Source organism: Gallinula chloropus (genome assembly GCF_964237585.1).
Source record: "Gallinula chloropus genome assembly, chromosome: 11".
In the NCBI taxonomy this organism is placed as follows: Eukaryota; Metazoa; Chordata; class Aves; order Gruiformes; family Rallidae; genus Gallinula; species Gallinula chloropus.
The window spans coordinates 6,036,452-6,107,289 of NC_140096.1; the positions used below are offsets into that span (position 1 = coordinate 6,036,452).

The 70,838-nt window shown below is 47.4% G+C and overlaps 2 protein-coding genes across 2 annotated transcripts; both read left to right on the forward strand.

Moving 5' to 3' along the window:
* Nucleotides 1–17,550: 17,550 nt before the first annotated feature.
* Nucleotides 17,551–26,388, forward strand: NEXMIF (neurite extension and migration factor; the record flags this gene model as incomplete). Its single annotated transcript, XM_084269123.1, has 2 exons — nucleotides 17,551–17,641; nucleotides 22,076–26,388. The coding sequence occupies exons 1-2, from the start codon at nucleotides 17,566–17,568 to the stop codon at nucleotides 26,386–26,388; spliced, it is 4,389 nt and encodes a 1,462-aa protein (XP_084125249.1). The 5' UTR covers nucleotides 17,551–17,565.
* A 39,607-nt stretch (nucleotides 26,389–65,995) lies between these two features.
* On the forward strand, nucleotides 65,996–70,446 carry RLIM (ring finger protein, LIM domain interacting). Its single transcript, XM_084269039.1, has 3 exons — nucleotides 65,996–66,203; nucleotides 67,039–67,122; nucleotides 67,967–70,446. The coding sequence occupies exons 1-3, from the start codon at nucleotides 66,035–66,037 to the stop codon at nucleotides 69,499–69,501; spliced, it is 1,788 nt and encodes a 595-aa protein (XP_084125165.1). The 5' UTR covers nucleotides 65,996–66,034; the 3' UTR covers nucleotides 69,502–70,446.
* Nucleotides 70,447–70,838: the final 392 nt, after the last annotated feature.

Sequence of the window (70,838 nt, forward strand, 5' to 3'; positions counted from 1 at the left end):
TCTGGCTTTGCGTAAGACTTTGGCTTCATGGAGCTATGTCCCTTGCTGCCCGTTCCTCCTGTGACATAAAAGTGTGTTTAGAATTGAAGCTGCACCACAAAGCTTATTAATATTAGGTGAGTCCTAAAGGGATAAGGGCAGCCTAAGTGAGTGATTTGGTCTGGATGCTCCTTAAGCCAGAAGATACGCTTCGGTGCATGTGTGCATAGAACTCCACCTTGTCCCCAGACACCATCCCTACCCATTAATTTGATTTTAATGAGGTTAAATAAAGCCTGCACAATGCATTTGACTGGACTTCCATCAGATTGCTCAACAATAGCAGCACTCACGGTGCATACAAATATGTCTTTCCACTCTCCAAGTGAAAGTAATTTATCAACAAGTGGTCCTTGTCCCTGTACCATGGAAAGTCTTTGTGAAATACACTTTCTGCAGCAGGCTATGATTTGTACAGCACGTTTCTCCCATTGCAGATATGCCGTATTTCTTTTTAAAGCGTTAAGATGCAGAAGAATGAAAAGGAAGCGTGGAGTTTTGAATAATTTTTGAAGGGGAAAGCTATCCATTGTACAGACCCTCCTTGAAATGAATAGATCTGCATTAAGCGTGTTCTTGAACTTGACGATGGACTTTGATTTAATCCATTGTAGAGGATATTTCACCTGTGTAAGTGAAATGCGTGGAAGGGGAGAATTGGGCGATTTATCCTTACGTATCGACCTTTGTGTTCATCAGCCAGCAGCGAGGGTATTGTTCCCCTTCCCTTTTTTATTGTGGCTCAGGACAGTCAGTACCTGGGACACCCATCAGCACAGGGGAGCTGGATTCCTCTGCTCGAAGATCTTTCATCCGTGTCCGGTGAGGAGCTGTGTCCCTCCCACATGCTGTTGCCTGTCCCCTGAAGATGGTCTGGACATGGCACGTCCCTGTGGCTGGCAGGGCCCTCCCCACTGCCCGAGCTTGGAGAGCATCACGCGCTGAACTCGAGTGACTGTGGTTTGCTTAACCCACGGCGGTGACCAGGACCAGCGTACAGGTGCGTGTCCCTGCTTGCAGTCTGGAGGATGACGTTTGGTTTATCCAGATTAAACTTTTTATTTCTTATTTTTTAATCTGAACTGATGAGCTGGAAAAATAACACACACACACCCCACCCCCCACCTGAGTGCACTTTTCAAAGCATGCTTCACAGTGTCATTGTGTCTCCAGACAGAAAAACTCTTACCTCGGGGTGGGAGTTGGTGTCCCAAGTTGTCCAGACCCTGGTGGGAGATGCTGGGATCTCACCCTGCCCATACATAAGGCAGGGATCCATCCAGCCTCACTGCAGGGGGTGCAAACCCGTCCGCTCTTGCAGGCTGTTACTGAAACAGAGATGATGCTCCCTAAAGCGCTCTTGGTTTAGAGCTGGGTACCTGGGGGAAGGCAGAGCTGTGCAGGGCTTGAGGGCAGATGCAGGCAGCAGAAGGACGCGCTTGGAGCAGATTGCCAGCTTGTTGATAAGCTCCGTCTCTCCCTATCTCCACTAAAAGGATTTAAAGGCAACTTGGCATAAGAGGAATTTTAAATCTCCTCCTTACTCTGCGTCTGTCGGTGTTTCCTTGGAGGGACACGTTATTTTTCAGCTGTATGAGTGGCCTTTTCCAGGTACAGTTGCCGCTCACGAGTTAAAAATACAGGGCTGCAGCTCTGCACCGGTGAGTGTGTGGCATCCGGCAGGTGCCCCCCGCAGCCTGGGGAAGTCATCACCCAGCACTTGAGGGTGGCTGCCGTGGAAACACTCAGGTTTGGTGGGGTTTTTGTAAAAGCACCCCGACGCTCAGGAAACATAAAGCGTTGCTGAAATACTGAGTGTTGTTATTGTGGAATCAGTGCGAGCAGCCATCTGGAATCTGGAACCAGATTGCTGTGGAGGGGGAGAAAAATAAGGAGGCTGCTATATCCCGATCCAAGCGGGCAAGATGAAGGATCCAGAGCAGGAAACCTCAACTCAGCATTTCCTGGCTGTTCTCAGCTCTCTATGTCAGCACGGCTGTTATTTTAATACAGTTACATGGCTGGAGCCGCTGTGATTAGCAGAGCACTTTGCAGGGGGCTCTTCAAAGTTGCCAATCAACTTGTGCCCAAAATAGATGACGGCCCCTGTGTGATCGATGGCTTGCGATGCAATGAATAGTTCAGAAGGTCCAAAATGGGATTCGAGGTGTCTGTACAGGGCCTGTATGACTGACATAGGCTCCGTTTTCCTTTGTGCTTCCCCTTTGGTTGCGGTTTGCAGAGACCTGTAACGTTGCTCTCTTAAATTAATGGAGAATTTGGTTTGGGTAGCACTGGGTATCTGTCGCTTGCATCCTACTCTTGAAAACTGAGATGTGCTGCCCCTTGGCCAGCCTTGAGCCAGATGCTCCCACCACTGCCGTCCTCTAGATCTCCGCGTGTGTTTGAGGGATGGGCAGGTGATGGAAGGGTGGGTGCCATGCCCCAGAGGAAAGCCTCGAGGCATCACTTTTTCACAATACTGGCTTTGTCCCAGCCAGTTGTATCTCCATAGCGATAGCAGATACCCTCCTGCACGCTTAGGAGCTGGATTCTTCCCTCCAAGCCTGTTTTATTCAAGGCAAAGTTGTCGGTGGTCCCAGCACCTGCGTTGTTGGGGGGCTGTGATGTTCGGTCACTGTGCAGGCTTTGCCTTACCAGATCGCATGTCATGACTGCTTGTCTTGGAAGAGCAAACCCTGTTTCCAGCCATGTGGGGATCTTCAGGAAAGCCCAACTGATTGTTTTGTGTTGCAGACGATGGGTTACCCGTGATCTGGTCTTGCCTTTTCTGTGGGAATCGGTCTGAAACCAGAAAGTCTTCCTTGGGGTTGTATTTGATAGGCTGCGTTCGGTTTGGGTTTGACTTTGTCACAGTCTCGTTCTTTACAGTGTGAGGCTCAGAAGTTTATCCAGAAATAAGATGTTGACTGGTTCAAAATGGTTTGGGTTTTTTTTTTAGATTTACCAAAGATAAGGTTTTGGGGTTTTTTTAATTACTTTTAGCAGCTCCAGCGCTTTCTGTTATTGCCACCACAGATTCAGCCGGGATACTTTGGAAACAACAATACCAGGTGTCCTTGAGAGGCTGGGAACACATCACTGCCAACTTCCGAGAAAGTTTTTTTTTTAAAAAAAAAAGACAAATTGTTTAGGTTCAAAGAAAAATGACCAAAAATCATGTTTCACAGAAAACAGAGTACTTAGCAGGGCTTTGCATTGGGCAAAGACAAATCAGCAGACTTAAAATGTCTTGGGCTTCCCTCCCATCACCTTGTTCCGTGTCTCGCTCACGTTGTGAGCACGGATTTGGATCCAAATTTTTTATTTTTGCTGAAGAATTGATTTCACGGCTGCCCTAAGTGAATAAAGCTGTGATGTATTAACTAACGTCAGGCAGGGGATGTTTACCTATTTATCTTCACTGCAGCATTGCCCGTAGTATTTTTTTCCCTCTGTTCTCCAAGACTCGTTAACATTGCAAACATAACTGAGGTCCTCCTAATGAAACAATTGCAGCCGCACAGCTCAATATGCAGAGTAACACCTCCAGCAAAAGCTGATAAATGCCTTTGTTTGTGAATCTTTTTTTTTCTTCTGTTGTTTTTTGCCTTCCCTCTATGTTTGCATGGACAAAAAAACAGGGGACCATACTGACTTCCTCCTTAGGTTAAAAAAAAAGTTGAACAAAAAGGAAAATAATGGATGCTGGGAAGGAAGATGGATGGGGGACCCACTGAGCATCGCTGGGACCAGCAGTCCATCCGTGGCCACTGCAGTCATCAGGGGACTGTGGTGCCGGCTGGCTAAGGATCCCCAGGCCCCAGCAGGAGCAGGTGTATTCAGGTGGTCCCTCCCCAGCTCAGCACACGGGCTCGCTCTTCATGGGCCAGTGGCCACTGGGGTCTGTAGGTCTTCGTGCCGCTGTAAACCGTCGCCAAGAGTGTTGAGGTCCTCCAGCGTGGCGGTGAGCCTCATGGTTATTAATGCGGGGCGGAGGGGGGAACGTTTCAGGAGTCCTGAGCTGGCTGATTGGTGTAGCAGGGTTTGAATTCTGCAATGAATATGACTAATAATCCATGACCTGGCTGTGATTATAGATGAAAGCAAGCTGATGAAGAGACCCCGCAGTGGCACAGAAAGGAATTAGACATTGTCTAAAGCCAGGGCAGTACCAGAGCGTTTGGATTTCACATGTGAGATTCACGGGTGAATAATTCAACACTTGAAAAAAATGCTTCAGCCTCAGTGTGACATCTCCACATCTTCTTTCAGTGATATCCAAGACTTTAACTAAACATCGCTTCCCAGGGAGCTGGGGCAGCTGTCCAGATATTTTTCCTCTTAAATATCAGCATTCCAGATTGTTACCTGGATACAGATGGAGATTTGGACTGATATCTTAGGAGCCGCAATCTCTCTTAATGTGGGATTTTGCCTTCAGAAATCGCCTTCAGCGTTTGGCTGAACCCACAGTCTTTCTAAGTGAAAATTAAGAGATATAGCTTTATATTTAATTGATGCTTTCATCTAATCAGGTGAACTGCTAAGGCATGCGGAGTCGTGGATGGGGATGTTTGGGAATTTTAAATAAATGAACCAGTTCTCAAAGGCAAATGTTGGCAGATTTATTAAACAGGGAAGGAAGAAGCGGAGGAGGAGTGTAAAGTGGCCTTGTAAAACGGCTTGCTGTTTTATAAATGCAGGAGGCCTATGAACCAAAGTAGCTGCTGTATTTTAAAACTAAACACAGGGCTATTAAATCTCAGCATTTTGGTGGTAAAGTATAACTGTCCGGAAATGTAAGGGTTAAAGTGTTCATATGACCCTAACTCTGCTTCCTCCAGCATATACATGCTAAGTCTTTAAATAAATTAGCACATATTGTTCCTCAAACAAGTCATCCTTTTTCTGAATTGTTAGCTAAAAATGGATGGCATCTTGCAATTGTCATCAATTCAGACTCCTTATCGGGCCTGATAAATTCTTTTCTTGGTACGGTAAGTGGTTTTGATCATTTGCTTTTCCTGCCTCCCCTTATCCCCCTTCTCACCAGAAGTGTTCGCTCGGGATGAGACCGTGAAGATATTTCACCCGTAAAATTCAGTGGTCCAGCTGTGTCAGCTATAGGAAACCACTCAGCCTGTTAGGAAAATATCCGAAAGGCGGGATGTACTGTATAGTTTATGTAAGTGTAAGTCACTTTTGGATTGGCCTTGCCTGGCAGACCCAGCACGCCCACGGGGTCTTTGGGAAAAGAAAATAATTGCCGTGATGATGTATTTCAGAGCCGCTGCCCGGTTGTGTAATTATCAGTTTGGAAGGCAGCAGCCAATGAAAGAAGCAAGCCCAGCTTTGCAGTCCGGAGCTAAAAGCCCAGGGGAATCCACGGGAGCTGCGTGAAGATGAAAGTTTAAAGAGGAAACTTTACAGAAAGGCCCGTTGGCTGTCAAAGCGGTACTTTATATGTATATTAAAAGGAAAAAGCCATATGAAATTTTGAGTTGTTCATCTGGCTAGACACTTGGATGTAATGGCTGTGGGATTTTTGTCTTCCTTGAGGGACATCACCTGTGTTTTCCAGGGTCTCCCACCTTTGCATCCTTTCTAGCACCCCACTTTCCTCAGTTCCTGAAAGCCATCGATTTTACCATCAATGCATCGAAAGTAACTTCTCATTGCTCCAGCTTAATTGCTTCCTGTGCCTAAGCCAAGCACTTATTTGGTCTTTCTATCTGTGCTTTGATGAAAATTATGTATACTTTAGAAATTAACACTTCTTTATCCTGAGTCCATGCCGGCTAATTGCTAATAAGAGACAAACGAGCTTTAGCTAAGATTTTCTCTTTCCTATAAAATTTCTAATTTGAAGATAATAGAGAAGAGAAGTGTTTACCCCACCAGGGTTACTGCAAATATCCTGATGAGCTTTCATATCCTCCTCCAGCACCAGCCAGCTTAATTGCCCTCCTTAGTCCAAACTTTAATGTATCACAAATTTGTACAGGAAAAGAAATAATTTAAAAATCCTCTTTTCTTCCTCCTTTTTTTTAAAACCTGGTTGTTAGCGGGGGCGAGAGGAGAGTACTTCTGATAGGGAACCTTAAGAAGTCAAACAGAAAGAGGTAACTGAAGTTTTGGGCTGAGTCTTTTCTTCAGCGTGCCTCTGGGCTGGCTCCCTGTTAAGCTGTAGCTTTAAATAAAATCTTTACACACCGTTCTTCAGCTGAGTTATTTGATAATACCCAGTGTGCAAGGGACTGTGAAACATCCCCTTTCTTGGGAAGCTGCTGTAATATTAATGTACTTGACCTCGGTCTCTCGTATTTCCTGATTAGGTTTGTAGGAAGAGTTTGCTGAGCTTTTTAAGATACTGTCCTGGAGACCCAGCCGTAAATACTGTGGCAGAGAGAGAATTCGGGTAATAAGTTCATTTAAATTAAGTAATTCTGCCCATCAAGAAATCTCCTTCCCCATAATGTCTTTTGTTATTTTAGGCTAGGCTGATAGGTAACTGGCTTTGGAGAGGTCCTCATGTTTGTATAAGGTTAATACCCCCGTATCGCACTGAATTTCCAACCTCCGCAGATTTAGGAGAGTTGGGGATGTTAATCACGCCGCCCTCATTTTCTCAGGGATGCAGGCCCTTCGCGTTTCTGTTCTATCTTAACTCTGTCTAGAGATGGATTGAGAGCTATGTGTTTGGAATACAGGTCCTTTTAAGGAGGAAAGGGGAAAAGCAGCATTACGGGCTGTCTTTGGGCATCTTCTCTTCTCTTACCCACGACAGCTGGTGGGTCGGCAGGCACAGTGTGGACCCCATTTGCTAATGCTGACCCCATCAAGACAACCCCACATGTGAGCATGGCAACGGCAGCTCTTCTTCACAAACCTCCCCAGGGAGGTGGTTGGGTCTCCTTCCCTGGGTGTGTTTAACAGATTGGTAGCTGAGATACTTAGAGATCTGGTTTAGCTTAGGACGGGAATGGTTGGACTTGATGATCTTAAAGGTCTTTTCCAACCTTGTGATTCTGTGAAATTCTCAACTTGTCTCCAAAGAAAAATCCTTCTTACTCCAGCTCAGGTTGGCCCGAGACGTTCCTATGGTATCTTGAACCTTATTTTTGTAATTAGCACCTTGTGTATTAAGTGCCCTCTTAATTTTGGCAGCAGTTTGGCTGCTTACAACGAATGCTGAGGGATCTGGAATTGCACATCCAACTCAGACACTGCGTTGCCAGCGTGCTGGCGTTGACATCTGTCGATGAAGTGACTCTGTAGGACAGAAAGTTGGTACAGTCTGTCACCTCTGTGCTCACTACAGCTCTCTAAGGTCCTGTCCAGTGGGAGGGAGTGTCTCGTCCATGCACAATCTAGTTAATCAGAACCATTCAAACATTTCAGAGCACTTAAAACTGGACTGTAGACCCATGTGGCTCTGCTTGTTTATCGGTCTTCAGAGAAGTGGCCCATTCCCTGTTCCTCAGGGATTCCCTGTATCTGATTCCCTGTTCCTCAGGGGGTTGTTTAGGAACTTTCTCTCCTGGTTCTGGCTGAGGCAGAGTTTTACCTCTCACACACCTGGGATCCTTAGTATCCCTTATAACCAGGACTGACTACCCCTTATAACCAGGACTGACATCCCTTTTTAGCTTGTTTGCCTCCCTAAATACTTGTTGCAGAGAATTAAGTTTATTTGCTTTACTGATTTGCATAACACTTGATTTACCTCTGATTTCCTGTGTTGGGTGATGCTCTGGGACCACGCTGCCAGTTTTTGCACCCCAGGGTTGGAAGAATCTCAATCCTGGGTTTCTCTTGTTCTGCTTTCTGGGTTATTGCTGTTGGTGGTGGTTTGTGTTCTTTGGGTTTGTTAGTAAGCCTTGTTAATGAGCTATTTGCCCTCTTCATGGCCTTACTGGCCGCCCGTAACTTAGATACTCCCTCCTCTTAGATACTCCTTAGATACTCCTGCAAACCTTTGTATGCATGTTGTGCTGAGAGGCATTGGTTATATTTTGAGGTCCAGTCTATGCAAGTCAGGTCTGCCAGAAAATCACAAGACCAGCTGATGTATGGCCCTCATGGAGCTGTATGGACCATATTGAGTCTTCAGATACGTGCCTGTGCCGCAGAGGAGTGCAATCGGGGTTCTTCCTCTTTCAGATACATTCAGGTCTTGCTCTTCCAACAAGTATCCCCTTTTCCTCTGTTCTTTGTGGTCTTGGTGTATCAAGAGACAAGTTTAGGAAATCCCCATAATCCTCCATTGCCTTCCCCTCATCCCATCCCAGACAAAGATAGCTTCTCTAAACACATTAGGAATCCTAATAAGCTGCAAAAAGAAGGAGCGAACCCTGGATGGATAGCTGCTGCTGTTAATTTTCTTCAGAGGTGACCTTTGGTCAGGGTGGACCAGGCGGCCTCATCCAGCAGCCTGTCTGCTAAGGCAGAAAGGATGAATTTAGCTCATAAAATCACAAGCCTGTCCTAGGGAGCAAGGCGGCAGCTGTACCTGTGACAGTTGTCATCACTGATTTTTTTTAATAGGCTTGTACCCATGGCTTAATACCAGGTCTGTCTGTCGTCGATTGTAAAGCTGTCTGTGGATAAGGCTATTCATCTTTTTTAATGACCGTAGAAGTGTTTTTACTCTGGGCCATCATGGCTAAAACAAAGTTTCTATTCTTTTTCATTTTCAGGAGATTAAAATCTCCCCCTCAGCTTGCCAGTGCTTTTTAGAACTATGTGCTCAGTGCCACCAATTCTTGGTTGATTTCTTTCCCCTTCCATTAAATTGGAGAGAATGAGCAAAAAGAAACCCAGCGCCTCTTCTTAATAGTCCTCCCCTGCTCTTGGTGTCTAGGAGTCCTCTTTATGCTTCTTGACTGTAAAACGGGGTGTACTCGCTGAAACCCTTCTGAGTCTGCCTGGGCTCCTGCATTGGAATAGGCTGCCCGGGGAGGTTGCGTAGTCTCCTTCTCTGGAGATATTCAAGACCCATCTGGATGCCTATCTGTGCAATATGAGCTGGGGAGCTGCTTTGGCGGGGGCATTAGACACGATGATCTCTCGAGGTTCCTTCCAACCCCTGTGATTCTGTGATTCCCTCGCCCTCAATATTCCCAGAGGAATGGTTTTCCAGCCCCACGGTGTAAATTTATCCCGCGTCTTGTGAAGAGGCATATTTGTGTCTTCCTTCCCTGCAGTCATCAGCTTTCTAACAGGTTCTTGACCGCTGCCTTGGGACATAGCATTGAGCTCTGCTCATCCAAAGCTTTTGCTTTTGGACTCAGCCCGTCCTCCCTCCTCCCGTTTCCTCGGTTGCTCTGTTCTCCGCGTTACTGCTCCGCGGTTGTTTTCTCCCCCAATTGCTGCCCTGCCTCGTACCCATCACGCAATGAGTCTTCACTCTTGGCATTTCGATCCTCTCGTCTTTTGGGTTCCACAGCTACCCTTTCCCTACAGCAGTGGGTGTTGTGCAGGAATACACCACAGCTCAGACATTCCCTCGTGCGCTTCAGCTTCTCCCGGATGATAATTGCCGCCTTCTCCCCTTTCCGATGCGCTGCTGTTCTTGATGTCTGAGGATACATTTGTGGAGAAAGCTCCTTCTGCGTTTTATGTGCGCTTTGTCAGGAAGGCTGTAATTTTTGTTCACTTCCTTCCTTTTTCCTTCATGTTGCTTGTGACAGATCTTTGAAACACTTGTGCTTCATGTCCTCCCGGAGCCAGGTCAGAAAACTGTCATTTATTCAGAGTCGGCTCTGAGACAGTCAGCTCTTAATGCCGTATCTCTGGGTCTGCTGGAGTTGGGGCTCAGGCACTGTGGTAATTGTTGCATCTGCTTTAAGCTGAGGAAGAAGTGGAGGCTTGCTGTGAATATTAACAAGCCATCCATCCTTTGCACCTTCTGGGAACACACCAGTTCTTAAATAGTTTCTTCTTTTCATGGCTTTTGTGTTCATTTTCTCTGCAAGTTCTTTTTTCTATCAACTTCATTATTTTCCCCAAGATTTATTCCTAACTGGAGGCTTTTAGCTGTGTTTACACCTGGGTTGCAGAACCTACTCTCGGCTAACGTTGACTCTATCAAACTGTACGTCCTTGAAGGATTAGATGTCACACTGGTGGGATTGACCCACAAAGACCTTCTCTGTTTTCTCTTCCCCCTTCAATAGTCTTTTCCTCCCACATACTCACCATCCTTGATGGGAAAAGCCCAGGGAACTTCAGGGTGGTACGTATTCCTCCTGTGTTTTCCCTGGGAAAATAACTGTGAAACCAGAAACCCTTAAGTCCAAAGTCCCTTTTGTGGACTGATGAAATGCTTTATGATGAGCAGAGTGGGAGGATGGTTTCACACTGTCCCTTTCCTTACAAACTTCACCTTTCCAACCCTGTCAGGGCTGGAAACCTAGTGCACTCTATTATTTTCTTGCCATGGTGCTGGGCAAAATTAGACTCTTGGCCTAAATAAAAATGAAAGTTCTTGGAAAAATATGTTTGCTAAGAGAGGTGCTTCTAAAGAAGCTCTTTTTTAGAGACTTAGTAGTAAAATACATCCCCATCTGCTGGCAAGCGAAAATTTTTATCACTTCACCCACCAGTTATCAAATTACAGTGAAAAACCAAGGATCAAGTGGAATCCATGGAATAAAAGAGATCTGGGTATTTCGGAATCTGGTAGGAAAATAACATTTGTTGGGTCAGCAAACAATGAGCCTGGTGTCATTGCAGAGGGTCCTGGTGTGTGGCAGGATAACTGCCACCACCTCAGTGTCTCTGAGAGAAGTTCTCCATCCGAGATCCTGCCCAGGTCTTGTCAGGGCTAAAAGGAGAAAAAAAACAAACCCCAAAGAGAAAACCCCACAGATATCTTCATCTCTGCAGAGGTCTTGCTGTGCCTGCTCAGGGGGAGGCGTGTGATGCGATGCTTTAGAGAGGAACTGTGCACTGCGGGACATGGTCCAGAGAGGAAGGGGGGGCTGGCTTTTTGGGAGAGCACTGGTTGTGTTTGCGGCTGGTTCCTGCCCCGTGGCCCTGAACTCTGTTTGGTGCTTCTGCAGGAGACTTAATGAAGTCCTACAAGGGCAGGGCACATCGTCGTTAGGAAGAGCACGGCAAACGTGCAGCGTCTGTTCATAGAGCTGAATTCTTTCCTACTATTACTCCATGGAATGTAAATATCTCAGAGACATTTACATGGTATTTCTTTATAAGTATATAATGTTTTCATTCAAAAGTATCATAATTCTTAAAAGACCTGTCAGAGGCTCTGACATGTAATTAATTTCTCTAAAGCTCTTTTTTTGAGAGATACAACAGCATATACAGAACACCTGCGCTTATTCACAACTCTGCGGGGAAAAAAGCCACATCTTCTTCTTCGCTTTCTTCCCCCACTTCTCCATAAAAAGATTTTCCTTCACTTTGGATATACTCCCTCTCCATCTATCCTCATGATCGACAACACATAAAAGCACTGCGTATGTAGAAGCTGTGGGTAAATGGGAACCAGCACGTTGGGTGTTGTCTGGGTGCTGGTGACCTTTTGTTTATTCAGCTTCAAGCCGAAACACTCTTGCAACTTTAATTATGGAACAGCTATCGCTAACCCATAATTGAGTCCATCTAATGTAATTCCCATATGTGTAGGTGGGCTTTCACTCCCTCCCGTAGGCTGTTTATTTTTACCTGGTAGGGTGGGATATTTTTCTCCTCCGCTTGGGAAGAGTGCATTAAGCTTCAACAGCAGCATGCTGGTGGCCAGGGAACATAGATGAGGAGATGTTCAAGTATCTGTGGAGATCTAAATACAGGTGTGTGTGTATATATATACTCGTGTGTATATGAGTGGCCATGTGACTTGTAAGTGCTTCCAGGGCATCACTGAGACTGGCAGTGCGGCTGCTGGGAAATGTCGTGAGCCAAATCCCTGCTGCTTCCCAAGGAAGAGTCCTCAGAGAGTCTTCCTGGGGGAAGGAGATTTCTCCAGCAGTTCCCTCGGCACAGTTTCTCCTTGGGCTGGCATCTGGGGAACCGAGACTCTTCAGCTGGAAGGCTGAAGGGCATGTCCTCTGCCCATGGCATCTCAGAGCGCAGCGAGGTGATGGAGTCCTACGCGTACACTTTGTGAATGTCCATCCAGGACAGCCCAATGCCACACTAAGGAAAACAGGCTTTTTCTGGCCAGGAAAGAAGCAAAGCAACTCCTTGCTTTCTTTGTAGAGACCGGGACTCGAGCAGATGCAATTTTCCCTCATGGCTGTAGAAAAAGACTTTGTTTGCCCTTTGTAAAATATACGTTGGTAGGTACGTGGTTATGTCTGAGCTGTACAGGAAAGTGATGGGTTTCAGTGAATGCAAGGCCAGAGATGAATGTGGGAGCATGTCCAAAGGTTTGAGCTTTGTAACTGGGGCCTTTCTTCCTCTGTTTTAGAGAAATAGCTAGCAGACTCCAGTTCCTGTAGGGAGCATTGCGTGTGCTGCTGATGCTTTGTGTACCCAGCTGAGTTTATAGGAAAAGAAAGAATCTGGTTATTCTGAACTGTTGTACTGGGAGATTGCCTCTGACTACGGCTGGGAGCAGAGGGAGCTAGTGAAGCCTCTGCTGGGACATCGCTTTGGTCCTTCGACCACATCTGCCTCTGCTCTGGCACTACCAAGGCCCATAAAACTGCCTGAGTGTCATGTGGGTGTTTAAAACCGAATGAACACGCACCAACGAGGACACGCACCGACAAGGCAACAGGAGGCTCACAGCACAGGCTCCATGCCACGTGCCATGTTTGTGTTCATCCAGAACAGGGCGTGCGATGTAGCCGCTCACAGCCTTCAGACAGCCCCTTTAGCACAAGCATGGGAAAAGTGACAGGAACCACGAGGAATAGAGAATTCTCTTGGCTGTGATGCTGAGGGGGTTTTGGAGGTACTTGTGGTCATGAGGTACATGTTGACATGAGTTGTAGGGCCAAAAGGCATTTCTCCAGGTCACCAAGTCTTGTATATCGCTCTCACGGGAGTCTGCATCCTGGTCATCTGTCCATGAATTTATCTGCCTCATGCTTAAAAATAGTTTGATTATTGTTCAGCTCCACTGCTTGCCTTCTGTGACTCCTTTCCTTTGGTCTCCTTTCCTAGCCAGTAGCTTTCTCTGTCGTGCCAGCTCTGACCTTGGCAGACCATTGCCCTAAAGTACGTGCTGCCATCAAGAAAAGGTCTTCTGAATTCCTCCTTACGACTGAACCACCAGTAACCATCCTCGATACGCAGCCTGCCAAGCTGTGCCTCTGCCCTCCTCCTCCAGAGACCTGGACTTCATCTGACTCTGCATCTTTCACTGTTGTCTTCTGCCCACCGTGCTCTTCCTCCATCCACTCCAGCTCCAGTGAAGCTCATAAACTTCAAGCTGGTGACTGATTTTCTTCCTGTCAGTTCTTCATAATAGTGTGACCCCAGTCATGTATTTCTTCAATGGCCTGACACCGTCTGAAATCCATATTGCCTCCCTTTTATTCTTCTGTCTGCAGATGGCTCTGTGTTTTGTGCACTCCTGCTACCCGGTGTATTCTCTGCCCATCGCCTTTATACCCTAGACCCCTCTCGGTTTAGTTTTTCTTCCCAGGGACCCAGCTGTTCTCCTTCTCTTTGTTATTCCCAGCCTTCGGTTTCTTCTTGTTCTGCATCGCATCAAGCCCCTTTGTCAGCTTTTCTTTCGCAGTTGCCAGTGTTTCTCCCTGTCCCTCTTGGGATCTGACCTTTCCTGGTCACACTGCTTCTGCAAGGTGCTCTTGTTCAGTAGGTCGCTGCAAACTTCAGATTGTCTGCCTCATTCACACTTCATCTCTCTGTGACCATACGCCAAGATCCCCTGTCTGAACTCTTCTCAGTTCTTTCCAACCCGTTCCTAGAGCTCAGCTCTCCAATGCAAATACTTGTCCGCAGGCACATACAGCCCCCTCATTCTGGGCACTCCATCACCTTCATTGTCTTCTCCAGTCTTTGGATCACATCCACTGGAGGCATCCCTTCTGCAAGAAGGAAAGCGAGGCAAGAGCCTCCCTCGCTCCTGTACCCTCTTGCAGACTGTGGTCAAACAACCAGCTTGGCTGGAAGGGCAGGAATACCCACAACCCTCAGGTGAGACCCTGCTCCTTCCTCCTTGTCTGGAAATCCCCCCACTTATAATAGCATGATGCCTCCTTTAAAATGCTTGGGATCTTTCTCAGCCACGTCGCTCGTGTTTTATGTCCACATTGTTATTTCACAGAGACACAGGATCGTAGGGGTTGGAAGGGACCTCCAGAGACCATCGAGTCCAACCCCCTGCCAAAGCAGGGTCCTAGGACAGGTCACACAGGTTGGCATCCAGACTGGTCTGGAATATCTCCAGAGAAGGAGACTCCACACCCCCTGGGCAGCCTGTCCCAGGGCTCTAATAACCCTCTCCGGGAAGAAGTTCTTCCCCAGATTGGTGTGGAACTCCCTGTGCTCCAACTTGCAGCCATTGCCCCTTGTCCTGTCCCCACAGACACTGAGAAGAGGTTGGCCTTTCCCCCTGTGTCCCACACTTCAGATATTGATAAACATTGATCAGATCCCTCTCAGGCTTCTTCTCTCCAGGCTGAACAGCCCCAGGTCACTCAGCTTTTCCTGGTAGGGGAGATGCTCCAGACCCTTAATCATCTCTGTAGCCTCCTCTGGACTCTCTCCAGGAGATCCCTGTCTTTTTTTGTACCAGGGAGCCCAGAACTGGACACAACACTCCAGGTGGGGCCTGACCAGGGCAGAGCAGAGGGGGAGGATCACTTCTTTGGAAGCCATTGCACGTTACTTTAATCTGGCTGTGATGATGTCACCGGTTGAAAGCATGTGCCACCTGTGGCATCTTATACCACGTCGCTGTGAACCCTGTACATCCAGGCAAAAATCAGGTCAGCAGAGCTGCGCAGAGACGGTGCTTGTGCTTCTGAGCTTACAACTGCCTGTCTCAGCTTAGTGTCCACGTGCAGAATGAAGCAGCTCTGGATCAGCTCTTACCCCTCAGCCTGGTTCCCGTGGTTGAACGTTGACCAGTAAGAAGTTGACCAGTAAGAAGTTCAGTAGCACCTTGATTGCTACTTGATTGGGTAGCTTGAAATGTTGTCATGATTCTCCTGTGAATCTGAATATTATGAAATATTTAAATGATGGTCACACTTGTGGTCCTCACTAGGGCTAAGGCTGTTTCTTTGAGCAAACATGGCCTGTCCTTTGGGGGCAGTGTATTCCAGCTGAACAAACCCCTCATGTGCATTACCATGAGGTGCTGTGGAGGGCAGCAGCATCACCAAGGCTGAAAATAATAAGGGAAATTAATAGAATCGCTGTGCATGCAGTCTCTGAATGGTGAAACCCCTCAGCTACCGATAGTTGTGAGCAATGTGCAATGGCAGGATCTCCCCCCTTTTATGTTGCATCTGTTGGTGGCTGTGCACAGATACCACCTCCATCAGAACATCACTTCTGCCCTTCAGAGATCAGAACACACAGAAACGTTGATTATAACCTGTATGTGGAAGGTGATGGTCCCATCATCCCCAGTGAGTGTGCTGAAGTGAGCAACAGGGCCAGGTGTGTAAGTGTGCACAGCCAAACGTACCATCCTTCGGCCCTCCCTGCCCATGGTTAATTGAAACAGAAGATCTCTGCACATTCCTCTCCCACCTGGCAAACCATGCAGGTCTGCACAGCATGCCTGCCAGGTCACGGTCTGTTGAAGGTCCTTGGCTTAGCTTGTCCTTCTCCCAGAGCTTCCTCGGGCAGCAAGCAGCCCCATGGTGCTTCACTGGTCTCCCAAGAAGTCTCTGGTTTTCCTGAGGCTTAAGATACTTTATTAATATTTTCATCAGTAGGTATTTTTAAAACTGAATTTATTAATATTTACATTAATCAAGATACATTTAGCAGGCAGGAGATTCTATCAAGGCAGCATGAAGCTGTAGACTTACTGGAAGATGCAGAGCAGCTTTCACACATAGAAGTTAATCTTCTCCAAGTTGCAGTGGAAATCATTCCCAATGATGCCTGGTCTGCGCTTTGGCCTTTAGAGTCGCTCCTGTTGCAGCACATCAACGATGCTTTGGCTGGAGCTTTCCTTAACCACCCTGGAAGTCTGGGGTGGTGGAGAGGGGTCTTCCTGCAGCAAACTGATGCTTAGAAACAGGGATTTGCATTGAAGGAAAACTCTCAGGGTTAGTTAAATATTCCTCTAAACACACAGAGGAGTCGAGTTACTGATACTCATTACTCTTATCTTACTCGTGATGTCACAACATCTTTAAGTTCAGTGAAGGTTTCGCTTACTGAGATGGTTGTAAAGATTCCATGTTAATTAAGAGGACTCCACTGTGAATATGAATCCGAATGAAGTTTGGCTGCTGAACCTGGGGCAGTGAACAGTCTGAGAAGATCAGACGTTGACAAATGTTCATTTTATAAAAAGCCCCACCAAAACCAAACCAGGAAGCCCACCTAAAAGCCATGCCTCAATCTAGTGCCCCTTCTGTGAGAGGGAAAATGCAGGTTTCCAGTCGCTGGAAGGGGAAAAGCAGATTCTGACTTGAATTTGCACTTGAAGAGGTGAAATTCTGTCCATCGGGAGCACTGATGGGGGTTATCTGTCTCCCTTGCACCTTCTCTCCCTCCTTAGGCAAGCGATCTTTTTAACATGGGGGATCTTCAGCCCGAGAAGGGAGAAAATCAGGGCCTGATATTCTGGTCCTGGTTTTGGGGCTGTAGGGAAGTACCATCAAGTTCAGTCAGCCTCAACTGGTGAGCATACAACTGAGACGGATGGGGACAGTGAAGGTGGTCGTAGGTGCCTGAGGTAGGAGGTTTCCAAGGAAGGAGCTATCATGATGAAGCATTTTGACTGAACAATGAGACTAGAGATTTTTTTTTTGAAAAAACCTGCTTTTGGGGGTAGTTTTTCATACCTGCCACTGTTAGGAAGGCAATAGCAGTAGCTGACAGGTAGGGTGAGCGGTTGACCCTCAGGATATCTGCATTTCTCCAGGGCAGAGTTCCTGTTGCCTTAACTGGTCTGAGTCCTCTCCTCTCCATGTCTTTGCTGTCCTGTCTGGAGATGATAATGCTTACCTGCTTTTGCAGGTATCTTTGGGGCGATGCGAAGGGTGTTGGGGAGGTGCAGAGCACCACCACCCACCCACCCACCCCCCACCAGACTTTGGGGAAGGAAATGGTAATACATCATGCTTTAACCTTGTTGAAACACAATGGGCTTGGCTTTCAGAGTGGGAAAGTGAAAACACCATAGCCCAAATAAAGAGTGTTTGTCCTGGTGAGCTGGCTGAGGGCAGGACGTGGTGAGGTTGTGTGGGGTGGAGTTTTATGGCTGTTATTTTTTATTCACGGTTCCTGGAGCCACTGCTGGGATTTGCACTGACTGTGGTTATGTTTCTGGAAACGTGCAGGTTGGCCAGATGCAGTGGGGCATGGAGTGAACAGAAAGAGGTTAAATTGATGGATGACCAACAAGAGCAGGATTGTGCCTCAGAAGACCAAGAAACCATCCTGATTAATGGGGTGAAAGAAAATGGTAAGGAACTTAATTACAGTACATGAGGGAGCAGCGACAACTTGCAAGCCAACTTATTTTCCTAATTCCTTTTGCATAGTTGATGTTAGCATTTTTCAGGTACCTCTGCAGTGTGGAGCAGGATGGTAAATGTGTGTTTTCTGCCCAGATGTCACTCCAGCTATGAATCCACACCTTTTCTAGGCCTTAACATGTACTGCTTTTGCCCATGCATGTGCCTGGTTGGAAATGTTTATGTGGCTAGTTGGAAATGTTTATGTGCATGTGTGAATTGAATTGAAGACCTGAGTTTGGTTTCTTAGGGAAAAAAGTCCTGGAAGATTTATGTAGCCCCTTGGTCTGCTGGGAATCTTCCCATCTCTTTGCAAATATTTATGAACACACCAACCAATCTCATCAAAATTTGATGGAAGGTCCCTACAAACTGGGGAAAACTCAGAGCTTGGGTAGAAGAGGCAAGTCCCAGTTAGTACCTGTGGGAAGGGAAGGTTGGCCCTGTGAGCTCGTTAGTGCCTTTTCTGCATGGGATCCCCTGGCCCATGCCACCACTTCTGCACATGCTGTAGGGCATCCTCCTGGGAGCCACTACATCATTGCAGCTTCTGTCGATGTCAGTGGGGAAGGACAAGCCCCTTCCAGCAGCCTGCCCACCATGCCCACCTTTGTCTGTACCTACTTCATCAGTTCCATGCTTGCTTTCCAAGGCAGTCACTCATGAGGAGTAGCAGCGCTCTGCTGCCCAAAGACCCAATTAAAATAATTAATCCTCTGAGCATCTTCTCAAGTCATTTGGACTTGAGTTGCTAGCCAAGTAAATGCACCGGTGGCCCAGCGCTGCAGCAGAGCCTGATGTTTTCATCCTTCTTCATGTTTTTATGTTTAATTTCACGCTATTTACATTTTCTATTGGCCTGTAAATCTTGACACATGGGTATTTATATAAACTTGGCCCTGTTAGATATCAAGGGCTTCGTCCTCTGATGTCTTGGGCGTTCAAATCCTTGTGTCTCCTCAAAACAAGGTTCACCCCAGCAAAAGCGTGTAGAGTCAAAGTGTGCTTGTTCGTAACTGAAAACTTGGAGTGACTCCAGGCACTGGGTGCCCGTGAGGACCCAGCAGCGTGTGCTGGTGGCAGGTGATGTGTATACTCACACGTGCCCCTGCAATACAGTTTTGGAGGTGTCTGTCATTGTTGGCCCATCTCCTTCACATGGTGGAGCTGCGGCTGACGGAGCTGCAAGGTGGTCCAGCCATGCTCCCCTTGTCTAAATGAACAGGCAGCACAGCTGGCGCTTGCCTGCTCAGTGGAATGGGCAACTTCTAGACTTCTTCCATGGAATTGAATTAAACAGGATGTAAAAAGCACTTTAATGAAACAATGTTGTGTAGGAGTCGCCAGGGCATCCAAAGCAGCAAGCAGGCCAGCAGCTCCGATGCCACCAGCTCCACGTTGCTGGCACTGGGGGTGATGCTTTTTGCCTCCTCTCACCCTCACTGTGACTGGGTGTTGGTTGCCCTGAATCCAGAGCAGGCCAGGGGCTGCCGTGGTGCCCACGGAGCGATGGGCCGCCCTCTGGAGCTGATGGACAGCAGGAGCATTCAGTATTTTTCCGCTCAGACTGCCCATGGGCTTTAGGGTGGCTGCTGAGCTAATCAGGGGACATGGGACATAACAACCCAGTGCAGAGATACAGGCTTGGGGCAGAGTGGCTGGAGAGCTGTCAAGTGGACAAGGACCTGGGGGTGTTGGATGACTGCCAACTGAACATGGGCCAGCAGTGTGCCCAGGTGGCCAGGAAAGCCAATGGCATCCTGGTTTATGTCAGAAATCGCGTGGCCAGTAGGTCTGGGGAGGTGATTGTGCCCCTGTACTCAGCACTGGGGAGGCCGCACCTCGAGTGCTGGTCCAGTTCTGGGCTCCTCACCATAAGAAGGACATTGACGTCCTTGAGCATGTCCAGAGAAGGGCATCAAGGCTGGGGAAGGGGCTGGAGGGCAAATCGTATGAGGAGCAGCTGAGGAAGCTGGGGGGTGTTCAGCCTGGAGAAAAGGCTGAGGGGCGACCTTATCCCCACCTCCACTGACCTGACAAGGGGAAATGGCCTCAAGCTGCACCAGGGCAGGGTCAGAGCAGATATGAGGGAAAGTTCTTCCCTGAAAGAGCGGTCAGGGCCTGGAACAAGCTGTCCAGGGAGGGGGTTGAGTCACCAACCCTGGATGTATTTGAAAGATGGTTAGATGAGGTGCTCAGGGATATGGTTTGGCATAGGACAGGAACGGTTGGACTTGATGATCTTAAAGGTCTTTTCCAACCCTGTGATTCTGTGATTTTTGCTTCTCCAGCGTTTTTTAACTAGGCTTTTGGAGTACTTTAGAGCATCAGTTGGCTGTGTGCCTGACTTCAGGAGGATACGAGCCCTAGGAAATCAGATTTCAGCATTTGTATTTCACAGGAGTTAAGTTCACTTACACAAGTTTACACCCAAAGAGAGTTTATTTTCTAGAATAGCATCTCCATGTATCCAGTGCAGCATTTGAGATTGAATTTCAGCTTTCTTGAGTCTCACAGCATTCACAGCCATTCTTTTATCCCCAAATTCTCCATGCTTCCTGTCAGCTCCAAGCTGATTTTTATTTTATTTTCCTTCTGAAGTGGAACTGCAGTGGTTAATTTGTTTTGGTGCTTAAGGGAAAAGATTCCACCTCTGCAGTTCTGATCTGAAAACTGGTGGGAGGGACTCAAACCCAGATTTTAATACTTTTTTTTGAACCCTTTCTGAGGGAAGGTAAGCAGCACAGAATTCAAGCAAGTCAGTCTGGTCTTTCCCAAGCCATGCGTGTCGAAGGTGTTTCCAGATGATGCATTGCACTTCTGCTTTGGTTTGGAGAGCGTTCAGAGAGTTCTTCAAAGTCCTCAGGGCGCTGCACAGCTCTGACTGCAGCTTCTCTGTGCTGGCTTCAGACGTGACCAATGGCTCCATCCCCAAGGCTCCCATAGCAGAAAATTCCTGGGAGTTTTTGGGATGAGACATGGGGGATTTTGACCTCCTCCGAGTTTTACACTTGGTGCAGGTGGGCAGCCCTCCACTGCATCCCACTCCTTTTTGTATTGCCCACCTGTAGATGGGGCTGCTCCACTCAGCAGCACCGGCACCGCGGCACGGCGGGTATCGCGTGGTGCCAGCAGTACGTGTGCCTGCATGAGCCTTCCCTTCCCAACCTGTGCCAGTCAGCGGAGGCGCGGGAGGAGGCTCACAAAAGCACGGAGGGTCGCGGTAACCGTGTAGGTGCTAAATCCCTTTGGATACACCATTTCTTGTGACAGTCTGCTGCTCCAGCTGCATTTTAAAGCGCTGGTCCTTCCTCAGAAAGCCTGCACTGCTTCCACTCTCACTCCCCCCTCCCCAGCCTTCACTGGAGCTGCTGGAAAGGTAAGAGGTGAGCCTGCTACAAAAGCTCTGGGCTCAGCTCGGAGTCATCAGAGGTCTCTGGCTGGTGTGAATGCACACATTGGTGTGTATATATATATATGTATTTTTAATACAGAAAGAGATACCAGAGTGTGCTCGTGGATGAAAAGACATCGTATTAAAATTTCAAAGGTCGTATCATCCATTGAGCCAGAAGTCAGACAGAAGCGTAGTCATAACTTCATCCTGCCATGGAGGAGAGAGACGAGGTGAAAATTAAAAAAATCCTTAGGTTAAAAAAAGAAAATCCTTATGTTACTCAAAAGGCATTTTTAGGGATTAGGGAAGAATGGCAAAACCCACAGTAATTCTAACAATAATTGCTTTAAACGCTGAGTTACCTTTGCCTTTCCCTTGGCGTGGACAGTGACAAAAAGACTGTTCGGCTTTTCTAACCAGCTGTAACTTCCTGACTCCAGCGTGGTAGCGCAGTCCAGGTATGTGCTTCAGCTGCAGACTCTGCAGGGTGGGGGGGCTTGCTTTGTTTCTTATTTTTCCATTATCTCTTGTCAGTGTTAATGGGAACGTTTTTATTAGACTTGTTTTGTTTTTTTGATAACCATGTCAGCCTTGGAAGGCAGTATCCAGGTAACGATGTGTAGATGAGGAGGAAAGAACAGATGGGGTTTGGTTTGGTTTGGTTTGGTTTGGTTTGGTTTGGTTTGGTTTGGTTTGGTGGGTTTTTTAAACATACCCTTGTACCTCTTCAGCTGGCTGCAGGGATGGGAGGGGTTACCTCTCCCTTCCTTGCACATCACCACATTGGTTAGGTCTGGCTGGGAAGGATCGGGCTCCCGCTGGAAGGGCATCTGCCGCTTCCCGAGGGAGTGGTTGGGAAAAGTCACCACCAAACCTCAGGGAGAAGGGGAGTGGGATGGTGAGCCCGAGCAGAGCTGCAAGGGTTGTAAACCCTCTCTCTTTTTCTTTCTTTTCTCCTGCCCTTTTCCTTTATGCCCTCCCCCAGAATCGCACACCCTGGATGGCGATGAGAGGCCTTGCACCGCCGCCGAGGCCGCGGTCACGTTCTCAGCCTTGACAACAGCTCAGAAGGAAAACCACGCGTGCCACCGGTCGCTGACGCCCCTGACTTCAAAGAAGCCCTGCTTGCTGAGCCCGCCGTCGCCTCTGAGGCTCACGGATGTACCTGAGCACACCTCGGATGACTCCTCCGCCCATGCCATCTCCCTCACATCCTGCGTGACGAAGGGCATGAGCTCCTGGTCACTGCCGGGCGACTGTGAGAAGGCTCCCTTCACCATGATGGAGCCTGGAGGCATGTCAGCGCTGACAGGCGACTGCTTGATGCAGCCGAGCCGGACCTGTCTGGGCTGCTTTATTGAATCAAAGGACGGCATTGATGCGGAGCCGGGAATAAGCTTGAAAGTGGGGGATATAAATAGGGATTATGACACCTGTTCAGTCTCTGATATAGGGATTCACTGCATGAGCACAGGAGAAACCATGAGATATGGGGATCAACTGCTTTCAGACCAGCTTTTAAGCTTCCCTATGCATAAATCGAGGGCAGCGGACAAAAGAGATGCAGAAAAATCTGACAGTGATTCAGAGGACCCCACTCAGAAAAATTATTACGAGGGATTACTATTAGACAAATGCAATGGTGAGGAACCTTTACTAACAAATCCCAACCAGGAATGGGGCTATTTTGAATCTTTCATTAGTGAAAGTAAAATTGAGCTGCTTGACCTCTGCTCCAAAAATGAGCTTTCTGTAAATCTGTTTTCCGAGGAAGACGTGGATAATTACATGTTTGATGACGACGATTCCACCTTGGGAAGTGATGTCTGCTCCCTAAAGATTAGATACGAATCTTTCCAGGACAACGTGCGGGAGAAGACCACTGCTCTACAAGAAGATGCCCAGTTCAACTTCTTCCCCAGCGTGTTCAGCAACTGCACCAAAAGGGACAGCAGGAGCACCCTGAAAAGGGGGCCCGGTGGTGCCACCGACCCTTCTCAATTCAAATCTGAGGAAGGCATCATCTGGGGGGAGGAGGAGGAGGATGGCGAGGAAGAGGACGGTGAGGAGGAGGAGAAAGCTGCCTTAAATAAATCTTGCAACAGCACGGAGATGGTGCAGTATGTGGGCTCCAAGAGGAGCCACTTCTTGGACTCGGTGAATTCCACAGAGGACTCCGGGGAGTTCAGCGATGACAGCACTTGCACAGAGTCCTCCTACGATGTGCTGCAGGATATCAAGGACTGCAGCCGGTACCTGGCCCGGGACCACTCCAGCTCCTTCATTCAGCAGAACTATGGGTTGCGGGCGAAGAGGAAAGTGCGATATAGCGACGACTACTTGTATGATGTGGACTCCATTGAGAACGAGAAGATCCTGGACAAGAAGGAGTGGCTCCCAGACGGGCCCAAGGAAGAGGACGATGACGAGTGGTGCCCCAAGAAACGGCGAAAAGTCTCTCGCAAGGAGCCCCCCGTTATCATCAAGTACATCATCATTAACAGGTTTAAAGGGGAGAAGCATATGTTGGTGAAGCTCAGCAAAGTGGATGCCAACGAGACAACTGTTACCCTAAATGAGGAGCTGCTCAGCAAATACGAGAAGCTGGCCCCACTGAAGGGCTTCTGGCAGGAGAGGCAGCAGAGCCGCCTGGATTTGCTCAGATCATCTCTCTACCACAAGCAGAATTTCTATCTTAACGGCTCAGATGCTTCGTTCCTCCCTCACCCACGGAAGCGAAAATGCAAGCTAGCGAACAGGCACCGGATTCAAAGAATTAAAGCCATTGAGCAATCAGTGAACAAGCTGGGCTCTTGCTCCTCTGATCACAAGCAGCCTTGCAGCAGTAAAGAGGATGCGGGCCTGAAAGGGCTGCCGGCATTAGCCATTGCCACCCCCAGCTGTGCCAATGGATTACACGTAAATGACATCACGGGCATTGCCGCCGTGAAATGCAAATCGCAGGAACGGGAGCACAAGGGGCCAGAGAGGAAAGTGCTCCGCAGAATCAAATTCAAAAGTGAAGCCAGGTTGAAGTGCAAGAAGATCAAAGCTGCTACGGGTACGGCGGAGGGCTCCCCGGTGCTGGAAAACCAGGACTCCGCAGCGCGTCTGAAGGACGAAAGCGTTCCTTGTGCTTCAAACAGCTCCCATCTCCCAGAATGCCACGAGGATAAGGTTGCTAAAAATTCTCCTTTCCTACCATCCACCTCCTCTCCAGACAAGCCTCTGCCATCTGCTAATATCACTACCAATGTACCCCTGATCCCTGGAGGGTATCTGCAGACGTTGTTAGATGCTTCGGATTTGTCGAGCAACACCGGTATCTCATACTTCACCCAGCATCCCTCTGAGCAACAGCAGCAGCCACAGCACCCCCTGCCCAGCATCATCCCAGCGGAAAAGCCCTTCCCGGCTCTGCAGCCAGCACAGAGCTGCGTGCTCTCCCCGCCCTCCGAGTCAGAGCTGCAACAGTCACCTGGTCACTTGGAGATGGAGCAGAGCAGCTTCGGTAGCATGTGGCCGGCCAGCAAGGCTGCCGGCAGCAGCTGCCAGGACTTCCCCGGTGACATGCGGGAGGCGGCTGGGCTGCCGAGCGACTTTGGCGGCGGCACTGCCACGGGCGCGGACGGCCTCCCTGCCTCTGGATACACTCAAGTCAATCTGAATAGCAGCAAATTGCTATACCAAAAAAATTACATGCCAGATAGCCAACAAGTGCAGTCTGATGATTCTTATCAGTCATGTCATTTCAATAATGGAGAGGGGCGCTTCCATTTCCAGCGAGGTACACTGAGTACAGATGATGGCAGGCTCATTAGTTTTGATTCAGTGGGTTCATTGTCAGTTAGTTCTAGCAATTACAGTTCTTTAAGTTTAAAGTCTTGTGAAAAGGACGGCGAGGATGATATTAATGATGATTTCTTGGCCCACTGCAGTCCCAAGCTAGTGATCCAGCAGAGCATAGATGAGATCACCCCTTTGAAGGAGTCCACGGACCTTTTAGACATTTCCAACTTCACGCCTGATAAGTTCCGCCAGTCGTCTCTTTCGGAGATGTCCCCTCCAGACACTCCCAACCTGTCCCCGCAGATAGCTGGCTCCGATGCCAAGCCGCTGGGTGCCCTGAAGGGCTTTCAGGAGAGCCCCCAGGCCGCCATCAACAGCTCTGAGAAGGTCAAGTGGAACTGCGGGGTTCTGCAGACCGAGGATCAGGCTGATAATGGGTTTGCTTTAAATAATCACCAGTTCCAGTTCCATATGTTCAACGATGAAGATTCTGTCAGCCTTCTCGAAAAGAGTCCATGCTTGTCAACATTTAATGAGCCATCTGGTCAAATTAGCACCAATAGCAAAGTGTCAAAATCAAAGAGGAAAAGTTCATCCAGCAAGAATGTGGGTACAAACCAAAGCTCTTCCCAGAAAGCCACCCGGAAAAAATCACCCAAAACCAACAAAGGAACAGAGAAGCCTCCAGGGAAGAACTCCAGGCAGGCGCCCAAATCCACCAGGAAAGGAAAAAATGCAGCGGGAGTCAACGGCGAGAAGGCTCCGGCGGTTGGCGGCAGGGCTGTCAACCAGTTGAGTGGCGCAGCCACCACCACCAAGGGCCTCACCGAGAGCGCTCAGCATTGCAGCCCGGCCGGCGTGAAACTGGGCAAGCACAACGGGCTCTCCAGAGAGTGGGCACTGGGAAAAGAGGGGGGCACGGGCTGGTCGGAACCCAGCCTGGGCAATGCCACCAGCCTCCTGGACGATGATCAGAGGGAGTTTGAGGAACCTTCCAACATCCTATCCAACATCGCGTCGGGGATGGCGGACGTCCAGAGGTTTATGATGGCCTCCATCGAGCCCTTGTGGGGACCCGTTGGCCACAACAGCGTCCCGGACATCTTCCGCTCCCCAGAGTCCAACAGCCTGAAACTAAAAACTCTTAAAATTTTGGCAGGGACGTCCCAGGAGTCGAAGAAGAAGGCGAACGGCGGCTCGCCGGGGGCAGCAAAGAACCACAAGTCGAACAACAAGGGCTCTAGCAAAAACAGCAAAGCCGTAACCTGCGACCCCGGTCGCCCCAACTGCTCAACCGGGTATGGCACGGACCTTCACGCTCCCTTTTTTGATAAAAACTATAGTAACCTGAGCACTTTAGGCAATAACGGACCTACCCATAAAAAACTCTACCGGCATAAATCCAGTTCGAAATCGCTGAGGGATGAGAACTGTAAAATCAAGCGAACGGACCGCGAACAGCCCCACAAGGACCCCCCCGTGACAGCTGCTTTTGAGAAACTGAGGTAATGCTGCACCAAACTGGCTGGAATGCCCCTTAACCTCCCTCCCACCTGCTAAGCCCGCTGTTCCTCAGTTTTTCCTTCTGAAAGCGAAAGTTGCATGAAAAAAAAAAAAAAAAGAAAAGAAAAAAAAAAAAAAAGACGTTCCCTTTTTACAGTTTTGGTTGGTTTTGGTTTTGGGGTCGGTTTTTGGGGGTTTGGTTGGGTTTTTTTGGTTGGTTGGCTTTTTTTAATTACTTTTTAAAAAAAAAATGCATGAAAATACTTACTACTTGCAAGCTACCTAAAAGAATGACCGATTTTCTGGCTTGGCTGGGGTTAAAAAAACTAACAAGGCTCCTCTTCTCTGCTGTTTGGCTTCTTCGGTTTTTAATTACTTATTTATTGAAGGGGGGGGGGATTAAGAAAAACAAAATGAAACAAAACAAAACCAAACCACCCGCCATGATTATAACACGCTCTTTTTAGTGATTTTTGACAAGGAAAGAGTTTGGGGGGTTCTTCTTTTTTTTTGGAGGGGGGGACACATTTTGTAGAAAAAAATAAATCAGAAAAAAAAAAAGGTTATGCATCCGAAAGGCCAAGATCTCGGAACCTTAAACGGCTCTTTACTTTGCAAATGAGAACTCGCTCCTAATTGAGCTTCACCTGGCAATTTTGAGTGCTTTCTGGCCCCCTCTGCTGTTTTATCTCCTAACCTGCATCATCTAAAGCCGCATCTCCTGCACCTGCCCTCGCGTTCGCTCCGTCGTGGTGGCTCCAGGCTGAGCTCACTTAAGATGGCATGAAATGTTTGATTTTTTTCCTGCAGGGAATCAGACTCCATTCTTCTTAAAGCAGAAACAACAGTTTGGGGTTTTCCTGTATTTGAAGAAGAGACTCCCTTTTCTAGAAAGACGGTCGATGCTCGTTTCTTTTTTTTCTATTATTTTTCTCCTTTTTTAACTCTCTTTTTAAATTTTTTTTTTCTTTCCTCAGTTGGGGTTTGGTTGGGGTTTCTTTGGGGTTTTGGGGTTGGTTTTTTTCCCTGTCGGTTCCTTTTGGAAATCTGCCTTGTGGTTATGTCGCAATGTCAAGTGCTGAAATGAAGAGTTTGAACTTGTGGGAATTTTATTATTTGAAAGCGAACCTAACCTGGTATTCTCTGTGAAAGACTGTTTCAAAGTCATACTGTTGTACAGTAGTTTATGCACTATTACCCACAACAACAAAAAATTGTGCCAAACTATGAACAAGTGACTGTATTGTATATATTTTTACTTCTCTATCAACATTGGGTTGTGAGTGTTTTCTGCAGCTATGCCTTTTGGTTTTACTAGAAACATTCCAGTTGTTAAGTACTAACCACCACCACCCCCCAACCCCCTTTGAAAGCACCTGTAACTCACGATGAAAACGATACCGTTCACTTATACAACTTACCAAAAGTTTTATGGACATGACTAAAAGTGTGCCAAATTTACTTACCTCATCTCATGGATTCACCCTGTGGTTTAAAGCTCATAAAGGGAAAAAAAAGCAAAAAGAAAAAAAAGGAAAAAAAAAAGGAAAAAAAAAGGGGAAAAACGACAAAAAAAAAAAGAGAAAAGGAACTTTGAAACTGATGCTGGGAAATGGTAACGTCCTCTCTGTGAAACCATGAGCCGCAAAACTTAACGATGAAATGTTGAGTTTCATTTCTAGGAGAGAGTTGAAATGGTGGAGGAGTTCAGAAAAACCACTGACGGTAAGTTTGCCAGGAACTCAAGTGTCTGCATCTAGAGACTACAGAACAGCTGCTTTTCAAGTGTCTGTTTTCTTAAAGCAAAACCTGTAGCTGAAGATCATTTCAAATGCAAAGTTACATTGCTAAGTCTTTGTATCTCAGTTTTATATATTTTATAAGAACCTGGGATAAATTCTAAAATAGTTATAAAAACAGAACTAAGACATTTCATACATTGCTCGCTATTTCCTTTTCCTTTGAGTAGTTCCTTACCCATTTTCAATGAGGAGCCTGTCCAAAGCGCTCTCCTGTCATAGCTTCGGTGTTTCCTAAATGTCTAACCTTGCGATGCCAACGTAGTTGGAACTTTGGAAAGCAAAAAGTTATTAGTTTTTAAATACAACTCTGAACCTTCTTTGATTGAGTTCATAAGATAAGGAGAAAAAAACCAAACAAACCAACAAAACGGCGCTATTTGTGATCTCACCGATCAGGGCCGGATCTTACATGCCTGGACTTTTATTAAGACAACGTTAAGTATTGAATGCTAAATGTATTCTCAAAAAGGCCTTATTTGTAACCCTACTCACCACGCCCTCACCCTCCAAGAGAGTAACAAACCCCCCAAATATCTATTTTCCTCGTGCAACTGAGAGCCTGTGCATTTTGCTGCTGATTTCTTACAAAACCTTGATATGCAAGAGCCCTGTGAACTGGGAGCTGTTGGGAGTGGAGGGGTGCAAGGCTTGGGCACGCTTATGCAATAGAAAACAGTGAGGAAGAGGAGCCTTACTAGCAGTGGGACTGATGGCGTGCTGGCCGTGGTCGCGAGCATAGAGGTGGTGTTGCGTAGAGGGCAGGGCTTGGACTCGGGTTTCCTCGCAAGGCAAGTCGGGGGTTTGGGTGGGTGTTCTTTTTTTTCCAGCCCGAGGCAAGGCAAAAACCAGCAGAACTGTTGGAAGGTGGTTTAGGAGCAAAGGGAGACTGAGCACCTGAATTTGAAGTGGAGTTGTGGGGTGTCACTGTAGAATCAAAACGTTTTCAGCATTTGCAGATCTCGAGGTGTAGCTCAGGCTCAGCGCTGCGGCCCTGGGGAGAACAGTGCGGTGGTCGCATCACGTTGTGTTTAACAGATGAAAGAAGGAACTCTGGGAAAAAAAAAAAAAAAAACACAACAGGAATTCTGAAAACATTCCTGTAAGTTCATTTATTCCGCGAACAAATTAAATGCCATTGTTGCCAGGAGTTGCTTGGGCTGAGACTGGTCCCTGGGTGCCCCACAGGCTGGAGTAGGGTAGAGCATCCCACCCCTGTTCTGGCTCCGGGAGGGAGATCCAGAAGATGCTCAGGATTTATTTTGGAGACAGAGCTGTGCCAAGGCTCCATCCCTGGGTGCGTGGCTTACCTGCAGCCACCATGCTCTCTCCCCTGCTTCCCTGGCAGCTGTCCTCTCTATTCATAGGGTCATCAGAAGCTCCAGGCTCCGTACAGTGCCGTGGCGGTGATGTATCCCCTTTTTTGTTTTTTCAGTGTTCCTCCTTCATGCTGCAGGATGGGGGGGCTGCCCGCCCCCTTCTTTCAGGTGTTCAGGCTGCTGATCCTACAGAGACAGGTCAGGTCTTGGGCTGGGATGTGGCAGAGCCTGCCTTTGTTGACCCAGAACCATCACTGGAAAGCACATTTTGACTGGCTCGTGCCATGCTTGTCGTGTGTAATATTGTGACTGGGAGACTCGTAATAAAGTCCCATGTACGGAACCGGCTCGCGATACTCGCTGCGTTCCAGGAGTGTGCAGTAGGGCGTGAATATGAGGCATAAAATGTATTGACGGTGTTGTTATACCTGGAAATCCATGAATAGCCAGCTAGGTGTTTCAGGACAGTGATAATCACAAATACCAGCTGCCTTGTTGCTCTCTCCTTCAGTCCTTCTGTCGCTCCGATTTCTCTGCTGTCCTTGGTTGGCATCCCATAGACTTCCCAAAAATCTCTGCCTGGGCAGATATTAAAGAGCCTAGATTCCTCACTGGCCCTTCTCTGCTCCTGAAAAGGTGGATCTGTTTGCCAGTTTACCCCAAAACTTGGAAACTGCCTTGAGCCAACTGTTTGTCCTCCTCCCTTCTGACCTTCCTAGAGTGGTTGGGGTCAGAAGGGACATTTAAAGGTCATCTGATCCACTTGCTCTGCAGTGAGCCTGGACATCTTCAGCTTAGTCGGGTTGTTCACAGCCCCATCCGTCCAGACCTTGAATGTTTCCAGGGATAGGGCATCTGCAACCTCATTGGGCAACCTGTGCCAGTGTCTCACCACCCTCGTTGTAAAAAAAAATCTTCCTGAAGGCCTTCTCTGTGGGGCTGCTCTCAAGCCCTTCATCTCCCAGTCCATATCAATACCAGGGGTTGCCCTGCCCCAGGCGCAGGACTTGGCCTTTGTGAGCCTTAGGAAGTTCACATGGGCTCGCTTCTCAAGCTTGTCCAGGTCCCTTTGGATGGCATCCTGTCCCTCAGGAGTGTGAACTACACCACTCAGCTTGGTGTCACCTGCGGACTTGCTGAGGTTGCACTCAGACCCACTGTCTGTGTTACTGATGAAGGCATTAAGCATCCTGGTTCCAATACAGGCCACTGAGGGACACCACTTGTCACAGATCTGCATCTGGACACTGAGCCATTGACCCCTACTCTCTGGACCGTTCAACCAATTCCTCAGCCACCAAACAGCCAATTCATCACATCCCTATCTTTCCAATTCACAGAGAAGGATGTTGTGGAGGACCATGACAGATATCCAAGAGAAGTCCAGCCACATGGCATCTGTACTCTCCCCTGGCCCACTGATGTCACTCCATCACAGAAGGCCAGTGGGTTGGTCAGGCAGGACTTGGCCTTGGTGAAGTCGTGCTGGCTGTCTCAGATCACTAGGAGGATCTCCTCCATGATCTTCCCAGGCACAGAGATGAAGCTGGCAGCTCAGTCGGGCCCAGAGTCCTCCTTCCTACCCTTCTCAAAATGGGGACCACACTTCCCTTTCCCAGTCTCTGGGGCTTCACCTGGCTGCTGTGACTTTTCAAATGCTATGGAGAGCGGCTTGGCAGCTGCATCTTGTCACATCCCATGGACCTGTATATGTTCAGGTGCCTCAGGTGGTCACAAACCTGATCTTCTGTTACAGTGAGAGGACTTTGCCTTGACGTCCATCTGCTGGAGAGGTGTGGGAAGAGAGGTTGCCTGTGAAGACCAAGGCAGAAAACTTGGTGTGTGCCTCAGCCTTCTCCTTGTCCGCCTTTGCCAGTGGTGCTCGCCAAGAAGGTAAGCTTCCTTTGCCTTCCTTTCCCAGCTGACATACCTAGAGAAGCCCATACTCTTTGCCAAGATCAGCTGCAGCCACACCTTGGCCTTCCTGACCCCATCCCTACGCAACTGGACGGTGTCTCTGTGCTTTTCCCAGGACTCCTGTCCCTGCTTCCATTGCCTGTGTGTTTCTTCCTTACCCTTCAGTTTGACCAGCAGCTCTCAACTCGGCCATACCGATCTCTCGCCTTCCTTTCCTGATTTCTTAAACCTGGGGAGTGAGAGCTCTTACGCTCTACGGAAAGCGTCCTTAGAGATCCACCAGCTCTGTTCTGCTCCCTTGTCCCCAAGGGCAGTTTCCCAGGGGCTCCTATTGACCAACTGCTCGAAGAGCTGGAAGTTTGCTTTCCTAAAGTCCACCTCCACCTGCCTATCGCTACCTCAAGGTTTTCATCACATCCCACCTTTGCCTGGCTCCTTGCCCTATGAGCTCACATTTTCCGCTTGCCCACCTTGTCAGCATTGGTGACTTTTTGTTTCTCAGGGCACTGCTCCCAGCTGTGGGAGGACCGGGACATTGGTCCCAGCCAGCCCTGCCCGCTGTCTACACACCCCAGGGCTCCCCACATTGGCTCCTATCTCGCCTCATCCTTTCACCCTGTCCCAGTGTGCTTCCAGCCTCTTCTCACATCTTCTAGTTGGGCTCCTGGCTGTTTGGGGTGACTAATCTGAGCCATGCAAAAGATGTTTATTCTGCAGCATCCCTTAAAATTTCCTTTTTCCTTCGTCTCATTTCACTCCTGCTCTGGTGTCATCCCACTGGGCACCCTGTGTGAGGACTGGTGTCAGCAATGCTGCTCTCCTGCACTGCTCTGTGCTGGCACGCCACGGTTTGGGCAACAACGTTTAGTTGGCAGTGAAATTAGAAAGCAGAAATCTTGCAGAGATAGGTCATAAAATCTGTCTGAGAGGAGACCAGCATGGGGCAATCCAGTATGAGCTTGTGGCTCTCACTCCACCCCTGTGCTGGAGGCAGGAGCTGCCCTGCAGAAGCACATTTCACCCTTGGTACGGGAAAGCATCTGTCTCACAATTTTTAGGGGCTGGAAGGGACCTCCAACATCAAGTCCAATCCCCTGCCAAAGCAGGTTCGCTAGGACAGGTCACACAGGTCAGGTCCAGAGAAGGAGACTCCACACCTCCCTGGGCAGCCTGTCCCAGGGCTCTAATAACCCTCTCCGGGAAGAAGTTCTTCCCCAGATTTGTGTGGAACTCCCTGTGCTCCAACTTCAGGCCATCGCCCCTTGTCCTGTCCCCACAGACACTGAGAAGAGGCTGCCCATTTCCCCCTGTGTCCCACACTTCAGATATTGATAAACATTGATCAGATCCCCTCTCAGGCTTCTCTTCTAAAGGCTGAACAGTCCCAACTCACTCAGCCTTTCCTCATATGGGAGATGCTCCAGGCCCTTAATCATCTCTGTAGCCTCTGGACTTTATCCCTGTCTTTTTTTATATCAGGGAGCCCAGAACTGGACACAACACTCCAGGTGGGGCCTGACCAGGACAGAGCAGAGGGGGAGGATCCCCTCCTTTGACCTGCTGGCCAAGCTCCTTTTGATGCCCCCCAGGATCCCGTTGGCCTCCTGGTCCCTGGGGCACACTGCTGGCCCTGTGGCCACTGCTCCATGCAGACGATGTCCTGCAGCAGCCGAGCAGCAGCCCACCCCAGTGGCCACAGTTTCGCTGGAGGTACTTGCATGTAGAGGTTTTGTTAATAGAAACATATCAGTGATGGGGATTCAAGTAATCATATCTTTAAAAAAAACCCAACTTCCCACGTTTACATCTTGCTTTTCTTTTTTTCAAGCATAAGGGGGAGGTTGGGCAAAATGGCTTGAGAACAATGAGTCACGGACCAGGTTACCTAGGCATTTTGGGAGGAGGGGGAGGTCAGTCAGCAGCAGCATGCAGAGCTGTCCCACACTGGTGCTGCACTGCCCTGCTGAGGCCAGGGCTGTGTGGAGAGAAGCAGCCAAGGCTGGCTTCAGCACAGCAGTGGTTGCTCTACCGAACCATTGCAGTGTGGCTTTTATAAACAGCCAGGACTGCTCTTAGTTTTGGGGGTTTTTTTTGGCATTGTGGCTCGAATGAGCCCTGAACCAAAATAAAGATGCTTTAAGCATTTTCATCCTTGGCCTGCTGGACCGTGTTCTTGCCCCATGGTCCCAATCCAGCAGAGCACTTCGGCGGGAGCTCGCTCCCCGGGGCTCCTGCTCGCCCAGTGCTTTCATGGACAGCAGAAAAACTCCCTTGAGGTCAGTGTAGGTGAGAAGAGGATCAGGCACGTGGACTTCAGTTGGTGCAGGGTCAGGCCCTCGGTCTTACTTTCTCAACTCAGTGTGTTGGACTTTGCCTGTGCAGCTCCCAGGAGGGGGGTCCAGTGGAAGTTGCATGGTTCAAGCCGCTGACATCTATTTGAGAATGTGCCTCTTTATCTCTCCAGTGTGTGAAATAATGCAAAAAATAAACAAAAAAACAAACAAAAAAACCAAAAAAAAAAGAAAATAAAAGAAAAAATAGCAAACAAACTAAGTACAATGTCTGTGGTAGAAGCAAGGCTTTTCAAATCTGTTTCTCAGGTAAACAAGTGACACTAATGACAGTGGAGTAACAGCCATCTAAGGGAATTGGGATCTAAAGCAGGAGGATGCCCTCCATCTCGCAGGATGCTTGGGTTGCCAGACACGTTTACTGAGCCTTTGAACACTTGGTGCAAAAGGAAACAAGACCCGTGATCGGTATTCACCACTACCCTCCGCTAGACAGACAGACAGACGTCCATTTCAAAAGCACAAAGGGAAAACGTCAACATAGGCCGAACCACACACAACACACACACACACACACACAGAGCAAGGTACCAGTTAAACTCCTTTTGTCTCTTACTCCCAGTGGGAAGCAGGGTAGAAATCCAAGGAGCTGCTCTGTTCCGCTGCCTGCGGCCCCGGCCGGGGCATTTCGACTGCTGCCTCCAGAGATGTGAATGTACTGCTCCTTGAGTTCCCTTCCATAGAACTAGAGGCACCTCGTTAGGAAGTTGCTCCTGTTTTATGGTGCTAAAGAAAACTTTTATCCCCCCCTTCCCCACCCCCACCCCACTTCTTGAGCATTGAAGAACTATTAAATGGCCCCTTTTTATGAATGTAACATATCCATTTCTGTTCCACATTTTACACTGCAATTTTAACATGTTTGGAAATTATTTGCCTTTTTTCTTTTAGAATAAGCTTTATAAATATTCTGTAGAGTCAATTGAAGTATAATTCTTAAGGATCACTCTAAGACGCCTACAAAATCTTGTATATTTTTAAGTGTGCCAATTTGTAAAATATTTTGTAAGTGTATATTTTTCTTAGGAAAGTGCTGTGAAGTGTTTGTATGTGTGAGGTTTCCCTTTTTTTGCACCTTTGGGTGTTAATAAAAGGATGTATACTTAAAAGTTTCTGGTTTTAAAAACCAAAATACAAAGAAAAAAATTAAACTTTTGTTGGGAATTTTGTAATAAAAAGAAATGTTGTGAAAGAGTGTAGTGATATTGTGTAAAGGAAACTGGAAAATTTGTGAGCGCTTTGCTGTTTTATAGATCCTCTTGTAAATTATTCTTGTAATATTTTGGGTTTTGTTGTTCTTCTTGTTGCAAAGGTTTTAAATATTTGTGACTGACTCTGTATGGTGGAACCGTCATATTGTTAACTTGCTGAGTTTTGTTATATTGTTTATGGAATAAATAAAAAAAATTTAAAATCTCATTTTAAGATCATGTATGAAGAAGAAATTAAAACTGCCATTTATTGAATATTAGGAATCGTTTCTTTAAACAAATCACTGCTGTCGATGAGGATCAGTCGGGCTGCCCCCTCCTCGCATGCACCGGATCCCAGCCCGACGGCTTAATTGGGCTGATGCTCATTACCGGGAAGCGCATGAGAGACCAGGGCTTGGCTGCGGATGGGAAGAAGTGGGGAAGAAGCACTCGGATCGCTTCTGCTTCAAGGACGTGCGGCTGGTTTTCATGGTGCGATGGAAACTTCTGCAGGTCAGCACTGGGAAGAGTTACTGGGTCAGCTTGGAGGGTGTAGGGCTGGGGGAGGGCAGTGCAGCCAGGCTCAGGGCGGGGATGCTTTTCCCAAGCCTGCTGTGCCCGGGCAGAGTGAGGTTCAACATCCCCATCCTGTTGGTGTGCCGGCAGCGCCTGGAAGCACATCCCCAGACCAGCCTTTTCCTGAGAAGGAGCAGGTGGGCACAATGAAATGCCCTGTGGTTCTGAGCACTCGCTGTCTTCATTTTCTTGTGGAAAACACCTTGAAAATACTCTTTAAAGAGGTTACTGTTCCTTTTGTTAGCAGTGCTCATTAGGAACAATGATGGGGTGTCAGCGGTTCAGTTTGAGGTCTTCCCAAGCCCAGCAGAAAGCAGGACATGGGCACCCATGTTCAAGAACCAAATCCCTTGCAAGGGGATGGGAAACGCTCCCCCCAGAGCAGACCTGGTACCTCTGCAAGCTGCCCGAGTTCCCAGACTGGTTTCATACAAGCTTTGTCTCCCCAGAATGATGCCAGACCAGCACAATGGGCCACAGGATTTTGGTTCCGGCGGCCTGGGGCAGCAAGCAGGACCGCTGCTCGGCTTTAAGCAGGACCGAAGCCAATCTGGCACTGGAAGAGTCTGCTGTCTAGTAAGTAAAACGGGTAGGGGGGCTATGCCAAGCCCACGGCCCCCAAAATCACACGATCCATTCCCCTGCATGGGTTCAGTCCCACAACCTGCAGACTGGAAGTACTTTGAGCTCCTTGGTGCGAGTCAGAGAAGCCCTGGGCGTCTGGGATAAAAGCGACAGGCTTTTGGCAGGGGCTGTTTCCGTAGGACAAGGGGAACCATTTTAAACTTAGAGGGGAGGTTCAGGCAAGATATGAGAAATTTTATACGCTGAGGGTGATGAAACACTGGCACAGGCTGCCCAGAGAGGTTGGCAGATGCCACATCCTTGGAAAGGCTGAAATAGCTCCTGGGGGAGCTGTGACTGGATCCTCTGAGGTTTGAGCGGGATAAATGTAGCGGCCCCTGTGACGGCATTCGCGTGGCACCAGGGCTGGGGAGTACCACCCAAATGGCACTGCCCTGGCAAAGCAAAGGGGACAGACAGTCCATCCGGGAAGGTTAAATTCGGGTTAAAATTACCTTCCTCTGGAATTGCACTGCCCTATCCTGGTAGCATTTTAACAGCAGTTTTCATCTCAGTAACATGCCTTTAGAGGGATAAATTCCCACATTAACAATCATGCAGAACACAGTGAAAACTACCCTGTAAAATAAGGCACCTGTTAACTGGGTAAAGGCTCCATCTTTTACCCAAATAAAACACGTTTAATTAAGCAGCAGATCCTGCGTATACCTGAGTAGCACTACAGAAAGGGCCCTGTTAAAGTGGGTTTGTGTTTACCTAACGCGTTTGTATTAGACACACGTGTAATTAAAATGCTCATAACTGCCGGATGAACCGTCACCCATCGATGCCTACAGCCCAGTGACTTCTCACGAATGAAAGCAGTCAGATTTTAATTAGGATGTAATTTAATATCCCTGGCTTCTCCGTCTTGCCAGCAGGAGTGGCTGTCTCTGGCCAGGGGCAATCCTGCCCTGGGCAGCCCCAGCCTTTCTTTGGTGGTCCTTGGTTTGGTCTAAGTGCCTTCGTGAGTCCCGAAGCAGCAGTGACATGTGGCGACCGATGCCACAGGACAGCTCAGAACACCTCCACCCACGCTCGGAAGGATTTTGCCTTTCACCAGCACTGAGGGGGTTTTGCACAGTGATTTTTTTACAATCAATCACGGAATCCCAGATTCTTCTGAGCTGGGAGGGACCTGTAAGGCCCATCGAGTCCAACTCCTGGCTCCACACAGGCCCAGCCAGGTCAGAGCAGGGCACTGAGCGGATTGTCCAGATGCTTCTTGCCCTCAGCCCAGCTCAGGGCTGTGACCCCTTCCCTGGGGAGCCTGTGCCAGCACCTGACACCCCTCTCAGTACAGAACCTCTCCCTAACACCCAGCCTGAACCTCCCCTGGTGCAGCTTAATGCCATTCCCTCGGGTTCTGTCCCTGGTCCCCAAAGAGAGGAGAAATCAGCGCTGCCCCTTTGCTCCCCCTCATCAGGAAGCCACAGCCCATGATGAGGTATCCCCTCAGCCTCCTCCTCTCCAGGCTGAACAAACCCAGGGACTTCAGCCTCTCCTGGTAAGCCTTCCCTTCCAGACCCTTCCTCTCCAGACCCTTCCCCTCCAGACCCTTCCCCATCCTCGGTGCCTCCTCTGGACACTCTCCCATAGTTTTGTGTCCCCCCTGTGCTGTGGCATCCAAAACTGCCCCCAGGACCCGAGGTGAGGCTGCCCCAGTGCAGTGTGGAGTGGGACAATCCCCTCCCTGCCCAGCTGGCTGTGCCAGGTGTGATTTACCCCAGCAATAACCTATTTAACTGCTTCACCTGGTTAATGGAAGGAGCAGCAGTGGGAGGTGAGGCAAATAATGCTGCACCACCAAGCAGCCCTCCTGCACATATCCCGGGCAGAATTAGGTTTACCATCTATTTCCTATAGCATTTTCCATTATCAACTTAACTCTGCTTACAGGTACTGTGACTCCAAGACAACAAAACACCCATCCTAGTCACCCCAGTGGCTGTGGGTTCAGGGTGATTGTGGGTGCTGTGAGCTGCAGCTTGGTACCAGCTGAGGCCTTGAAGGGATTCAGTTGGGAATGCCTGACCTGGGAACCTCAGCGACAGTGAGGTACTGCTGAACTGCTCAACATCAAATTGCCTCAGGCATGGCTAATAATTTGGTGCCCACGGGATTAGGTGTGGATTTTCTGATGATGACAATGAGGTCCTGGAGTGAGTCCAGAGAAGGGCAACCAGGCTGGGGAAGGGGCTGGAGGGCAAATCCTACGAGGAGCAGCTGGGGGTGTTCAGCCTGGAGAAGAGGAGGCTGAGGGGAGACCTTATCCCACCTCCACTGACCTGCCAGGAGGGTGCAGAGAGGTGGGCGATGGTCTCTTCAGATAGGTCACAGGAGATGGGACAAGGGGAAATGGCCTCAAGCTGTGCCAGGGCAGGGTCAGATCAGATGTGAAGGAAAAGTTTTTCACTGAAAGGTTTGTTGGGCACTGGCACAGGCTGCCCAGGGAGGGGGCTGAGTCCCCAACCCTGGGTGTGTTTGACAGGTAGATGAGGTGCTCAGGGATATAGTTTAGCATAGATCTTAAAGATCTTTTCCAACCTGATGTGTCTGTGGTTCTGGGACTCTGCAAAGCAGCAATGCTCCACAGTTCCTCTGTGCCATGCTGGCACCTTGCTTTAATTTCCAAAACAACAAAGCCTAGCTGGGCCGCAGCAGCATTTCTTCTCTCCACTGAGCCTTCCCTGAGCCTTCCCCTGAGTTTGTAACTCACATCCCGAGGACTTGGAACTTTTTTCTTTCCCCCCATGTGTGTGCCCACAGGCTGGCCTGTGTCTCACTAAGGAAACCACCCCTGCTGCGCCACCAGCCCCAGCACAGCCCAGCCACCAGCCCAGGGCACGTGTGCCACCTGCCCCCCTTGGGTTCATTAGCTGAAACGAGTTAGCACAAGGTGAGACTATTCTCATAAAATTCCCTCATGCTGAAGCATCTGTGGTCTCAAGTCCTCCAGCAGGTGTCAGGGAATGAGTTCAGACTGCGTGTGTTTGGCTCTCCATGGAGGAAGTGGATACAAAACAACCTGGGAATCGCTTTCTCGTGCGTATTTTAAGTGCTTTTCTTAAGTATATTTATTTCCAGCCCAGAAGCGTCAGTGTTTGTGGGACGGGCAGAGGAGGCCCGTGGCGGTGCTGTGAGAGTATCTGTGGGCCCCGCAGTGCTGCCTGGTCCGTGGCACGTGACGCAGACATGGCTGATGCCCGGATGGATGCAGCATGAGGCTCCTGTTTCATCTCCACCCAGTCCCAGCCGAGGGGCAGGCAGGGCCGGTCGCGGGCAGCGCTACGACCACCAGAGCAGGAAGTGGGGTGAGGATTCAAGCTCTACAGATCCATCCTGCGCTGCAGGTGTTACACTTGGAGGCTGTGCCCAGCGGGGTGATCGCTTCGCGTAAGGATTTGGGGTGCCTGCACCCGCTGGTAACACGCTAGGGAATGGGGCAGGTCTGGTGTCGGGACGGGTTACTGCTTGACAGTGTCACATAGCTGCTGTAAACGAAAGAACAACAAACCCCACGTGCTAAATTCATCACCATGGGTGTAGCTCCTGTGTACTGGAGTGATGAAATCCAATAGGAAAGTATGTGAGAGAAGGAATGACCTCGTCTCTGGAGCCAGGTGGGCTAGCAGGCAGAGAATAAAGCCTGAAGCTATGCACTGGCACGGAGGTTAAAAGAAAATCCCAAATAGCTGCTGACAAACCAGGCAGCATCCATCCTGGGACTAAAATGTGGGGATCAGAAGCAGGAACAGTAATTGCCACTCATTGTATCCTCATAATGCCACTTCTGGCAGGGAGGAGGGATATTCACAGCATCTTGCCAGCATGTTTGACCACGGGCCAGGTCTGGGGAAGCCTGGTCTGCAGGGAAAGGACTTGACTGCGGCCTGATGATGTGTCTGTCTCATTTTTGGCCCAGGACTGAGCTTGCCTGGGATGCTCCTTTCCAACTGGATGCTGCCAACCTGAATCTGGGTAATTGTCCTGGTTCTGGCCAAGCCAGAGTTACCCTCCCCACGCAGTCAGCCCAGGTGAGCTGAGTTAGCCTGGGGTGTTTCCACCCCACCTGACATCACTCCCTCATAAAAGGGGCTGGTTGGGGAGGGGTACACCTGGTGTCTCTGGAGGAGTCTGAGTGTGGCTGGGGTGTTGGTTTGGTCCTTGTGTTGTGCAGCACTTCGTGTCACTGTCAGGTCAGTAAGGTACCCTGTGTTATCACTGGGTGTGAGTGGCATTTGCTGTGGGCTGTTATTCCCTTTTCACGTGAACTGTCCTTGTCCTAACCCTTGGAGCCTCTGTCCATTTATCCTCTGGGAATGAGAGAGCAGTATGGGGTGCTCAGCCCCTGCTTAGGTCTGAACCACCACAGTGACAGACCTGCCTGGGGACTGAAGACCATTGGGGTGAGGAGATCTGGAGAACCCAACCTCTTTTTTTCTTTCTCTTTACAAACCAAATCTGCTTCTCCTCCTTTTGCTTTCCCTTCATGCTTTCAGCTGCTGCCTGACTACTGTGGTGCTGGGGGAAGAGCCAGACCTCTATGGCTGTTGTCCTGCTATAGCTCTGACAGTCCCTCTGGCCCAGTGTCAGACCTCCTTGGACTCCTCCCAGAGCAGCCCTGAACTGATGGCACTGAGGTTATTGCAGATAACCCCTGTTACCACCACTGATACTCAACCCTGAGATTAGTAAAGCCCTCAAAGACAGCATGGAGACCATATCTGACCTAAGTTTTGGAGGTAAGTGCCACCTCCCCAGCTCAGCAAGCTGTGCAAACCCGAGCCCAGCATCCATGTTGGGATTGTCTTTCCCCCAGCCCACAGCTGAGCTGTGACTGCTGCTGCTCTCCCTGCCACAGTCCTGGCATGGCTGATCATGTTCTTCTGGCCTGGTGACATCCCATCCCAGTGTTTTTTTAGCATCCCATCAAATTCCAGGGCAGAACAGGTGACACATGCTTTATGTTGATAAATGCCCACAAGCTTCCTTGCCCCCAACTGCTGATTTTTGTAGTTTGCACCTACAGCAGCTTCCACTTTGCTCATATACCTTGTGTTGCAGCAAAAGTGCTGGTTCAATAAAGCACTTAAACACACACTTTATCTTAAGCATGCTGGAGATTATACCCCTCTTTAGCAAAGCATTTAAGTATGTGCTTAATTTAAGGATTTAATTAAGGATTTTAATTGTAGACTTCAGTGTGTGCTTACCTGCTTGGCTGAGTATGGGTGAGACTACTACATGTTGAAGACTTCTACATAAAGTAAATGACTAATTCTGTCTGAGCGAAGATGCCACATTATTCTCACACAACAGTTAAAATATAAGTAGGGCGAAGGCAAGAGGCAGTTACGTCAATTTCTCTGGCTGAAAGTAGCATCTGCAACCAAACCTGAGTTGATTAAAATCTAACATTATTAGTTAGAACTGCTGAAGTGGCATTACAGATTAATAGAAAGGGGCACATTAAAATGAGTCTCCACCTTATAAGCTTTAATTATGAGAGAGGAGAGATGCAGACATCCTGTGTTTGGTCTGACCACACTGAGCTGTGTGGTGAGGTCGACACACTGGAGTGAAAGGATGCCGTCTAGAGGGACCTGGACAGGTTGGAGAGGTGGGACTGTGTGAACTGCATGGAGTTCAGCAAGGGCAAGGTCCTGCATGTGGGTCAGTGCAATCCCAAGCACAGCTTCAGATGGGGTAGAGAATGGATGGAGAGCAGTCCTGAGGAGAAGGACTTGGTGGTGCTGGTCAATGACAAGCTCACCATGAGCAGCAGTGTGTGCTGGAAGCTCCAAAGACCAACTGTGTCCTGGGCTGCATCAAGAACAGCATGGCCAGCCAGAGCCCCTCTGCTCTTCTGAGACACACACACACACACACACCCACCCCGGAGTGCTGCATTCAGCTCTGCGGTCCCCAGGGCAGGAAAGACAGGGAGCTGTTGGAGTGATTCCAGATGAGGCCACGAAGGTGAACGGGGGCTGAAGCCCATCTCCTACAAGGACAAGCTGTGAGAGTTGGGCTTGTCCAGCCTGGAGAAGGCTCTGGGGAGACCTGATGATGTCCTACCAATGCTTCAAGGGGCCCTACAGGAACATGGGAAAGGGGCTCGTTCACTAGGGAGTGCAGGGACAGGACACAGGGTAATGGCTTCAAGCTGAACAAGGACAGGGTGAGGTTGGACATTAGGAAGAAATTCTTTACTCTGAGGGGGTGAGGCCCTGGCACAGGGTGCCCAGAGAGGCTGTGGAAGCCCCTGGATCCCTGGCAGGGTTCAAGGCCAGGTTGGATTGGGCTTTGGGCAGGCTCAGCTAGTGGGGGCTGTCCCTATCCGTGGCAGGGGGTTGGAACTAGATGGGCTTTGAGGTCCCTTCCCAAAGAATTCTGTGATTCTCTCTCTCATTGGAGATGGGGACCTTGAAAAGTAAGAGGTCACCAAACAACAGGCTGTGAGGCCACTTCTCCAATTGTTAGGGGCTTAGAACTGACTTCTTAAAGGAAGCAAGTGTCTGTCAGTGCATTGCCAGCTTGTCTTTTAGACCATTTCCATAACTTTTGATCTCTGTGATGAATTTAATGTAATTGGAGAAAGAAAGAAAAAAAAAAAAAAGGATTCCAAAGTCCCAAGTTTAATGCAAATGAGTGACTGGTTTTCTGTTTCTCCAGTAGCATCTGCTGCCACTGGAGAGCTTTCTCCATCCTGCTGCTGGGACAGAGGGACTGCTGCTGATGTTTGAAGATGGATGGTACCCACCTTGCCATGGGACTCACGTTTTGCTCCTGCCTTTCCTACACGGCTGATGTCTTATGCCAACGCTCGCAAGCCAACACGCGCTCAGACGACACGTGGGTCTGGATTATTTGGTAGGCTGTTGCTGCATCGTTGTGCAATTGCTGCATGGTTGCTGTGTTGGGTTTGCAGTTACTCATTAGGATTATACTGCACACCTGGAAAGTGGGTATGATTGAGGTGATGCTGCTCAGAAGTGCAGGAGTTGCTGTGTGTTACTAAAGGCAGCAAAATGCCCTTGGTGGGTCTTTCCTTCCTTGTCTGCTCAGGGTTTTTTTTGTCATTTTACTGTCCCTAGTTAAAGTTCATCATCAGCAATGTGGAGGAAGAGGCAACAGCTGTCAACAATTATTAGGAAGAGATAAGCACATGCAAAGGGGAGAGGGGAGCTCAGACTCATGAGGGGTGAAGGAAATTAAGAAAAAGGAACAAGCCAGAATCTTGGCGATGCGAGAAAGGGCACTTATCAGTGTTTGCTGGTACTCCTCCCCAGGACTCCTGAAACACTAAGATTTGTTATGTCTGTATGGTGCCAGGTCCTGGGCATAAAGAAGTAATCAGGATGGTCAGATTCTTCCTTCCCCTTTTTGGTTTCATTATCTTCCAGGAGGCAAAACTTCCATTTTTCCCCACTTCACTGAATTCCCTTCCTCCTCAATTCTCATCACTTTCTCACCACCCAAAAAGTTATTTCTCAAGCTCTCCCCACATTCTGCCGGGACTCCTGTGTCTGCAAAGCACTGTTCAGATTTCATAGGGTCATAGAATATCCTGAGTTGGAAGGGACCCATATGGATCATCAGGTCCAACTCCTTTTCTTCCAAGAGAAAACGAACACCACAAGCTTTGGGGTCTGGCTGAGGTCACTTTCCTCCTAGTGCTGTGTATCAGCAGGAGCAAGGTAATGCACCCGTGTTGGGCTACTGCTGGGGTGGGCAAGATCTTGGGAGGGGACACAGCTGGGACAGCTGGCCCAAAGGATATTCTGTACCAAATGGTGTCTGCTCAGCAACAAAGCCAAGAGAAAGAAGGGTGGTGGCTTTCATTATTTTGTTTTTTGTCTTCCCAAGCAACTGTTGCACATACTGAAGCCCTGCTTTTCAGGATGTGGCTGGACTTCACTGCTGATAGAAAGTAGAGAACCAATCTTTTGTTTTCCTTTGTTTTGGTGCATGGCCTTTGCTTGCACTTCATCAAACCACCTTTACCTTGGACCACAAGTGTTTTTCCATCTTATTTTCTCCTCCCCCGTTCTGCTAATGAGGGGGGTGATGGAGGGGCTTGGTGGGTCAACCCATCACAGTCTTTTTTGGTGCCCAACATGAGGCACAAAGAAGCAGCAGCTTTTTATTAGTGTGTCCTAGCTATGGAAGTCATTAAGCAGCAAGTCACAGTGCGAGTCACAGCTTGTTGGCTGCACTGCTTCTCTCTTTATTTTCTCAAGCTTGGAAAGATGCTCTTCTTGTCCCAAAAGTGGGGTTGCTACCCAGTGTGCAGTACACCAGCACGCAGAGAGCAGAGGGATTGGATTTATTTCTTGCCTGTGTGGAGATAGGTGCTGAGGGATAATTCCACAAGCCAGTGCACCCCACGCAGACTTTACAACCTATTGAACCTGTTACAGGACTAGAAAAATCCATCTAAATTTACACTAGCTGGATAGTAATTACTGCATCATCTACCGTTGGTCAAGCATATTCAAATTAGCATGCTCCTTGAAGGCGTGTGGGGGGGGGGTCACTTGCATAGCCCTTTAATTGGGTGCATGGCCACGATCTCACCCTGCAACCTTTACCTTTCCCCTCCTTACAGTGGAGTTTTGTTGCCTTCATTCCTCCCTGGCAATGCCCTAGCTCTGGCGCCAGCTGGGGCAGGACAGTTGCTCTTTATCGGCCTTTCAGCGCTTCCCCAAGGACACTCTTTAGCAAAGCACACTCCTTATCAGTCCTTCAGCCCTTCTTCAAAAGTACAGTTGGTAGCAAAACAAGGTGGTATGCTGACTCCTAACTTAAACAGTGTCTGAGCACTAACCCAAACATGTTTCTGTCCCTGGAAAGCAGAAAATTCTACTTCACAGATACCACTCACACTGTGCCCTGGCACTGAGTGCCTGCTGTGCTGGGGGACCTACCTTGTGCAGAGGATGAAGAGCCCAGATCCCTCACGGTGCGGCACTGGCTCTTCTCTCTATCTGAAAATATTCCTCTGCTGATTTACCCCCAGATTTGGAAATTGCCTTGAGCCAACCATTTGCCTTCCTCGTTTTTGCTCCCCACCTCCACCTGCCTATTGCTACCTCAAGTTTTTCATCACATCCCACCTTTGCCCTGCTCCTTGCCCTATGAGCTCACATTTTCCACTTACCCATCGTGGCAGCATTGGTGACTTTTTGTTTCTCAGGGCGCTGTTCCCAGCTGTGGGAGGACCAGGACGTTGGTCCCAGCCACCCCTGCCTGCTGTCTGCACACCAACATTGGCTCCCCTCTCAGCTCATCCTCTCGCCCTGTTCCAGTGTGCTTCCAGCCTCCTCTCCCATCATCATCTTTGAGAGGCGTGGAAAGAGAAACATATAGCACTTCAACAGTGGAAATGGAAAAGCTGTCTTTAGGTGTGGAACCAAAGCCGATGACCAGGATCCTCCTTGGATCCTTGCTGCCCTGCACTGTGCAATGCAGAGTGATCATGGAAACCTTTATTGGGAGCGTGGGGGCTGTGATTGATGTGTTTCCCTGCACTGCCAGTAGTGACAGAAAGAAGCCTCTGCCAGTTCTGAGTGGTATAAGGTACATGACCGAAGGAAGAGTCAGTCTAATTTTACCCTGTAGCGAGCACTGGTGCACCTGTACAACAAGCAGCACGTTAGCACATCCTCTTCTTGACTATCTCAATCTAATACCTCTCTTCATAGTCTTCAGTGCATTGCCTTAGTCATTCTTTCATTTAATGGATTTGGAGCAATGTGCTAGTAAGATCCAGTCCTATTTATCCTTCTACAGACACCAATAGCAGGAATAAACCTTAAAGGAATAAAAAAAAATAAAATAGCAGCTCTGCGCTCTGCTGAGATGCATTTCTTGGCAGCCCCAGAGATTCAACAGTCTGGTATTTATCATGACGAACTGCAGAAATGTCTGATGATTACATGAAGGAAAATAAAGAAGCTGAGCATAAACTGCAGGCTGAGAGATAAGGGCACATTCTTACGGCAGGCAGCTGCTAAAGCGGTGAGATGTCAAGCCAGCCCCATGCTGCAGCTGAGGAGTGTGCACAGGACAGGGCAGTGAGGGGGGGCAGAGCTGAAACTGGTGATTAACAGGACAGTTTAATACCAAGGAGAAGAATTAGGCAGCCTGCTTAATCACACTGAACGGTGTAGGGATTATTTTTAAGGAATTTATCCCTCCTTCACCTCCCATCAGATAATAAAATACTGGCATTGGCCGTGGAGACTCTTTAAGGTATTTCTGTTTGAAAGGAGCCCCTGGCATGGTGCTCAGTGAGAAGAGTCCAGGAGCAGTGCCTAGAGCTGTGGCAGAGATTTAGTAGCAACCCCAGTCCCTCAAGGACATGGTCTGCCCCTGGCTGCAAGGGGTCCAGCCCTTGAGGCCCATGCTGGATTTGGCCCTGGCTCTGTCTGAATGTAAGTGCTTGGCAAGACCCCTCTGCAATGCACTCTGATGCAGTGGGGATGATTGCAGTATTACAGACCTTTGCTATGAACGGGCTTAACACCCCCCACGGGTGTTATGGGGTAGAGTGGAGGAGAGTTTCTCTCTTGGAGGGTGAGAAGTTCCAGTCTCAGTTGGGGATATGATGCCAGGATTATCAAAATCAAGAGTTTACTGAGAGAATGAGATTTATTATCAAATCTGAAAGGCCCAGGGAGCCCCTGGTGCAAGTGAGACAGCCACTGCAGAACTCTGGTCAAGGTTGTGTGAAGTTAGGGGTAGGGCTGGAGAATAGAAAGGTACAAATCTCTCCATTACAGTCAAGTCTGTAAAGTCTGTTGACCTACAGGCAGTGCTGAGGTGAGGCTCACCTTGGTTTCGGAGAACAGCTGCTGTGTTACCCAGTGAGGAGTGACCAGGGCTATGGTGAGGGACCAGATTACGATTTCAGTTCAGAAATGGAAATGTGCTGTTGCTTGGACTGCCCTGGACATCACACAAGCCATGTTCTTGGTTAAAGGACAAAGGATGGTGGTGAAGTTCATTATTCTGTACAGAGGGAGAGAGGCTCTTGGTGTTTAGCAGTTTCAGCCAGGTGGTGGAGGTCCTTCATTTCCCTGGCACAAGCCCAGAGCAGAAGTATTACGTGATCTTTCATGTCGCTGTTTTACAGCACAGCCTGTTTGATGCAAGATTCACAGGAATGATGAACTGCACTCTAGAGCTAGCATTTCCGAAGGAAAATTCAGTAAAAACATATGGACAAGCTGCATGCGATCTGGATCTTACGTTCTTTGTAGGGTTAAGAGAGGTAGCAGCATGAGCCACTGCCTGGAAAATTCTTCTGACAGATGCCTTCTTCATCCTCTCTGCCCCAAATAAAACCACCAGCCTTTCAGGATCAATAATCTCTTGTGAAGGTGAGGAGACTGCTGACGTACCTGGTAGCCTCCTAGGAGAGAATGCAGACCCTGTCATTCAACAATGCCAAGGGCATCAAAAGCAATTAAAGAAAAATAAGAATTGACTTGAAGAATGTAATAACCATTCATGTAGCTGGGGAAAAGGGGATTTTATCATTGATATATTAGAGTAATGTTTACTCTCTGATAAGCATTATGGTGCTCTCAGAAGTCTGAAACCTCAGGGATGTGCACTGTAACAGCCTTCAGCTGCAGAAGAGCAGCTGGAGAGGAGCTGGGAAGCAGAAATCTTTTCTGGGAAGAGGGGAGGCCCTGGCACAGGATGCCCGGAGAAGCTGGGGCTGCCCCAGGATCCCTGACAGGGTTCAAGGCCAGGTTGGATGGGGCTTTGGGCACCCTGGGCTGGTTGGGGTGCCCAGGGGGGAACTGAGGGTGCTTTGAGGTCCCTGCCAACCCAAACCAGTCTGGGGTTCTCTAATTCTATGTTGCAAATGAAAGAGGCTAAGGTGGCTAGGAGTGGGCAGGGGAAGGGTTCCTGACTCCTGTCTTGGCCCAATGTAAGAAGCTAAGTTCCTCCCTGGACCCATGCCTGCCTCTCCACAGCAATTCAGCTTCCCAGCATCCCACGGCCAGCTTGTTTCTGTAATCACTCTCGCAGCTCAGAAACACAGGGATGTGTACCCTGCCCGGTTCTCACACCTGTCCTACTGAGGCAGGGAGCCTGAATGGGGACAGCGATCTCCTGGTACAGAGGAGAGAAAACCAAAGGTGTGTAATGAGGTGTGGTGATTTTGATGGAGACACTGAAAACCATATTTCTGGTTGTGCTTTGGTGGCTGCCCTTGGACAGGCTGTTCTGTCACTCCGTGCTCAGCTTCTCGTTGCTCTAACAAGGGACAAGGAGCTTCACTGGTCTTTCCAAAGCATTCAGTAAGCGCCACACTTTTCTTTCATGTTCTGGATGTCCCTGCTGTAGAACGTGTACATCAAACCCTGCCTGTAACACAGTAATTAAACAGTGCTGCCAAAGGGATGGCATAGGATGTGGCACTGATTGCAGCTCACCCAGAAATGTCTTCCCAAGTCCCAGGCCCTTTGACGTGATTTCCCCCCCCTACTCTTCTCTGAATTTCTTCCTGCATTAATTTCAGCCATTCCTGGGATTATTTGAAAAAGAGCCCTGGGGGACTTGTTCAAAGGCACTGCCACCGTGGACGACTTTGCTTTCTGAACTGAAGCATTTCACTCCTATCTGTCCGGACATATGAGCTGCTCAGCGCTGCTTCATTAGGCAAGTTATTTTTAAATTCCCAGAAAGAGCAAAACATTGAGAGAGGAATTATCATTTGCTGTTGAAACAGCTGCAAAAAAGAATAGGCAGAGACCCACCCCGGGTCCCCCCCCTGCCAGCCCTGTGATTAACCAGACGGCAGTACCCAAAGTCACTGACACACACTCACGCTGCGCCTGAGATGTTAGAAATCCCATCTGAAGATAAGGATTGGTGAGTGACCCTCAAAGCTGTGGTTTGGATGTAAATAAGAGGGTTACCATCAAAACTGAATGAGAAACTGTCGTTGAAAGATCTCTTTTCCCTGCCACCCCTGCCCTGTGTTTCCTAATTTCTCTTTCCCCCATTCTTCTCTTAAGGACTTTGACACCTAAAAAAACCCCTCCATCCTGGTTTCTCAACACAAATACATGAAGAGATAAAGCCTGCCCAGGGGTCTGGCTTCCCTTAAACAATAACTAAAACCCAGCAGGCATCAATACTTTCAAAATGCCAAGGGATGGCAATAAAGCTGATGTTATTTGGTAGCACTCTTCCCTGGTAACATGTTTAAGTTTCCCAGCGGCTAATGCTGTTCTTACAGCACAGCATTAAAGCAAAAGGCATGGCAATAAAGCTGTTAGAGGCACGTTTTGGTAGCTGTCTTTGCAAATGCCGATTGCCTTGTGGCTTGTGCTGCTCAGAGCAGCTATGGCTCACGCTGATAATGTTTCACGAGGAAAATAACCAGTGTTGGAGAACTGTAGCCTGTTATAGATATGGCCTAAATCTGAAAAAGGAGGAGAGATTACTCCAAACAGCCTTTTCACCAAACTGGGAGCACACACATATTGAAGCAAGGGCTGCCAGTGCCTGCCTGTTCGCCTCTTCCCTTCACCCTGCCTGCAGTCATAATGGTTCTGGATTTATTCAGAAGACATCTAGCAGGAGCTGCTCTAATAACCTGCTCCCAATTCCAGCCTAATTAAGGCTGCTGAATTCCTCTGAATTAATTCTTGTTCAAACTGGAGTGTTCCCTTGGAAAAAAAAAAAAAACCTTTTAAAAAAATCTCACTCAGTATTTCCAAGGATTCCTGTGACGGGCACTCTGCCATAGTCGGCGAACAGTGGGTGGACTGCTTCAGTGGACTGCTGCTAAGAATAGACACTACCCCGTTCTGATGTCCAGCTACCACTTGGCCAGATAAAGAATGCTTTAGTGATAAATCTGTCCCGTGCCTTTTTACAGACTGCCCTTAAAATGTCCCTCAACCTTTCATTTCTTCGTGACCTGTGCTCCTTCCTTTCCTCAGGAAGGTGTGTTTGCCAGCCCTGGGAGAAGTCTTCCTGCAGCCCACAACAGAGGTGATAAAACCTCCCTTGTCTTCCTTGGTGTCTCCCTTTTTGGTTCCATCAGCTCCTCTCAGCAGAGCATCTCATTAGGAACTGATGTTCAGCTGATTATTCCTCTTCTGAATCACTGTTTCCTCTGACTTTGTCACCCACCCTACAGTCCAGCTGCAGCTCTATTCTTAGGCTGACAACTTTACATCTGGCAGCACTGAAAAACATGTTGTTTACTTAAGCTCAGCTCATTAAGCAATCCAGATTATCTTGAGTTTCGGTGTCCTGCCCCTAACTTCTGTGCACCTGCAGACCACCAGTAATGACTCGATGTTTTCTTGTAGGTCACCGATCACATATTAAGTGGTGAGGGGTCAAGAACTGATAGGAAGTGAGCTGTGCTGTGGTCAGTGATGCTCCTGCTTGCAATTACACTTGGAGACCTATCAGTTAGTTTTCAGTCCAATTAGAATGTGTCACGTTGACTTACATTATTCCACAAAATACGGTGAAAGACGAGACCAGATCTCGTAACTGACGGTTTATTCCACCAGCACTACTGCTTTAGAGCATTGCGTTAAGGGAAGTACCTGGTCAACCTGACAAAGCCTACTTTTCCTATTACAGTTTCTTCTTGAAATCATTTATCAGCCAGGCCTCTTACCTACATGATGTCATTTAGCGTGGCATTGCTGTCAGCATGACAGAGACACGCCCCAGTAAAGGCCATACCTTCCCCAGATGGCCTCAGCCATTACCTGAGTCTTTCACAGGGCTGAGCTGTATTGCTGAAGTGTGGCGTCCCCACCACCTCCTCGGCTGGCAGGCTTGTGCTCGATCCTCACCACTCCAACAGGACACAAGGCATCAGATTTGAGAAGGGAAATTGTGGAGCCAGCATCATGAGAAGCGGTAGGTGCTTTCTGGTTGTAAGCAAATTCCTTTCAGAACTGTGACACAGCTTCCCTACAGCCGAGTGTTACCCAAACCTGCCCGCTGTGACTTGCCCTTAGCTGTCCCTGGTCACAGAGTGCCGAGGAATCGGCTGCATTCCCTGTTCAGGAGACAACGGGCTGCAGCAGATCTCACCTGGCTTCTCCTCCAGCAGCCGAGAGGGGCCAGGCCAGCTGCCCAGCCTCGTCTGCCGCTCATGTCTCCCGCTCAGGGCCGGGCTCCCAACAAACCCTGCCCTTTTTTTTTCTTCAGGTTTAGAAGCTCCCAAGAGATTCAGATTTTTCTCACCTCACTGCATTCGGATTATTACTTATCTATTTTGTGAATAAATTATTTTAGTAAATTTCTAGGAAAAAAACAACCCCACCAAACCCCACAATGTTTTTCTCATCTATCACTGCATACCAAATAACCAGTTTTTAAGACCCTGGGAGGTTTAAAGTAAATTTATTTACCCTCATTGAAGGAAACAACATTAAACTTATCATGGAAAAGTGTTGCAATTCTCCTTCACTATCTATACATTAGCAAATTGAAAACACTCAAGCATGAATTACACCATGCTTTTGCTGTAGATTAGCGATTTATTGTGGCCAGCAGGTCACAGGAGGCGATCCTCCCCCTCTACTCTGCCCTGGTCAGGCCCCACCTGGAGTATTGTGTCCAGTTCTGGGTTCCCTAGTATAAAAAGGACAGGGATCTCCTGGAGAGAGTCCAAAGAAGGGCTACGAAGATGATTAAGGGCCTGGAGCATCTCCCCTATGAGGAAAGGCTGAGTGAGCTGGGGCTGTTCAGTCTTGAGAAGAGAAGACTAAGGGGGGACCAAATTAATGTTTATAAATATCTCAAGTATGGGATGCAGGGGGAAATGGCCAGCCCCTTTTCAGTGTCTGTGGGGACAGGACAAGGGGCAATGGCTGCAAATTGGAGCACAAGAAGTTCCACACCAACACGTGGAAGAACTTTTACACAGTGAGGGTGAGGGAGCCCTGGGACAGGCTGCCCAGGGGGTGTGGAGTCTCCATCTCTGGAGAGATTCCAGACCCATCTGGATGCCGATCTGTGCAATATGAGCTGGGGAGCTGCTCTGGCAGGGGGGTTGGACCCAATGAGCTCTCAAGGTCCCTTCCAACCCCTATGATTCTATGACGTTTTTTCCCCTATACCAGAAAGTTCTTTATGCAAATATATTTTCCCTTACAAACTTTTTGAAATACAGTGCTACACCACCACTAATATTTTCAGAGCTGTTAAGGAGGTATGTGGGCATAGGCCATTAATTCTTATTCATGTCCACAGGATACCGAAACTCTCTAGGTGGTGTTACAAAAAATCAGAGCTTATTCTGCACCCCACGGACCCTGTGAGGGCACCTGCAAACCAAACCTGCTGAATTTCACCAGGGGAGGTTCTTCTCCCTTAGCTGTCTGCCCTGGATTTCAGCTGCAAGTTTTTAGCACTGCCATCTCTGCAATGCACTGCATGTTAATCTCCCAGCAAACTGGCAAATATCCACCTGAAGTGTCTGAACTCGCCCCCAAGGGTAAAAAGTCATGTTTTATTGTTCTGCCGCTTGCCTTGTGATGACCTTCAAGACTTTTGGGAGGATTAATTAATTAGAAGTACTTTACTGAGGGGGAATGAGAGAGACAAACAAACAAAACTGCTTGTCAGATGTCATAAAATACTGAGAGGCCGTTCCAGGAGCATAAACCATCATCTTATCACTCTGTTCAAATAGTAAAACATGCTCCACCTCCCTTTTGCTCAATAATCCCTAACATTTTGCTGCTTAGGTTACTGGGGTATAACAAAGCCACTTTTATCCTGCTCTGACCTTGCCTGTATTCAGAAAAGGTTGAGAGAAAAGACAGGATTCACTTTCATGCATAAGCCACTCTTGTTGCAGTCATGTCACCTCCCATTTCTTTGGTTCTTTGAGGCCTGCCATTGGAGCACTCTGATGGGCATCCTGCTGATTTACTAATTGGCCATACTCACACTCGGTGGCCGGTTTATCAATCGGCAGCACAAGGCTTTTCATGCTAAAGTGGATCGATTGTGTGCCGATCTTCTGCTCCTTGGATTATCGATGTTTGACAGGAATGAATTTCTTGCCTGCTTCAGAGACATCTGCCAAAATGAAAGCGTATACCCACACTCAGCCACGGGGTCTCTCTCTCTCTTTGGGGGACATGCTTTCTCCAATCACTGGAATCTGTCAGAATCTGGCTTTTGTGACATTAAATTCGCCCTTCCCAATTTTTCTTTTTTGAATTTTACTCACACTGAGCAGTCAAAGCGGCCCTGTTAGGTCATGGTTTCACCCTACAGTAAATCCAACTGTAATGCAGGATCTCTACTGCAGCAATGATACAAAGGACAGATCTGATTTAAATTCACCCTCCCAACTCCAAATCACTCTTAAAAACATACTGTGTGAACCTCCTGCAAGCAAGTTTTATGCTGGATTAGGAATCACCTCTCCATCACTCCAACTATATGCCACATAGAGTATCATCTGTTCTGCAGATGGAATAAACTTCCATGCTTTATGTGCTGGCTATTTCTACACAAACAGTTGGGAATGCACATCAGCTCAGATGAAACTGGGATGGCTTCTGTTCCCCATTACCAGTGATTTTGACATCACAGCCTTCATTTCAGGGAGCTTCTAATCCCCTTGCTTTCCTGGTCCTATGCTGAGGCAAGTAAAACCACTGAGAAACACGCCCTGTATTTCACCCCTCCATTCTCTGTAGTACTTTTTTCTTTGACTTTTTTAGGGAAATTTAAACTGTGACTATATAAACCCACTTAATTTACATTGAAAGTTGGGCTTGCATTTTTGTGCGCATGTAAGTTTCAACAACCTTTAAGGCAAAAGGTGAAACAAAGGTGTTTTGTGGGCTGCCTGAAACCATGCAAAACCTCAGAGCTATGTTTTTTCTCTACACATGGGTTCTTGCTTGAAAATGAAGGTGACTTACTTGGAAGGCACATTTTAGTTTTCCTTAAAGCCCTTTCCAAGAGAGACATTTCAGGCTGTACAGAGGGATCTTCCCAAGCTCTTGAGGCAACCCCTTCCCATCTGCGGAGGCTCCACCTCTCCTCACAGTAAGTCAGATGTTAGTTAAGGCTAGCAGTGGAAAAGTTTAGCTTTTATACAGTGCAACGGTTGTTTTTAATACACAATGCCAGGTCAGGCGTTGGAGAAAACCCAGTGGGAGGAGGGGAAGTGTCACCACCAAGCGAGGAGGGTGAATGCCTGTGCTGACAGGCCCTCCGGGCTGTCCTCGCTGACTTTTTGTCCCTCAGCCTTTGGCAGCGTTGGCCGTAGCCAGCCCCCGGCACTTACAGGCCTGGCTCCTGCAGGGAGCCGCGCCCCAACGGCACCACAGGCGGGACCTGCTGAGCCCCGGGGCCGCTGCGCACCCCTCTGGGCGGTGGGAGGCTGTGGGCTTTAGGCGTAGCGGGGAGGACCCCCCGGCTGCCACGCCGCCTCCATACCAGCCAGCCCCGGCCCTTGGCCTTTGCCCCTCTCCAAAATGGCGGCGACCCGCGGCGCCGGGGCCGCTCTAGCCCGCGGTCCTCTATGCTCTTCTCCTTGGGCGGCGCTCCACCCCCGCAGCCCGGAGGGGGTGGCGGCGCCTGCGCAGAGGCGCCTGCGTCTTCACTTCCGCTTGTCGGCGGCCGCTTCCGGGCCCCCGTTCCTTGGTAACAATGGAGCAGAAAATGGCCGCCTGAGAGGGGAGGGAGGGCGACACTGCGGCTGTTTGGGGACGGACGGAGCGGGGCGAGCCGGGACCGTGTCCGCTGGTGAGCAGGGAGAGCGACGGACCAAGAGCTGGGGAGGCGGCGGCGGCGGGTGGCGGCGGGCGGTGAGTATCGAGGCCGGAGGCGGACTCTCAAAATGGCCCGGAGAAGGGAGAGGCCCGGGCCCAGGGGAGGCGGCGGCTGCGGCCCCCGCCAGGACCCCGAGGCTGCGGGGCCCCTCTGCCCCTGCTCTGGGCCTCCGCCGTGCCGACTGCGGGGTTTCGGGCAGGGCGGGGCGGCTCCTGGTTCCGCGGGGCTCGGGAGGCCGAAACCGCCCGGCGGCAGAGGCGGAGCGGGGTGCCGTGATGGAGCTGGGGGCGGTGATGGCGGTCTGCGCGCGGGTGTGCCCGGGGCACTGTGAGGATCCTTGGCCCTCGTCTCTCCCGGATGGGCCGGGCTCTGTCACCCTAGGGACTTCTCCTCTTTCTCTCAGGGGCAGGGCCTTCCGCCGAAGCGGGGCGAACCTGTTCCTCCATTTGGAGCTGGAGGAGGGTTTGCGCTTCCCCCTCGGGGAGGGCTGCTGGGCCCCTCACCCTCTAGGTACCTGGTAGGGCTGAAGGAGGAATTTAAACTGTGGAGGGGTAAAGCGTGGACGTGAATTACAGGCGCCGCACTGAGCCTCGCCATACTGTTCAGTGCTGCCTTAAGGAATTGCAGCTCTTCAGGACCGTGTTTTCAGTCCGTTCTTCCTGCTAGTTTTGTCAAGAAGTCCTATTGTGGAGACAGACAAGAAAAGCTCTCTATATCTCACTGTGCCTGTTGTAAGGATCTTGATCAGCCTGCAATCTGTTAAAACCTGTGGTTTGCTATTCCTAACCTAGTTTCTCTCCAGTTAGTCACGTCATCTTTGCTGTCACCTTAATTTCCTGTGCAAGTTCTTCCCTTTTTAATACTGTTTGTTCATATTTAAGGTTTCTGCTTACAGTATTTCAAAACCACTGTCAAGTCCAACTAGATTACTGTATTACTTAATCTTCAGTGATGTTTTACTGGAGAAGCAAAACCAAATTCTGTATAGTAGCTTATATATAATGCAATTACTAAGGTTTGTTATGTATCTTGATTTTATTGTGTAATAGAAGAACCCCAACAAAACATTTCACAGCAAAAATTACACTTTTTTTTTTTTAATAATAGTTTTGTTTGTTTCACTGTGTTTCAGGAAGATAGAGGCTTTATACAGAGAAGCTTGTAAACAAGAAGTGAAACCAAGAGTACCATCACACATCTGATTAATTTTCCCTGCCCGTGTTGGTAGTACTGGTTAATTTCAAGCTGAAGGTCCTTGTCATAATGCTAAAGAAGCTCTGACCCCGGTTTGTCTCTGAATTTTAGCTGCAGTGACTTGTTCAGGCTTTTTTAAAAAAAACCAAACCCAGTTGGCTGCTTCTTGTTCGTTGCCTTGAGAGCCAGATGCTTAGTTTGGTTGTAGTGGTCATCTAGCATTTAAGCTGACTGTATTCCCTCTACTGGTTTACTGGTTTGGAATTCAAAGAATTATAGCTTGGAATTCTATCTGGCCTGTCCTTGGCAAGGGAAAACACACCACACATTGTAGAATTTAGGGCTTCTTGTTATGTTAGACCACTAAACAACTACTTCCCTTAATTGGCAGCTCTGACTGCATAAGTGTTTGTCACTGAAATACCCACACTGGCATTTTTCAAGCATGTAGTGGTTGTCATATGTGTCACAGTTGCTTACTTTCCATATTACCGAATCCATAGGTGTGCCAAGGTGTACTGGAAAATGGTGTTACAACTGCCTGGTCTCTACTGTGTGCCCTGATTTTTTTGTACTGGTATTTTTAGGGGAATGCATAGTGTGATCCCTAAATGAAAATATTTTACCCCCCCTGTATATTAATATACCTGCTTAGCTTGTTACTTTATTCTTCCCTGTGGGAATGTATCAGAGTAAGTTCCTCGGTCTAGTTGCAGTGGATGCTGTAACTCCATATGCTTGATTCCAAAGGTTGCATTTAAGTCCAGTTTAATATAGCTTAACACATTACTAGACTGTTCTAAATCTTTTTGTAGAGGCTTCCATGTACTAAAACATTTACATCCAAACAAGAGTGTTGGGTGTTTATCCAAGTTCTTGTGCCTTTGTTTTCACCAAGACTGAGATTACCGACCGTTGAGCTTGCAAAACTGACCTTGAAGCGATAAAACCCAACGCAGATGTCTCCATCTTCACGGGATTTTGACGAAGGTCTTGTGCATGTCTGAGCAGTGTAGCAGTGCAGGAGCCTCTGTGTGGTGAGTGTGGGGTAGCCAGAAGCATCACAGAGAAGATTCTGCTTTTGTGCAGGTTCCCAGCTGCAGTTAAGTTTGTAAGAAACACCCAAGCCCGTGTCCTTCAGACTGTCCAGGGACTTGTTGCTGACTTGTTGCTGATGTGCAGTGTTGAAGCTCAGGAGGTCTGCAGAGTTGTACAATCTCATAAACCTATCTAATGATAATTGAATGTGAAAGAGGAGTCTGTATATTTTCTCTTCATTTAGTAACTTTAAAAGATTTTTCTTGGAGCACTCTTAATTTCAACATGCATGTGTGTGTGCATGTAGACTTGCTGAAATGCTTGGCTTGCCTGCCTTGGTATATCATCAGAAATTGAATCCTAGTTCTGCAGATCCCTATTTCAAGTCCAGTACATTTGACTTAATTTTATTTTCCACTTCTGTATTTGTTGGGCACTAGCCATGAACAATAACAGAAATCCCTGTATCAGAATGCCTGTGTGGATTGTGGTGTCATTGTTTTATTGGCCTTTTACTTAAAGCAGTAGCTGTATGTTGTGGCTTTGGTTGGCAAGGTTCAGGGGGGGAGGAGCTGCATGGGTGGCTTCTCCAAGGCCCCGCTAGAAGCTTCCCCAGGTCTGATGGAGCCAACCCCAGGAGGCTCAAGGCCAGACCCAACGCTGACCAAGGCCGCACCAATCAGCGGCGGTGGTAACGCCTCCGTGATAACATATTTAAGAAGGAAATAAAACCCCCAAGCAGATGCTTTTTGCCACCAGAGAAGGGAGTGAGAGGACATAAGAAACTCTGCAGACACCAAGGTCAGTGAAGGAGGTGTTGGGGGGGAACGGGAAGGTGCTCCAGGCACTGGAGCACCCATGGAGCACCCTGCACCCTGTGGCTGATGGAGACATAGGTAGGATGCTGTGACCCGGTGTGAAGCCATTGCTGGAGCAAGCTCCTGACAGGAGCTGCAGCCTGTGGAGAGAGTGCAGTGGTTTATCATCAGCTTTGTGGAGACAATGAGATTCAGTAGCAAATTTAAAGATTTTTTTCTTTCTAATTGAAATCCAGCAAGTTGTGATTGGCCTTGTGCTTTCACTAATCAAAAGTTGGGCTTTTTTAGAAATCAAACCACTCTGTGGTGGTTGCCATGTAGTTTTGTGGGTATGGCTTCTTTGGGTGACACGTTAATGCCAATGTCTTTCAGTGTCAGCACTGTGCACTTGTGTGCAGCATTCCTTCTTTGGGCTTCAGAGTGAGCCTTCTGCTTGGTGACCAAGCAGGAAGTCCACTTTGGAGGAAAATAGCAGCATTTCAGGCAACTACAGTGCTGGAACCTTGGGACGCTTTGTGTACACTGAGCTTTCTCTTCTGTGACGCCAGCTGAATTTCAGGGCAAAAGGCAGCAGTACTGTCTTAATTTTGTTGCCAGCTTGTATGTGGGAAGTATTGTTTTAGTTAGTGTAGATGATGACAATGTGAAGCCCTGGATTTTGGCAGTTGTTACTGCATTTTATTTTCAGAGCTCCAATGTTGCTCCACACGCTCTCGGTGTTCTGGAATTGCTAACTCTATCCTTCCCTATGGAAGGTAACACTGGAAAACTGTCATGGGTTTGTTTCTTTTTTAGCTTGAGCTCTTTGACGTGGGAATTTATGCATTCTGATGGTTACTCTTCCTTAGATCCTGTAAGACATTCTGTACCCTGATTTCTTCTCCTCTTTCTGAATTCTCGGGGCTTGATAGTGCATCTAAGAGTTCCTCTTCATGGCAACAGTTGGATCTGTTGAAATGTTTGTCTCTTTTCTTTTTTACTGTGGAATTTTCTGCAACTGTTCTGCAAAAGTATTCATCTGCTTCCTATTTTTTAAAGTGTGTGCTCGGAATGACATCTTGTTTTACAGCCTTTGCTTTGAGTCATACTGGGACAGTGAAATAGCTGAATGGATGTTTAACACTTCTCGTTAAGCTGGCATTTAAATTGTATAGCAGTTTACGTGGAACAATTCATAGAAGACAATTTCCTTCCAGCTTTCCAAAAGTGGTACATGCTCCACAACATAAGCAAGCAAGAATAGCAGGGGGCAGGAGGGGGGGGAATTATATCCAAAATTCATGATGCAACTTTGGCAACTAGAAAAGTTTATTACTGTTCTAAGGATGTACATGAGTGAATTGTACCTGTGATCACAAAAGGAATCTTGTGCACCTGCACAGAAAGAAGAAACAAACCAAGCCCACAAAACATGCTTGGCATAATGAAGCTCCATGTATAATGCAAATAGATAGTTGTTTGATTTTACTGTTTTATGGCATCTTTTTCCATTAATGATAAGATTCACTGACAGTCAGGTTTTGCTTCTGCTTTTGAGCTTGCAGGCTTGAATGATGAAATATTTAAGATGAAAATGTAGTTTCTGTTATGTCGTCTTGATTTGAGTATGGAGGAACTGGATAGTGATGGGCATCAAAACTAGTTTTCAACTTTTGATTCTTCTAGGAGAATTTAGCGGCCGGGAGGTGGGGTGAGTCAGATGAATACTGCAGCTAAAGTTGGCTCTGTTGGTGCCTGAAGAACCTAGGCTAACAGAACTGCCTGTTCTAGCTGCTGCTCCTGTGTCATTTGAGAAATGGAATTGGAGAGACTGCTGGCTGGGGCTGGTCCTGCCAAACAGGACGGTATGTTAGAGCTGCTGAAGTGGAGTTCATGGAAAGAGCTTTCAAGGGACAGCTGTGTTGTACTCCTGCTGTAGAGATAAAATGTCTTAGAGGTTCAGTGAAAGCAGGGGAGGAAAAAATAGTTAATTTTTAACAACCCAAACCAGCCAATATGTATTTCTGGCTTCCACTACTGAGTCACATTTAGTCAAAGGGTTTGATAATTTCTGCAGACTGGAAGTAAGCAAGGTGCTCTACCAGTTGAAGTACCTCATTAAGATGAACTTATGAATCGTAAATGAGAAATTTGCCTTCTGCTGAGCACATCTATGAAGCATTTATTCATATTGCCATCATCCCTTTTTTTTTTTTTTTTTTTACACAGAGGTATTAATTATGTTGCTGGGACGTGAGGTAATTCAGGAAACGATCCGAACGTGCAGGGCACTGCAGATCCGTGTGTGGTGTTGAGGTACCAGTAACACCTAGGTGGGGGGAATTTCAGAGGCAGTTTTTGTTGCACAGCCAGCTCAGGAGTTCTTTATGCACTTTAACAAATGCAGCGACTTTCTCCATTAAAACTTGAGTTACCCCATAAATCAGATGATAACTTTAAGGTATTGCTTTTTTGTCTAACCCTGCAAATGAGTGATTTCTGAATTTGTCAGCTCTTCTAAGCTTTACCTAGTTGTTTAAGTGTTCTCATGTTTCAAGTTTTAATTTTTTTTTTAGTTACTTAAAAATTCTGGAATGCTGGCTAAGGTAGTGGCTTGGTATTCAACAGAGATAGCTAATGTCAGGAGATCCTGCACGTTTTTGAAGGCAGAAGAGCTCATAATTTATGGCTGATTAGGACTTTCTATAGTCCAGTGGTGCTAAGCAGTAGGGAGACACATAGTATTATTGTTGGAGGTAAATGCCAGCACGAGTATTTTATCTGTGCTTACTGTCCCACTAGATTGTTTTTAAGCAGCAGTAAATTCCTTGCTGACTATGTTTAGTCTACACATGACTTGGCATAAGGGAAAAGGTAAAAAATTTCTTGTACTGTAAGAATAACTGCCTTGTTGAAGGAATATCTAGTACTCTCCAAAAGAGCATAATATTCCTTCCTCTTGAATAAAAGAATGTAACAAACACCTTTTGTGGGCTTACTGGTTTTGTTCTCTCAGTTTCTAGCAGCACTTGAGAGATCGCTAGTCATTTGTGCTCTGAAATCTCTGAGACTGTTGAAGCGTAACTACAGGGAGGATGCTTTGCTGACTTGTGGAAGGATGGGAACACCATTTAAGAATTCACTGTATTTAGTGTGTCTGGATATTCAGCTGCTGAAGAATATTTCCCTTCATTATTATTTTTTTAAAGGAGAAAATAGTTTATTCTAGTTAGGATTCTCTTGTTTTGGACAGTATTTAGGTCATTCCCCAGCCTCCCCCACTGTTTTCCCATAAAGAGATGTGAGGTGTTAAGTGCTGGATGTCTCAGCTGAAGTTGGCAGTAATCAACAGAACTGAACTTCCTGGTCAGAGATGTGGCCTTCCCCACCCTTTGTCAACTCTGTGCTGACAGAGGAGGATCCTGAAGAAGGAAATTCTGAATCCTGTAATTTGGATAAGAATAAGGTCTTACTTGAGTTGAACTAAAGCACTGAAAGAGAAAGCGTTGAAGCATACCTGCTTAATAGATAATCAAATGTTCATTATTTTGTTGTAAGTTAATAGTATACCTGTTGGTTTTCCCTCAGCAGGTTTCCCTGTGTTACTGTAGTCCTCTTCCTTAAGCCAGCCTTGATTTTCAGCAGAGTTTCAACTGAGAGCAGAATTCTGAACGAGGGAGAGGTTTTTCAAGTTAATTCTGCAATGCTCTACCATGTTGAAATAGGAGTGAGGTGATGTAGTAATTGCCACCATGGAAATCCTGTGCTGCAGCCTGATGGGACCTATGGAGTCATGCTGAGGTGGTAGTAGTCTAAACATTCTCATAAGCGCAGCGGTGTGGGAGGCGAAGCTTAAAAGAGTCACTGACCTGTGTGGTCAGCAGAGAAATTATCAGAAGGGGTAGAACTCCTCTTTGTATTCACTGGTTATAGTATCAGAGCTCCAGTTTGAAGAGCATCATCCCATTTGCTGTCAAAAGTAAGGTATGTGTGGAGAATGTGTTGGTGTGCATTTATAGGTTTCTGTGCTGTCTGTAAACATCCTGTATAGATACACAGTATTTCTAGGACATGGAAACTAAGAGCACGAAATTGGGGTACAGTGGGCTGGAGTAATCTGTTACTTGCAATAGGAAAATACAGTGAGTTTGTCACTAGTAGAAACAGCCCTACTGTAAAATCAACTCTTAATTCAAGATCCAACCTCTGAGGCTTTTTTCTTAGCAATAGCATCTTTTCAGTCTTGACCAATAGCTGATTTTGTGGTTTAGGATATGAGGTGATGGAGGAGAAGTGAGGACCAAATCTAGAAATAAGTGAGACTGACTCTGCCTTACTCTCGAGTGGTCCCTAGAGGATTGTCTATCAAAGTGCACATCAGTCTGTTGGTAAAGAAGAGGTTATTTTTCCCCCATTTCACTTGCTTTGACTCTCCCTTTTTCCCTGACACAGAATAGTGCCCCTTCATTCTCAGGAATGTAATGGGCAAATGTCTTTGACTCAAATAGCTACGGCAGTGTGGTCTTGTGTGGTGGGGTTCCGGTGCAGGAGGGGGGAGCTGCAGGGGTGGCTTCTGCAAGAAGCAGCTAGAAGCTTCCCCTAGGTCCAACTGAGCCAATATAAACTGGGCTCAAGACTGGACCCGCCATTGACCAAAGCTGAGCCCATCAGTGATGGTCATAGCACTTCTGTGATAACATATATAAGAAGGAAAAAACCCAACCCACAAGTAGCCACTTTTTGCTGCAAGAAAAGGGAGTGAGAAGACTTAAAAAACTGGCCAGTGGAGAAGGGGGAAAGGAGGCGCTGCAGGCACTGGAGAGAAAGATTCCCCTTCAGCCCATGGAGAAGACCATGGTGGAGTGGGTGTCTCACCCACAGCCCATGGAAGATGGGTGGTGATGTGTTGGGAAGCCCTTGGTAGGGCCTGCAGCCTGTGGAGAGAGGTGCCCACACCAGGGCAGGTTTACTGGGGGAACTTGTGACTCTATGGGGAACCAGGCTGGTCCTGAAGGTCTGCACCCCATGGAAGGACCCATGCTGGGCGGTTGGTGAGTAGCCAAAGCCCTGTCAGAAAGGACTCACGTTGGAAATATTAGTGGAGGACTGTCTCCCGTGGGTGGGACCCCCACATTGGAGCAGGAGCAGAGTGTGAGGATTCCCCCCACCCCAAGGAAGTAGAGACAATTCAGGATGAACTAACCGAAACCCCCATTTGCCATCTCCCAATGTGCCATCTGAGGAGGGGAGGAAGAGAGCCAAATCATGCCTAAAGTCAAGTTGGCACAGAAGGGAGGGGTGGAGGATATGTTTTGAGATTTGGTTTTCATTCTCGTTATCCTACTTGATTTTTCAGTGGGTACTTTCTGGGGAGGTGGGGCTGCTGTAGTAATAAATTAGATGCATTTTATAAAATTCTGTTTTGCCCATGATGCTGATTGTGGAATGATCTCTCCCTGTCCTTATCTCCACTCCTGAGACTCTCCATATCTATACTCCCCAGTCCAGCTGAAAAGGGGAGTGATAAGAGTGGCTTTGGTGGGTGTCTGGCCTCCAGCCAGGGCCAAACCACCACAGGTGCCTGCAAGCACTGGAATTTGCAGTTAAAAGGAAAAATTCAAAGCATAAGCAGTAAACAAATGTGCTTTGTGTACATGGTGGGGGTTTTCTTTTTTGAAAGTTCTTGTAGAATTAGTCTAATGTTTTACAAATATGTTAATATTGCCATCTTTATGAAGACATTCTGTGTGGTTTTAAAGTCAGTAAGTACCACGGCCAATATTTCACAAAACTTTATATTGATCCTGTCCCTTGGCATCTTATATTCCTGTATCTTCCTCATATTGTCATCTTTGTTGAATTGCTGCCCTGAAAAAGGGAATACTGGTTAGAGTTTTGATATGTATCCCCAGAGAACTAATGAATCTTTCAAGGCTTTATTTCAGATGCAAGTCTCTCATTCTGCTTGAGGCTTTATTCAGACATTTCTTTTAAAAGCAGCAGTCTTTGTATTCCTGGTATCTTCTCTGGAACGAATGTGTTACTTGAAGTAACTTGGAGTCACAATTCTGCTACAGAAGGCTTGTAAAAATTTGTTTGAGTTTCAAGCAAGCTGTTGATCATTAGAAAGATGTGCCTGAGATTTGAAGGGCATGCAGGTTTCATAACTGAGCCCTGGCCAAGTCCAACATACCTGCTGAAACCATTGCACAACTCTGGCTGTGAAGGGCTTCATTTGACAGCATGTCTTCAGACTGGCCCTGCAGTCTTCAGGTTGCACCAGATATTAAGCAATACAGAGAAAGCTGATAGGCTTGCCTTGGAAATGATAGTAACCCTGGGGATTGTTGCTGCTTGCTGATAAAAAGGTGAAAATTAAGCCTAATTTCTGTGGTAACATGGCAGAAATTCACAGAACCAAATAATACCTTGTGTACTGTATTACTGAGTGGAAGCAAGTAATTTGTATCTTAATATGATTAACTTAAAAACAAGTTCTGCTGCATCAGAGTTCAAGACAAAGAGTGTTGGAGTAGCTATTTCATAGTAATAATGGGAGGTCCGATCCCGTGGAATTTTCTGCTCTCACATACCGAGGTTGTCAGTGCACTTTAATTTTCCCAGTAGCAGCTGATATAAAGTACTTGGAGATCATTTGTGCTGCTTTGCTGTGGAGGAGCACTGATGTAAACTGTGGGCAGTCTTGACTCAACAGCTGTGCTGCTGACAAACCCTCCCAAAAAGAAAAATATGCTTTTTGTACTAGACAGATGTTTAAGTGTTGGAAATTTTCCAGTGAGAAGCAGAAAAGCTTTATTCTTCCAGTATTTTCATGTCACATGAAGTATGGCTTAAATGAAAGGAATGTTTTCTGATGGGGAATGTTGCTGTGGAGCTTTTTAGTATGCAGAGGATTAACTTGCTAATCACCTCTCTGAGTAACTAGATTCTACCAGTTGTACAGGAAAATTCTTGATGTTGTGAATAGTGAGGCGTAGTGATGAAGGAAACTAGTTATTATTTTAACTTCATTTGATATATTTGCATGGTGCAAGTAGTGCCAGAATGTCTCCTGCATTTGCATACATTTTATTATATTTATCAAATATAGATACAGCATCCATCAATAATTCTTTGAGACAGACACTGTCAAGGGGTTCAGTCAAATGAAAAACAATGGGAGAAGTTTCTCTTTATGTTGTGTATTTTTTAATACAGCTCTCTCTAGCAGCAGTTGTACCTGGTATATACTGGAGTTTTGGCCTGGAAGTTTTACTCAGCAACATGAGTAATTCAGTAAATGCTGAAACTTTTAAGGAAACTCTTCTCTCAGCATGAAACTGTAAACTTGATTTTACAAACACTTTTCCTCTTGTCTTTTTCCCTCCCCACACCTCGTGTTCAGTAGCATCTTCCCTCTCCTGTATTTGAATTTTTCATAACCTCTTCGTTCTGTTAAAACTCACTTGGATGGTGAAGAGGGTGTTCCTCATAGCAGGCAGGAAGTTGCACTGATTTCCTGCTTTCCTCACTGCAGTGCAAGGCAGGGAGAAGCAATGGACGCTTAATCCTATGCTTGTTTAGAGTTAGCTTGGTCAGGCATGGCTTGCTTCTGCCTTGTACTCCTCTTGTGTGGCACTGTAAGGCTTACGTTGTAATTTGTGAGGCAGTTGCACTGTTTGGAGTATTTCATGTTACAAAGTCAACATGTAGCCAACCGTGTAAAGATGGACTAAGGGTTATGGCTGATACTATTCCATATGTTTGTACTTGCTGCTTTGTTGAATATTTGATAGTAATGGGCATAGATTTCATTTGTGCTTCTGGAAGAGGCTCATGCTTTGAGAACTATTCCATTTGTGGTCCCTGTGGTTATGCAGCTTATTTTAACCGAAGCTTCATTAGTGAACTACTGCCCCCACCCCTTGCGAATTTAAGGGTAACACTAAAGGGTGTAGTACAGGTTAAACATACTTAAATTTCATGCTGGATGAAGGATTTTTCTCCTCCTTTTTAGGTACTCTTCCACTCATCAAGATGGAAAGCTCAGATTCTAGTGATAAAGGAAATGTTGATCAATCAGAAGCGCAACGTCAGAGTCAGCTAGATCGGTTAGATCGAGAAGAAGCTTTCTATCAGTTTGTAAACAACCTGAGTGAAGAGGACTACAGGCTTATGAGAGATAACAATTTGCTTGGAACACCAGGTAAGTAATGCTTGTGTGTGTACATCTGACTAGAATTGCTTCTAGGCAATTTGTCTCATTTTCTGTTCTCCTGAAACTGTTTCACCCATTTAGTGTGTGTGCTACAGTTGTGTTCCATGGTAAGCAGTTAACTTCATGCTAATTTGTGCATAGTCACAATGGAGCAGTCCCCTGACTAGTGGAGTAGTTAGGATGGTATGGATTCCTCAGATACAGAAGCCTAGAGTTTACAACTCAGAGTTGACCTGGCTCCAGCTATAGACCCTTAGATGTTTTTGCTTGAAAAATAATCTCCCTTAAGCATCTGTGTGAAAATGCTGTGCTGGTGAGGTTAAGGGTTTGAACTAGGCTCGGTAGTCTGGTGTGAGATGCTGCATGGGCATTTTTATGTCCGCTTTTGATTGACTTTAAATTGATTCTCAGTAGGATGCTACCTAATTCAAACCATTTCTAATTTAAAACTTGACTTCAACTAATTTAAAACTTTTTTATGTTTGTGGAGGTGTTGGTTTAAACATTTTACTCTGGACAGATGTTTAATTGGTATAGGATGATAAAAAATTGCTGCTAAGTTGCAGAGGTTACAGAACTGGAAAGCCCATCTCTCATGAATAGGTTGAAAATGTTGGATCTTTCAGCTTTGGCAAAACTTGGGATAATGGTGTTGAAGTGACTGAGCTTCCCCTTAGCAACCTGTACGGCAGTCTCATTATGGCAGGATTTAATTAGAAAAAAAAGACAAGCAGTGGCTTGTCCCTTCTTTAGAAGTTTCTGATAATGCTTGCCATACGTATGATTTGGAAATATTTTTGGAAAATTTTGCTTATTTTCTAAGGTGAAATTACTGAAGAAGAGTTGCTGAGAAGGCTACACCAAGTTAAAGAAGGTCCACCACAGCAAAACAGTGATGAGAATAGAGGTATATACAGTATTTGTGAAAACTCTTAACTTTAGCACCCCATATGGACCTTAACTTGAGTGCAGGAGTGGAACAAGTTAAGCCTAGGCAGGTGCAAGGTGAGCTTTGTTGCAAAACCAAGTGAATGTTATGTCTGATATCTGCTGCGGAGGTCAGGTTTGGGACAGGTTTCACTCATAATACTTCTGTTATTTGCATCAAGATAAAGTTTCATTTAGGTTTCTTTCTTTTTTTTTTTTTTTTCCTAGTTTCAGATTGCCTTGCTGTCTGCTCCCTTCTGGGATGCTTTTTGGCAATCCCTCTTTTTTTTTTTTTTTTTTTTTCTTTTTTAATTCACCATTCTTCCCTTCCAAAGATGCTGCATTGCTTTCGTTATCACCCTTCTGTAGAGATGGTGGATGATGCCTGGAGCTTACCACTGGCACTTACTATTTAGTGAGATAGATTAGCTGTAAAGCCATTCATGAAGTGAAGGGTCTGGACAAAGTTCTCTATTTAGCGGTCGATAAATCACTTAATTGTTTGGAAAGGAAAACACAGAATATCAATGTGTAATGACACCTGAAATGTGACTTTCCATGAACAGTGTGTGATACTTTGACTTGTTTGCTATGTGATGGCTGCAGCCTATCTGTGCACACTAGAAAAACATCCACTCCTGCTCCCTTAAAAGAGCTCTGGTAGCTAAGAATTGCCATGCTACATGTGAAACCACAGTAGCGCTTGGTAGGATTAAGCTCTTCTAAATTGTCACTTGTTAAACTAAGCAATTATGTTCTTGAAAAAGAGCACTCCAAAATTAGCTCAGTACTCTAATTTTGGTAGTTCCCTGTCTTTTTCGCAGGTGCAGAGTCCGCAGAAGATGTTTCAAATGGAGATTCTATAATAGACTGGCTTAATTCAGTCCGACAGACTGGAAATACAACACGAAGTGGGCAACGAGGAAACCAGTCTTGGAGAGCAGTGAGCCGGACTAACCCAAATAGTGGTGACTTCAGATTCAGCTTGGAAATAAATGTCAACCGTAATAATGGGAACACAAATCCGGAAACTGAGAATGAGCCATCTGTAGAGCCTTCCAGTGGGGAGGATTTGGAAAACAGCCAAAGTGACTCTGAAATTCCAAGGTCTGAATCACCATCTGTAAGGCAGCCCGGAGCAGAAAGGAGCACTTCGGAGGAGCTAACAACTGAGGAAGCTTCCCCTCCTAGAGGGCAGAGGAGAGCGAGAAGTAGGAGTCCAGAACAGCGGAGAACGCGGGCTAGGACTGATAGAAGTAGGTCACCTATTAATCCTGTGAATGAGACTCCTCGCAGGTCTCATCACAATACATCATCTCAAACACTTGATCACTCCTCAGTGAATGAAGCTGAGGGAAGCTCTAGAACTAGGCAGCATGTGACGTTAAGGCAGCATACAGTGGGGACTGAGATGCCGAGTGAAAATGCCGTTCTGTTTTCAGCCCCTGAGACAAGACCTGTTCCTCAGGCAGCAGGTTCTTCAGAAACTAACGGCACCAGTGAGCCCACAGCTCCTGGGCAGAGGCCTCCTACCATAGTACTTGATCTTCAGGTGAGAAGAGTTCGTCCAGGAGAATACCGGCAAAGAGACAGCATAGCCAACAGAACTCGGTCCAGGTCCCAGACCCCTAACAACACAGTCACTTATGAAAGCGAGCGGGGAGGGTTTAGGCGCACGTTTTCACGGTCAGAACGGGCTGGAGTGAGAACTTACGTCAGTACAATTAGGATTCCTATCCGTAGGATCTTAAACACAGGCTTGAGCGAGACTACATCAGTTGCTATTCAGACTATGCTAAGGCAGATAATGACAGGCTTTGGAGAGCTGAGTTACTTCATGTATAGTGATAGTGATGCAGATCCTAGTGGTCCGACTCCAAACCAGAACGTGGATGCTGCTGAGCCACAGAATGGAGGTGGTGGTACTTCAAGCAATGAGAACACAGACGTTAGCAGTGGGGAGGTGTATGAAGGTGGGAACGAAGGTGGTTCGACATCTGGTGCCAGACGGGAAGGCCGGAATACGAGGGGCTCGGTCACCTTTGAAGAAAGTGGGTCTCTACCATTCCTTAGCCTAGCACAATTTTTCCTACTAAATGAAGATGATGATGACCAACCAAGAGGACTCACCAAAGAACAAATCGACAACCTAGCGATGAGGAATTTTGGTGAGAGTGATGCTCTGAAAACCTGTAGCGTGTGTATTACCGAGTACACGGAAGGCAACAAGCTCCGTAAACTGCCTTGCTCACACGAGTATCATGTCCACTGCATTGATCGCTGGTTATCAGAAAATTCCACTTGTCCCATTTGTCGCAGAGCAGTCTTAGCTTCTGGTAACAGAGAGAGTGTTGTCTAAATGAGATCTGAATTTATGGCCAAGCAGCTAGTGTGATAGTGATGGGCAAAGAAGTCACTTCCTTTATGGCCACTTTTTGAGTGGTACCTCAGTGTATAGTAATGACTTGGAGTGAATCTTCCCTCATTAATTCAAGCTTTTAAAATCAGAAAATTTCTTTAATTAGGGTTTTCAAGATCTAGTCAGTTTGGGTGTTAAATTTTGCTTGTCCAAAGAAATCTTAAAAATAGGTTCTTTTCTTTGTGAAGCTTATTAAGTTCTTTTCCCTGCCCAGCCCCCTGCAATCCCAGTCCAATAAACATTTTGTCCTCGAGATTGTGCTTCTGAGGAATTCTTCAAGAAGTCATCCCAGCTAAATGTACAGGAGTTGTAGAGGAAGTTTTTGCAAGAAGTCAAGCTATCTGAAAAAATAATATGAACTTAATTGCACACTTGAACATACTTATAATTTTCATCCTGGGTTAATATTGGACATGTCTGTGTAAATAACACTAATGTTAGCCCTTTCCCCATCACTATGGCACGCTGTAGGGTGAGCTGTTAGCTTAACTGGGATATTTATCTTGTTGTGGAAATATAAGAATTGCCTATGCTTGTTTAAATAAAGAAATCTGTTTTAAAAATGTAAAGCTTTTTTGTAGAAGCTCAGTACTTTTCCAATGCACTGTTGTACTAACGCATTAAGAATTAAAATTGTACCATGCTTAGAAATCAAGAATGCTTTTCATACAAACCCCACCACACAGAGAGCAAACTAAGTACCAGAGAGCTGCTTTTGTAACTGTGTACCTGTCAAGAGCAGTGCATATCTGTACTATTTATGTGAACAGCTACTGTAATATAAAAACAGTTGAATTAGACATCTTAATTGCATTAAAAAAATGGAAATTAAATGTTATAATTGCAGTGTTTTGGCTCAGCAATGCCACCAAAAATATCATAAAAATTAGAAACTGTTCTGATGGCTGGTTATTCCGTGGTGTGGTTACATAATGATACAAACCAGTATCTACCAGTGAGCTTTATGCCCAGTCTTTATCAGTTTTACTTCTGGTTTTTTGAGGTAACTGTGTGTAACGATTCAGCAAACACATACCAACAGGTTGGGGTGTTTGGTTTGGGTTTTTTTTTTACCTTCCCCACCAGCTTCAGCTTTACGAGTGACCTCTCTGGATCTCTCCATGTGTCTGCTGATAGATCCAGTGCTGGTACCCAGTGACTCAAGTGCCGCAGAAAAAGAACTTGTGTATTAACTGGAAAAGAGATTACTAGTCTGAAAATTATAATTGATTATGTGGGTACACTTAAATGTGTAGCTGATTTGAAGAATAACCTTG

What these genes read in the sequence shown, in the direction of transcription:
- RLIM (XM_084269039.1), top strand. Translation starts at nt 66,035, where the DNA reads ATGGAAAGCTCAGATTCTAGTGATAAAGGAAATGTTGATCAATCAGAA. An exon ending in CAATTTGCTTGGAACACCAG is followed by an intron (nt 66,204 to 67,038) that starts GTAAGTAATGCT and finishes TTATTTTCTAAG; the next exon opens with GTGAAATTACTGAAGAAGAG. An exon ending in AAACAGTGATGAGAATAGAG is followed by an intron (nt 67,123 to 67,966) that starts GTATATACAGTA and finishes TCTTTTTCGCAG; the next exon opens with GTGCAGAGTCCGCAGAAGAT.